Genomic DNA, 71,181 nt, shown 5'->3' on the forward strand with positions numbered 1-71,181 from the left:
CTGGACATCTGTGGTCCTGGTCAAGTCATGGCCTATCTTCTTGGCCCTCTGTTTCCCCAGCTGTTAAGAATAGACAAGCCCCATGTTTCCCCTACTCCCAGGCAATACTGAGGGTCAGTTACACAGCTCATGCATACCTGCAGGGTGTGTTTGAATAGCCCTCCTGGGTCCCTGGTCGCTTTGCTTGGCCAGAAAGTCAGCCTGGCTCCTCGTAGCCTTGCAGAGCAGTGGAGATTCAACACCGCGATAAGATCTGATCTTTCCTGCACCACAGGGGCAGATGGTTTGGGGAAATCCAATTTAAAAAGAAAGAAATTGAATCAGCTCTCTAGGGGTCTGCCAGCCAATGCTTGAGTGAAAATTATTATATTAGCTGCTCAGGCGTCTCCAAGACAGCTTTAAAACAGAGGGCGGGTGGCGTGGGCCAAGGGCAATAGGGGGAGACAACTTACCTTGGAGTAAAGTTCTTAGACTGTTCCCTGGCTTGGGACTCAGGGACCTGCAGGTGACTGCCCCTGACTTCCCATTCACGGACCCTCCCTGTAACTTCCCTTTCTCCAGGGCCCACACGCATAATCCTACCTCTCTTGGAGTGTGGTCTTGCTTATTTAAGAACATCCTTCAACAGGCGTATTTACTCTGAGAACCCACTGTAGACCCCCCTGGGATGTAAAGATCAGAGGGCAGGGTTCACCTCAGGTGGCTGTCCCAGGTGGTCCTTGAGCCAAGTCAGCTTGAACCAGAGGTATCTTTGGAAGTTCTCTCTGCTCAATTTCCTGTGCTGGGAAGGCCATGGGACATCCTGAGCTTCGGCATTGATCCCTTGGCCACAACACTGGGACCAGGGATTGGTGTCCTGCCAAGAGATGCCCCCAGGGGATGGATGCTTTTTGGACAGTGCCAAATTTACATGTTTAAATCCTTCCTGCGAAGGGACATGAGCATGAGATGCAGAGGAGCAGAGATGCCACATGCAGAGCTAGGATGAGCCCCGGCTGTACCACCCACATCCAGGCTGGGAAGCCTAGAAACGAGAAGCCCTGGTATGGCTGCTGACATGCTCAATGTCCTTTTGCCAAACCCCATTATTTAAGAGTTGGGGTGCTCTTTTCCTTGCATCAAGAGCCCAACAATAGCACTGAGTATGGAAAAAATGCAGTTAATTACAGAGAGAAAACATCATTTTGAACATTTTTTGGGTTGTTCATAGAAACTCTCACCATTCCAATTACTTTAACATTTACTAGATAGAGGTTCTCCCCCTCCCGTGCTCCCCCATGGTGGATAAAGAGAGGGCCCTAGTGTCCTGAGTGTTTGCTTGGAGCCCTGTATCTTTGTAAGCTTTCAGACATGGAGGGGATGTAGGAGTCCCTCAACTCCCCAACAGTGCAGGAATTGGCAGAACCCTTCCAGCCTCTCCTGAAGCCCCTTCACACCTGGGGGTCCACTACTCTGCTGGACAGTAGTGGTTTCAAGTTTTCTTTGCAGTAAGCCAAGATCTGTTCCCTGTGATTCTCCGTGGCCTCTGGGATAGCACAAACCCTGGTCCACCCACCCAGACCTTTATATTTAAAAACGAGGATTGTGGAGTCCTTGGCTCCCCTCCCCCTACCCAGGTATGCATCCTGGGGTCTTCACTCTCCTCTTGGGGGACATGGTTTGAGGTCTGTGCCCTCCAGGTCTCTGTAGTTGGCTTCCTTTTGAGGAAGAGGCCCCAGGTTGGAGTATCTCATGGCCCTGGTGCCTGGCAGCTATACCCATAGCTTTATCGTCTCCCTCCATCGGGACACCCACCTCTCTGGACACGGTCTAAGACAGCCTTGCCTCATAGTTCTGGCTTCTATTAAGATTGATGTAAGCTATTTCCATGCCTTTTTTCAAATGAAATTGTTTCTCCATCCTGCATTTATATAATGAGCTCTTCCAATCAATAGATGTTCCTGTTCAGTTTCCTCCCATGACATTAATCCTGGGAGGCACCACCATGTGAAACATGCAGTAAGACTGGAGAAAGATCTGGATTCAATTCTGTATCCAGTCTATTAACTGTATGATCTTGAAGCAAATACTTAACTTCCCCAAACCTCAAGTTCTTTAATTGTTAGATGGAATAAACACTCAGAACTCATTTGTCCCTTTCTCACCCCTACTATACATTAGAACAACTAAACACCCATGATCTCACCCTTCCTTATAGTTATTAGAATCCACATGACAGATTTTGGCCAAGGGAGAACAAATGGAAGTTGGCTTCCAGTCTGTTACTGTAAACTTTTAAACTGTAAATGAAAGGGTTACTTGCAACGAGACTTTGCCCTTCTCCCCTACTTCCTGCTGTGAATGCAGACATAGCTTGAGCTGCTGCAGCTACCTTGTGACCATGAGGGACAAGCCAAGAGAATCAGAGATGCCGTCTTTGATACTGCCTGCTAAATCAACACAATGGTTGCTTCCAGACTTAATATCTGAGAGTATTTATCTAACCAACCAACCATGGGCTTAATTTACTCAGCTACACGAAATGTTAAGGATCAGGGACTGTGCCAAACATATATGAATTGCTTGATATAATTTATTTATTCCTGTTAAGAGACATCCTCTGGGTGTCATTATCCATTATTCTAGACCCCAAGATCTCTTTGAACTATAACTGTTACCCAAATTACTGGTATTCCCCAGGGCTTCATGAAACCTACAATATTTAATAATATTCCAAGTTATCATTTAAAACTCTGAAAGAACAGAACAAACCCTACCTAGCCTGGCAGCAGAGACTTCTCCCTCATATGTGGGTGGTTTACCAAGCTATGCATCTGCCTAATAGTGCCGAGTCCACCTGTACTGCTCCTTTCTGATTTTAGGTAATGGCATTCAGAGCCACTTCCTTTTTTTTAAACATTGAGAAGAGTCCAAACTGAATCAAGGAGTGGAAAATAAAAACAGGTTGCTCACGTTTCTGCACTGCCTTAGTATTTATTTCACTGTGTCGCAACTGCCTGCTTAACTCTGAATTGCCCGGCTGAGGGCAGATGTTCTGAGCAGAGACTATGTCTTCCACACTGCGGCTTGGTGAGCAGTCAGCCAGGAGGGAGGAGGTCTTTGGGGGATGTAAATGAAGTCATCTGTAGCTCACGTAAATTGCTTTTTTCTGGTTCACTTCAGCCTCTCCAATTCCTGGCCAGTGTGTTTAGCTGGAGGGTCTGGGCCTCTGCAGGAGGACCCATGTCCTCTGGTCTGAGGGACAAGAAACACCCTGGACGTCTGTCTTCACAGGCCACATCCTGTTCTTGCTCTCCCCACTTTACACTCATCTGTCCTGCCTGCCTGCCTGTGGTCTTTAGGTTCCAGCGTCAGATGCAGACAATCTTATAGAGACTAACCAGCTCCAATGATTGTATATATCAAACCCTTATAACAAATTATACATACATATATATAATATTTGATAATTTTGCTTCTCTGATTAAGCCCTGATGGGTATACCCTCATTATTTCAACCAATAAATATTAACTGAGAACCTACAATACGCCAGACAATAGGTTCTAGGTGCTGGGGGTACAACAGTGAATAATACAAAAGTCCCCACCTTTACCTTTACTGTTGTATTCCTGAGACACAACATGTTGCTGCAGACACAGTTCTAGGCTAGGTTCTGGGTTGACTCCACTAACAATGGTGTGATCTTATATTGAAATCCCTTATCTCTCCATGCCTTGGTTTCTTCATTAGTAAAGTAGGGACAGCAACTGTCCAACCTACTTCTCATACAAATGCAGCTAACTCAAATAGCTGTTGAAAGACATTTGGAAAATCAATAGCTCTAAAAAAACCATAAAGGAAGCAAAAACCAAAAACCAGTCCAGGATGTTGTCATAATCTTTTATTATGTATCAAATTGTCTTTAACATAAATTACAACCTGATTTTGATAGACTTTTAAAAAATCTATTTAAAGAAAAAAATCTCTTTATGTACAATATCTTTTGTCTAGAGTCTAGCAAATATAGTACCTTTCATGGCAGGATTTCTGCTTAACATAATAAGCAAACACAACCAACCAAAAGAATATAAACCAAAGCAAACCAAATCCCCAAATCTCTCAACTACAAATATCCATATTGAATAAAGCATTAAAAAGACAAACATCGAATAACTTTTTTTTTGTTTTAGAAATGCAGAATGAATACTAAAGTTAGTGGCGAAAGACCAAAAACAAAACCCTAAGGAGAGAGCCAACAGTCCTCAGGGGCAGACCTTCCTGCTCAGGGCTGCAGGCCGACTCTAGACCATCTCTCGGTTCCTGCGGATCGCACAGCACAGAACCATACTGAAGATCATGCCAAAGACCTGGAAGACAGGAAGGAACATGAGCAGCGAGGCTTTGCTGAGGCAAAGACGTGAGTCATTCAGACCAAGACACACAACAAGGAAAATGGTGACCGCAAAGATGAGGGATTTACAGGTGCCGAAGCAGATGTACTGCCAGTACTGGGAAGGACCACTGGCTGGTGGGGTCTGAGAGTCTGTGGCCACTTGCTAATACAGGCTGCCCAAGTGACTTCCCTGGGGAACTTCCACGGTGAGTCAAAGAAGCTCAGAGCTAAATTTAATGCTCAAATTCCAAATATTCCAATAGTCCATAGAGGTGAGTAATTCACCTCCATCTTTGTGTCTCTGCCTTACATTCTATTTGGAATGATACTGTTATGCCTTTCTCCAAAGGCTGCTTCAAACCTTTCTGAGATGCAGATTAGCAGTGCAAATAACCACTAAGAAAAGAAGTAACTCCTTCTGGAGAGTTTCCCAAGGGGCAGAAGGGCCGTGTCCCCATACTCCCTTATCAATCCCTCATGGGGAAGAGGAGATGACCCCAAGGACCCTTTTTGGCCCTTGATGGTTTCTGGGGGCTGATTAGCAAGACAGTAGGTTATTTGAAGCTTTGAGTCTTCTTCCTGGTTGTCTACTTTTGGATGCCTTTCAGACTAGAGGGGAGGTGAAAAAGATGAAGACAGGTTGCTAAGATCATCCTAGGTTAGGTGACCTGCATGCTTGCGACTCCAAGCAAGCAAGGTCTGCGGATCAGCAGTCCTGGGCATCACTGCACATTCATCCCTGAACCTTAACAGTTCAGAGAATGGATTCTGCAAACGCACTGGGTTCAAATCCCAGATACTTCGTCAAGAGCCCAGAGACTTTGACCAACTTACTCAACCGCCCTGTCTTTCCATTCCCTACCATCTCATAGGTATGGCAAGGATTGTATTAGCTGATAAATGAGTTGATGAGTTAAAGCAGTACCTGGCCAGAGCACATGCCTCATGTTTACCACTAACAGGACCGCTCCCTTCCGCGTCCTTGACACTCACCATCACCACGGCAATCCCGATGCCCACAGCGCCAATGATGTGGAACTTGTTCTCGAAGACATCTCTAATGGCCTCAGGGCAGGGCTGAGGGAGGCAGACCAAGGCCCATGTCACCCACGCTGCTCCCTGCTCTAGGCACACTGCCCCCCTCCCACATCCCCCCTTCCCATGGGGGGCTCTGGTGGTCCCAGAGAAAGGGCTGGGAACAGGAGGACTGCTCAGTGGCTGGTGGGTGGATGGAAAGGAGAACCGAGAGAGGTATAGGATGTGGGTCCCTCAGATTTGGGAAGAAATTGGGGAAGGAAGAGGGCTAAGCCACTGTTTTTGGGTCTATTTCTTATCCGGCCACAGGTTACTTATTATTATTCTGAAGTTCAGACATTAGTTCTAGCGTGTCATCAGCTATTCACAAACCTAAAAGCCAGGAGTCCGGAACCCAGAGCTCACCCATCTGCAATGGCCTGAGGGCTGGGAGAGGCGGAGCGCAGGGCAGCCCATGTCAGGCAGCTAGAACCCCTTGTTAGTTCCGGGGCTGGCCTTGGTTTTGTTGCTCTTGAGGACACAGAGGCCCAGGGGCGGGGGAATGAGATGGTCCCCTGGTCCTGTTCATGGGCGGAAGAGGTACTGGGGAAGCACGTGGATGCCTCCCTCCCAAACAGGGGGGCAGATTTCAGTCTGCCATCACAGGATTCGTCCAGAGCACTGGGCAGGGGCACCGGAGTCTTGTTTTAAGGCTTACCTTCAGCGTTATAGTTGAGAGTACGTCCTTTTTGGGGCAGATGTCTGAGATAAATTGTTCCACTCCTCCAGCCAAACCACAGCAGTCCAACTGCAGAGAGAAGAACAGGGATGGGGGGTGAGAGAAACAAATGGAGGGTGCCTGAACCAGAGAAGTGTGGGTCTGTGCACACGTGTCCCAGAGGAAGGTCAGAAAGGCGGGGGTCTGCGAAGACGACATACGGCGGTGTGGATGGCTTTCAGTGTTTCCCGCTGGAGCTCATCCTTGCCCTCTCTGAGCTTGTTGTACGTGTCCTTGTAGAATTCCTGGACTTCCTTTATCACCTGCAGTGGACAGACAAGAGGGGGCAGAGATGGCTTTTTCATGAACAAATGTCACTTGTTTCATTGTGTTCATGCTCAGTCAACAGATTCGGATGCTTGGAAAACGTCACCCTAGACTGGCACTGCCTCTCCCGCTGCCTCCAGGCCCCCAGCCCTGCACATCCCCTGGGAACCTGTTCTGGACACTTCTGCTCCTTGTCCTGAACCTCTGGTCCATCCCTTCAGCCCCATGTGGCTCTTTCCCTGCTACCTGTGATCACAATCAAATCTCCTCAGTTTAATAACAACAACAGAACAGGACCTGGCTCCTTCCTCAGGCTTCTGCCTGCTTCCCTTCTTCACTCAGAAACTGTGTGACTTTGGGCAAATAACCAAGCCTCTCTGGACATCAGTTTCTGCCTGTGTAGCATCGAGATTGTAGCGGTCCCTGCTTCGGTGGTCACTGAAGACCTGAATGTGGTATTGTGCGTTAAGTGATAGTACAGTGTCTGGTAGAGTTAATGGGGCATAAATATTATTAGCTCTTCGGATGTAACAGACGTACTGTTACCCTCCTGTCCCCGTAGAGTGGCATCCGGTTTGGTGGATGTCTGGCCCATGTCCCCATCCCCCCACCCAGCACTCCTCCCCCAGCACCCTTCCTCAGCATGCCTTCCTCTGGCCCCGGCTGCAGCTTTGGTCGCCTGGGTCCCTCAGTCATCAAAAACACAACAAACAACAGGTTTGCTGCACCAGTGTCTCTCTTCTTCCCCTCCCCTCTTGCTAAACACAAAACAACCCACCTAAAATGCTGTCTGACACGGCCCATCCCAGCCTACAGTTCTCCGGTGGTGCCCGAAGGGGGCCCACGCTGTCCTCAGACCCTTTCTTCGCCAGCAAGTACCCTGGTCTCCCACCCATTTTCCTCCTAAAATCCTCGCTCTCATCACGGTCAGATCAGTGCCCCCTCTCTCCAGGGAGCCACAGGATGCAGTTTCCCCACTCCACCTTTTCAAACCCCACGGGAGTCTGGGATATGCATGACTTTTAGGGCAATTCTCAAACACACGTTTTTCTCCCACAGCACGTGGCAAAGTTCCTCAAAGTGGAAACCACAGCTCGTGTGTTGCTTGCTGGCTTTGCACGGTGTCTGGCCCCACCGCACCTGGCTCGCGGTGGTGCAGATTTACAGCCAGGTGAGGGGCCAAGGGTACCCGGCCCACACAAAGCCATGTTTTCCTAGGCCATCCATCCTTCCAGGAGTTTGGGAAAGGGCTGCTGAGGGGTGAGACATGGACACAGACCCAACACATATTCCCTGAGCATCTGCCATGTGGCAGCCTCGTCCCAGGATGTGGAAGCAGGGGCTGGCACATGCCCACACACGGTGGCACATGGGCTGCCCATGTTCTGATGGGATGTGGTGAAATAAGGTGCTGAGAACTCAAAATGACAGCTGGGCACCCATCCACCCTCATCATCTCCCCTCTCCCTCCCCAAACTTCCAAGCCCGGGTCACTGCAGGTCCCATGAGATGTACCGGAAAACCTACCTCATCTTTGTGGGAATAGCCCCAGACGGCCGCTGCGACTTCAATGGCAAATATCACCAAGAGGAAGGTGAAGAACTGGAAGGCAAAGTGGGGGGGTGAGGCCGGCCCAGTGCGCAGGTGGGGGGCGCTGATGCAGCCGGGAAGGGGCTGGGAAGCTGATGGGCTGCGGAGCTGAGCTGAGGGGGGGCAGGGAGGGAGCCTGGCAGAAGGCAAAGGCTCCCCTTGGAGCGACAGACCCAGGCTCTGAAACCCAGAACTGGGGCTTCTAAGGTGCTAATGAGGAGTCGGTCAGCGATGGATACCACTGGCCACTCTCAGAACCCACAGGTATTCGGGGAGATGAAAGAAGTGAATATACACTGGAGCATGAGGAATAGCACATCAAATTTTGAAAGGAGAAGGCGAAGGTACTTGTGGATTCAGGGAAAAGAAGCAAATGTGGTCCTAGAAAAAGTGAAAAGCAAAGTCCTGGCATTGAGTCGCCTACAGGAAGTGACAGGACAGAGGCCCCAGCAAGGAAGAGCAGGGTGCGGCCCCACAGGGGAGGGGAGTGGCGGGGCAGGGCCTGCAGCAGAGGGATGTGGGGGCCGCGGACAGCTGCGGGGCACTCACCAAGCCCAGCATGCACTGGGACTCCTGCACGGCCCCACAGCAGCCCAGGAAACCCACCAGCGTCATGAGGGCGCCAGCTCCGATGAGAATATAGACTCCTGCGGGGAGCAGGTGGGACAGAGGTGTCAGCGGGGAGGCCCAGCCAGTTCCTGCAACTCCTCTTTTCTCTACAAGGCTCTGTGCCTCCCCCCACTCGCCCTGCTCCTCTCTCGGGAGAAAAAGAACCCCCTCCTTCCAAGAGCTTCTCTGCCTCTCCTCTGAGTCTCCTCCCTACCTGGCTGTCTTCTAGGACCACATCCCATCACACCTGTACCCCGAATTTACCCTCAGACTTCCTGGAAGCTACCCAGGGGGACAACAATATCCACGGACCCAGACTCTACTCAGGACACAAACTGTCTGCAGCAAGACAAATCCATTCACGCCGATTAAAATAGCCTCTCCAAAATTAGGCTCAGTTCCCTGTTGGCCTCTAGCCAACAGCAGAGGCTGTCAGAGGAAGCCTGCAGCAGGACAGGGCTGTGCGCACGCTCAGACATCCACACTCTGGATGGCCAGCTCTGCCTGAGTCCCTGAAAAAAGCGTTCCTGCCCTGCTGCAGGTGGCTGTTAGGCACACGCAGGTACTAACACCCAAGGGCACATGTTGCCAAAAGCACCTTGCAAAGAACACAGGCCTGGCATCAGAAGACCCTCGTTCTGGTCTCAACTCTGCTACACACTGCTGTGTGATCTTGGGTAAGACACCTTCCCTCTCTGGGCCTCAATTTCTTTGTTAGTAAAGTAAGAGACTGCTTGCTAGAAAACTTCAAAAGACCCCTTACAGTGCATTAAAGAGATCACACAATTGCACGTTTACCTACTCTAGGTGAAGGGTGAAAAAAACCCTCCTCACTAAAGGGAGGATGAGTGACAGTTTCTAAACTCTCAATCCAAGTAATCAAGGAAGAGGCCGCTCAACTCCATGCAAATTCTTGGGACTAGGGGACACAGAGGAGCAGCATGGCCCTAGTCATTCCCCAATGTCCAGGAAATGTCCAGAGGGGCCCACCTTGCAGTCATGTTCTTGAGAAGCCACAGCTGACCTGCAGGGCCCACCCCTCTCTCTGGCACCCCACACACAGGCCTGGTGGAAAAGCTGACAGTGAGGGTCCGGTCTCTCGGTCTCGCAGGCCTGCTCCACTCCACCTGGGGGGGGGGCTCCTGCCTCATGTGAAGAGTACCAGCTCTAAAGCCCAGAACGCCTGGGCTTGAAGCCAGCTATGCCATCCTGGGAAAGCCCCTTGATGTCTCTGGGCTAAGTTTTCTATCTGCAAGATGGGGATAGTAATGATACCGACCTCAAGGACTGCCGTGAGGATTAAGTGGTATGAGCCAAGTGTGCACAACAATTCCTACTCCTAATCTGCATACAAAGGATGGGTTTCAGTCATGAAATCAGTGATGAATTTGTATATGCTTTTTGATCCCTCCCTACTATTTGGGACCAGGGAGACATCCTTGGACTAGGGGCTAAAAGCAAGACTGTCTGTGATGTGTCCACACAATATTCAACAGGACATGCCAGTGAAAACCCTCGGCAGGTGTAACAGTGACCTCACTGTCCTAAATCTGTACCCCCAGAGCGGGGACGAGGCTTCTCAGGCAACAAACCATGCAGTCGGCCTGCAGCTGAGGTTCACGGGCAGCGCTGAGCTGAGCACACAAGGGAACACTTGTGACTCTCCCCCGTCCCCCCCACATCTGCTCTGATGCTGTCACGTGGGTTCACCAGCAAACCCCCACGCTGCATGAATATGGGCATTGTTCCTGTGCATGCCCGGCCCAGTCTGGGAAAGGGGACAAATGCGGCTTGTCCTCGAGTCAAGTCCCATCCTCCTAGGCAGTGTGACATCGTGGGGCCCCAGGCCCGACTGGGACGGGCAGTGCAGCCCCACCCAACACTGGGCTCCAACATGGGGACACCGGCTGGCTGAGGAGTAACAAGGCCTTTCTCCCATCTTGTGGGACAAGACATCCAAGGGTGAGGTCACCCCTTTGAGCTCCACCACAGGGGCTGAATAAACAGGGAGCAGTAAGAGATCAAGGGGACTTAATAGCACATGCAACAGAGTCAAGTGGGAATAAGCAGACATGTTTTCTCTAAGTCCAGGTCCCAGGTCATGAGCCTGGGCGACCCTGGCGGTCCATCTGCAAGCAGACCTCCGAAGCCACGGGACCACTGGAGGGTTTGGGCCACTTTTTAAAAGGGCCCTCCAGAGCTGCCCCTGGAAGGGATCTTCCTAGCTCGTGAGCCCAGTGATGATAAGTGACGACGCATTCCCCTTTACAAAAGCAAGTGAGTGTGTTAGCTTTCTGTCTGACTCATGGAAAAAGTTATTCGTCATGGAGCCTTCTCCGGGATTACTGCAGTAATTTGCTGAAGGGCTGTTTATTCTGCCGTTCTCAGGTTGACATTATAGGCCCAATTTAAAAAGAAAAGCTTTTGGTGCGGCAGTAGCATATACCAGGTTGTCCTTTACACAAGAAACAGAGCGTTCTTTTCCACTAGCTTATCAGGGCCCTCGGCTTCGGCTAGGGAGTGGATGCATCAGCCTCTTGTCACTGTCCCAAACCCCATCTTGCAAATAGCACTTGCCACACCTGTTTGTGTGGAGATCAAAATCCAGCAGAGCCTCTGGCCTCCACTTGCTTATAACAGTTGATTATCTCCCACCAACTCAACCAGGGGTTCAGAGGAACCCTAGCTTACTTTCCCCACAGCTCTCTTGGGCCCCCCTCCCTTTCACTGATGGCTGTACTCATCTGTAAGTAGGCCAGTGAGCTTCCTTTGCCAAGCATGAGGGTTCACCGTGATGGGGAGGTGTGGGCGTGTAAGCTCTGCCATTCGGGACCAGAAAAGCAGGCAGAGAGCAACCAAACTGCCCAGGCCACCAGCTGGCTGAGGGCCAGTGCTGTGTGTCCTGGAGATCATCCGCTGCCTGGTCATAAAAAGGGGAATGGTCCTAAGGAGGGGTGGAGCCCTGCAGATGATGCCCTCACTGGCTATGGTTCTGGAAGGACACCAAGGTGTTAAGAGGCTGCTGGCCTGGGACCAAGAAAATGAAGTTCCCCAACATGTTTGTTGCCTGGGATTACAGATACTGCCGACCTATTCAGCCTCCCAGGGCCTGACATGGAGAGAAGGCCCATCTGAGGTTGTCAGCTGCTCTGGATTCACCACAGATAGCTCTGAATGTTGGGAAGTTTCTTTTTCAAAATACTTCTCTGTCTGGCTATAGTCTTCTATTTTGAAAGTTGAAGCCCCACTGGAGGAAAGACACCCTTGGGTCCTTCAGGTTTCCTGAAGAGTCAGCTGTGTGGTCAGGCTGGCCTGTGGGTTGCCCTACAGATAGATGGTTAGTGCCCCAGTGCAAGGGACGGTCACCCCATGAGGTCAGGAATGGCAGCCTGGGTTGGAGCTGGCACTCTTCTGCTGCAAGAGAGGAGGGTCTGTGGGTTGATACAAAGGCTGGTGTCACAGCCCTTGGGGGAAGGGGACATAGAAAATGAAGCCTCTTTGGCTCTTTGCCCATGGATGACAATTACTGTTTCCCAAAACACTCAGTGAGGCATAGGGCCCAGTCATACCCAAGCGATCACTCAGCTGAATGGATACTCTGGTGTCCCATGTGTCACCCTCCATTCCCTGGGCTTCTGAAGGCAGAACAATCTTCAGAGCTGAGCCCCTTCCCAGGATGGGACGGGGGTTCCAGCTGAGTAGGGTCTGCATGTGAGGGGTAAGGGGGCAGTGGCCAGTGTCCCTTTGGGATTGTGCCTTCAAACTACCTTCCTGGTCACTTAAGGCATTACTGCTGGCCATGGGGGCCCCTGGATGCTCTGAGGTTCCCAGAGACACTCTGGCTTCTCCAGCTGTGGGCCCATCACTCTCCTGACACTGCACGAGCCTCTCCCGCTCGCCATGAGGCTGGGGCCACCAGTGCTGGGGGCTTCTCTCCTCCTCCGACAATATGGGCGAAGTCAAAAGGCCAAGAGAGCCTCCACCCCACTCTGTTTAGTCAGGGAAGGTGTTTTCTTCCTGAAGACAGTCTCCCCATAGTAAAATAAAGCACGGATAATCCAAGAAGCAGTTTTCATAGGCCTGGGTTCAAATCCCAGCGCTGCCTCTTGTGGGGTATGAGTTTGGCAAATTATTCAACCTTTCTAGGCCCTGGTTTCTTCATTGAGGAGATGGGAGTCATTCTATGCACCTCAAAGAGTTTCGAGGATTTGTTTATGTAACAGTATGTGCAAGAGAGTTAATGACATACAAAGAAGGGACTCAAAATTGTGCTTTTCTCCTAGCTCCATCCACCACTAATGAGATCCCGACTTCTCACGTCTAAAAATACACAGAATCCGCCAGAATACTAGATAACAGGAGACACAAGCCTGATGTTGGAAGGACTGTTAGGAGAAGGCACCCTGCAGAGCACAGTGGGAGACAGGGCGGGGAGAGGGGCCTCCTGAGGACAGAAGACCAGCCTGAACTAGAAGCCACATTCCGGCAGCTTGGAGGGGTCACAGCTCCCTGGTGTGGTGTTTCAGGCTGTGCAGATAAGGTCTCCCCCTTGGCATCCTGCCCCTGCCGCCCCAGCTCCATGGGCGCATTCCAGGCTCCCACTGTTGTTAAATAAGTCAGGCACTATGGAAACCTGCTCCCTGAAAACTGTGTAGCATTAGTTTTTTGTTTTTTTAAAAAACCAGCAACACACAGTATGCTTTTCTTTCCAACAATAGGGAGACACACCCTAAAAAAACCCCAACAACGAAAAGCAGTAAAGCAGGGAAGCTGTCCACGGGCTGTGGTGGGTACAGTCTGGCTTAAGGCCGGCCTCTGGGAGATGGGAAGGGGTCTGCAGGGCTGCCAGCCACCAGCATCTTCCTGAAGGCCCGAGTGATAACTCTTCAGACTGTTTTCTCCACCTTTTTTAAAAAATAACTTCTTTGGCGGGTGGGAAGGAAGTGACCAAACTTAAATTTACACTTTGAGCTTGAGGACATGACAGCATCATCCTAAAAATAGGGGCTAGTTTTGTTGCTTGTAAATGAAATGTTTCCTATCCTCAAACCAGGCAGAAAGGAGAGCCACTGATTCTGTGAATTCATCAGAAATGGGGGTAGAGGGCTGGCTCGTAGGTAAGGCCTCAAGGATCCCACTTTCTCATGGTGATACAGCCCTGGAGGTAAAAGAAAGATGCTAGAAATGCTGCCAAGGAGCCTGTGTGTAGAAAAACACCTGCAAAATCGATGCATGTTTAAATCGGAAACCTTTGCCTCAGAGCAAAAGCATGTTGGAAAACAAGCAAATGGAAAAGAAACACCTATGGCATTTGCGCCAGCACCAGAGGTCTAAATGAAGGCTTCAGCCTGCTGGCCTCTTATTCACTTTGGCTGTTTTGTCCTGGAGGCAGGTCTTGGGTATCAGTGTTTCCCTGAACAGTGGGGAGGAGCCACTTCTCCTTTTCCTGGCACTGTGGACCCCTAGGATCAAGTTTTTTGAATTAAGGGAATGACTGAGCCTGAGAAGATATGGTATTAGGAGAGGATCAGGGACAGACAGCGTTCTTAAACCCTCAGGGGTGGCACAGCCAACTTCCCATCAGAGAAACGGTCAAAAAGCCAGACTTAGTCAGCATGAAGAGAGAAACCGTATCAGTTGAATGCAAATTCATGGTAAATTCAGCTACACAAAAGCACAGCATTAAAGGGACACTGCCTGGCCCATGGGCCAGAGCAAAACATGTGCCTTTCCCAAGGCCAGATCCCTGGATGTACCCAGAATTCCCAGAGTTGAAGGAAGCACCATGTCTCCCCCGCCTCACCTGTGTAGAAGCTGGAATGGTTATTTTCTTGCTCAAAGATGCTCTTGGTTTGAGAGTCGAATCGGAGCCATAGCCCAATGGCAAGGACTGCTATCCCAGCAAGCTGCAAGACGGACAGGACACTGGCATTAATCCCGGCTGCCAGGGAGAGCCCTGCCCCCAAGCGCCAGAGGTGAAACTTGCAAAGGACTCTGAGACCAGCTTGGGTCACTGCCCCTTGCCAGCACCAAGAGTGGCCAGTATGGGGTGGGCGATCAGTCCATTTGTAAAAATATCATGAGCTGGGACTACAATTACCTATAGCAGTACAGCAAGTGGTAGAATGGTTATTTTATGAACAGAATATAGTGAAAATGAGCCCACTGCAGCTGTGTGCAATATCACGGGCACATTTCCTGATGCTACACAGAAGCAAGCGCGGCAGAACATATACAGCTAATATACTACGTGTAGCACATATAAATTACTAAGGATAAAGAAATAAAGTGATTTCAAGTCAAGGGATGAAGGATTTCTGATCAGGGAACAGCTCTAGTGGGGCAGGGTCCTCTCGAGGGCACTGGCAATAGTCTAGCTTTTGACTTGGGTGCTGGTGACATGGATATTCACTTAACTACTCTTTAATCTGATCACGTTCTATACACTACTCTGTGTATATCATACAATAAAAAGAAGCTGCCCCAAGGACACACCCATACAGCCTCACAGCTGTGATTCCTTATCACCTGCACAGCCCAGTAGACGACATCTCAGGGCCCCTAAGTTGCCGACATTTGGTCCTTTCCCTTTCCACCCCGGGAAACCTTACAAGCAGACCTGCCCAGTTTTAGGCACATGCCTCCTCAAGAGTGATCCTTATAAACATCAGACAAGAAACCTCCAGGTAATCTTCCAATCTTTCAACCTTATGAAAACTCTATCTCATATAGGTGGGCAAGCTGAGATTTGGGACCCCCAAGGGCAGACTTTTCAATCAGAGACAGGACCGAGTTACCAAATCCGGGCCCAGCCTTGTTGAACCAGATGCCTCCTGCCAAGCCCACCCCCACCCCAGGCATTAGCTGAGCTCCCAGCTCCCTTGTACCAGGGTGTGGCCGTGACTCACAGGCCGCAGTGTAGTGGCCGGCTGGACAAGTGAGTGGGAGGGGGGCTCCGGGCCAATGCCCAGGCCCCAGGTTTCACTGGCCCACCCCCCTCAACAGAGGTGCCCTACGTCACAGCCACAGCCCTGCTCCTCAGGGCGCTTGGCTCTGTGCCCAGGGACTGGGACAGGCCTCTTTACCTCACTCCTTGCTCTTCTCCTTTTCCTGTGACTCGGCAGTGGGTTTGATGTGCTGGGTGGAGAGTGGAGATGGCAAGAGTGGGGAGCGTGACCCAAGGCCTCAGCCTGCAGTGCAGTCAAACTGTGTCTACACCTGCAGTGGCGTAGGCTGCCAGGGCTAGGAGACTGTATTAGAAGCACTGGAGAGGCACCAATGGGCTATGCGGGAAGTTCCTGAGTGCTCAAGTCGCCAGGACCCATCCCTCCCCTAGGCACTGAGCACCTTCTTGGACCTCTCCAGCCTCATCTCAGGGAAGGTAATGCCAACAATTGTAAGAACCGCACAATGTCAAGTGCCCGGCGGCTGGTCAATGCAGGACAGAAAACTCCCGGATGCTGGGCCTGGAAGACTAGGGATTTTAGAGTCAGAAGGCACCTGAGAGCTTTGGGCTCAGACATATGTGTGGGTTTTCCTTCTTACAAACAGAAGACCTGCAGGTGAGTGAGGCCTGCTCCACAGACAGCAGACGTGACTCTGTGGGAGGGACAGTCCCGCTGTGGTCTCCAGCCTGGATACGCTGCTCAGAGGGGCTCTCCGGACTTAAGCACCACCCCTAGAGCAGAGGCATGGGGGCTCAGCAGGGACATCCTGGGTCAAACACACTCTGAGTGGGTCTCAACTCTGTGGAGCGCAGGCCCCAGCCTAGCTTACCTGGGGTCCTGGAGGCTCAAAAGAAACATGGTACTTTCCTTCTCCAAAAACAGAGGCCAGCTATGTGTTCAGAGGTAGTTCTGTTCGGTGAGCACTTAACTTAGCCTCTACCCTCACCTTGGGGTGCTGTGGCCAACAGTATCTGGGACCTGGGAGAGGCTATGTGTGTCCTTTACTGTCCTTTCTGCTTCAGGCTTGTAATTATCAAAGAATTACCTTCAGTCAACTTGTTCTCCCTGTTGATAAAATTACTTACCCACCCCTTACTCTGCCAGGAAAATTCTTAAACAAGTCACCATGGAAAGAATAAAAACAATCCCATCCCAAAGAACTAAGCTACAAAAGGTGATGGCAGGTTGCTCTGCACAGACGCGCTCATGGGCAGGGGCTAGGACTCAGCCTCTCTGGGAACGATTCCATGCTCCCTAATGACAGGGCACCCAAATACACTTCCAATGGTGAGGCCTCTATTTTGTAATTTCAAGGATCCTGAGCCCGTTGTGGAAGTACAGTCATTTATCTGGTCGACTCGTACAGGCAAGGAGGACGCTGTGACAGGAAGCAAAAGGGGAGAGACTTCAGGCCACGGACAAGGCCAGATACAGGTCTGGGGAGCCCTGCATGGCTGCACCCCACCCCAAACCTATTGTGATGCTGTTTTGATTATCAAAGACACAACACTTTGCTGAAATAAAGCAGCAAAAGCGCTGGCTACGGAGAAATGCAAAAAGGAGTAATAGATCTCAACCTCTTATACCTAAAAACTCACTCTAAGATAAAGTTCAAGAAACCTGGGTGGAGGGTGATCGGGGCAGGACTGGGAGCCCCGGTTTACAAAAATCACAGAGCAAGGGGTCCTCCTGCCTTTTTTGATTAAATTACTGAGTTAATTAGCCTGACGGGATGATATGTGAACCATGAGCTGCCCCATTTTCTGTAACACTATTTGGGAAACTGCTTCAGCTGGCTGGGTCACGATGGTCTGGGATCAGAGGGCCAGGCAGACCCAGCACCAACTAATCCTGGCCCCCACGGTCGAGCAGGCAGCACTGTCTAAGGGGCTCGAGTACCTCCTGGTGGAGGTGTGGCATCAAGGGGCACTCAGCCCCCACGTGGCTCTCACCCCAGCCACTTAATTGAATACTAGGAGGAACCCAATGGGAAAGGACCCCCCAAAACCAGAGCTTTAGCTTTTTAAAAAAGGGTGCTGACCTAATTATTAAAGGATGCCAGAACGTAAGAAAATAGTGGTTTGGGAGGCCAAGACATTGGTGGTCACCTCCCAGGTTATTTAACTGACATGTGGCGGGAGTGCCGGCAGCACAGTCACCAAGGCTCTCGCACCCCTGCCACCATCGCAGCATCTGGGCAGGTCTGACACAGAAGCCTGGTTACATCCTTCCTGGCCCACTGGGCCCTTGGAAGCAGTCAGCAACCTGCCCAGATTGCCGTTGCCCAGATTGCCAAGTGGTCTGGTGGTGGTGGGGAGTAAAAAGTCCAATGCCTCTGTCCCCAGCCTGCAGCCCTGCCCACAGTTGGCCTGGTTACCTCGTTTCCAATTAAAGCCAAAGGGAAACGTTCCGGGTTTTGCTGAGAAAAGCTCCTACACCTCCAGGCCAGAAATGGTCCCATTGGTTCCATAGTACAGGGAGGAAAAGGATGGCTTTTCCCCCGTTGTTTTACTGGGAATTTCTTCCTTTCTTCATGCATGTCCATTTTTTTTTCTTAGAAGACAGGCCATGAGAGACAGATGCAACAAACCGAAATTGAGGATATTCTACCAGATACTTGATCAGTACTTTTCGAAGCAGTCAAGGTCATGACAAGGCAAGACTGAACCGCCACAGAGCAGAGATGGAGACAGGACCGCTGTCCTGTGGCACCATGGGCGGGGGCCTCAACAGCAAGAGGCATTGCTGGAAACACGACTGAAATCCGCCCAAGTCTAGATTAGGACGGTAATGTGCCAATGTCAGCTAATTGGTCATGACAAATGTAACATGGTAAATAGTATGTTAACAAAAGGGGAAAGTGGTGGGGAGTATGAGGAAACCCTCCACGCCACTTTCCTGTAGATCTAAAATGATTCTAAAACTGAAAGTGTGTGTGTGTGTATATATATGCACAGCGAGAGATGATGGGGCCTTTCTTTCGAAGTTTCCTGTCCCCTTAAGAACCTGCTCTGTTAATCCTCTTTCTTGCTTCTGCCACAGTTTCACCCTTTGCCAACACACACAGGCAGGTTTCTCTAACCTAAAAATCCAAACAGAATCAGCCCTCTTCCTCCACCGTCATGGCTCCTGCTGGCTCCTCTGTGCTGTGATGCCCGAGCTGGAGGCTTACCCTCATCCAAGGCCCTCGGCGCTCTCTGCCAGCCGTATCCCTGTCTGCCTCCCGCCTGACGCAGACAGTGGCGTTTCTCTGAAAGGCTCAGACGCCTTAGGTCAGTCGCCAAGTTTGATTTATACGCTTTTGCTCTTTGTTTTCTGATCTCTCAGCACAAGACCAAGGAACTACCTCCTCCTCCCCTGCTCCTTAGATGGAATTGCCTGAAGCTTCCCAAGTAAGTCTACTGTGCTCCCCGCTCTGCTCAGAAGTCCCTCCTCCTGGAACGCCACCCTGGCCACCTAGGCCTGCTGCTTCTCCACCAAGATACCCTCCGTCTCCTCCCTGTGAGCTCTGCAGTGTTCATCTCTGTGGCACCCTCACCCTCACCCTCTGCTGGCTCTTATGTGTGTGTGTGATCTCATCAGAGTACAAAGCTCCGTGGGGGCAGAGCAGCTTCCCCATTATTTTGGTAGCCCCCTGCCCCGTGCACACTCTGGACAGACCACTCATCACTAAGTAATTGTTCAGTAAGTGAAGGATTACTCCAATCAAAGAGAATCTCTCATACCAACCAGAATTCCCTCTCTTGAGTCTTCTCCCCTTGGACAAGCCTCTTTCCCAGCTGGCTGTTCATCCAAGTCCAGCATCTAATATCTTGTAACAAAAGCCAGCAACTACAAAGAGTAACCTGCCCAGAGAAAATACTGACAAAGACCCACAAGGGCAGGTGATGAACACCACAGAGATTTAGCGGCAAATTCATTTTAAAGGCTTTTGAAAATGAGTTTATGAAAGGTCCATGCACTGCTGCCCTTACCCATCAAGACAGTCCTGTTAGACACTCCAAATCTTGATAAGCACACAGGTAACCCGTCACCAGGGGCTTATGCCAGTTCCCGGAGACCTGGGAACTCAGCACAGCCCCGCGCTCAGGCCAGCTGCTGACAATTTCCTGGTCACCTCACTACTGAAAACACAGCTCCCTACAGGCACCCACGCAAAGACCAGCATTTCAGTGAGTCACAAACCTGGCCTCAGGGAAGGCCCCGAAATCGTACACCAACACACCTGGAGTTAAAGGAAACATCTCCAGTTTCAAATGGAGATAGAAAATAAATCAGTGTGATGCCCTTGGACCCTATGCCAAGTTTGCGAAACTGGTTCCAGTTAGAACCTGAGGAGGGATTAATGGACAGGCAGCCCCACTGATAGAAACACTTAGAGTGAGCTTCTGGAAAGAAGGGGAGGTGACAAGAAAGAGAAAGCAACTGGTTGACTGAGGAGGTGGAGAGGGAGTGGGGGAGAGAAAGAGAGGAAGGGAGCATGCGCGTCCCTGCGTGGAAAGAGCCATGTCTACCTGTGGGACAAATGCCACTTCAAAGAAAATTCTCTCCCAGCAAGCAAACTGGGTGGTCTTGTTCAGGCCCCCTTCTCCTCTGGGTCCCCTCTGCTGTAACATGGCCTGACTGGTCACACATTTTTTAGGATGTAATACTCACTACATTTCTCTGTCCAGCTGTCTCAGAAAGCTAAGAAATGGAGAGCAGATCATCCTCCACAAGGGGTTTCTCTCAGAGGCCACTGAGGTCACACCTGCCACTTCGGGAGGGCTGGATGGGGACAGGGGTGAGGCTGGGGGAGAAGGGAGTGCTTTCTTTCCTACTGTCTGTTGTCCTGGAAAAGCAATGGCTGTTTGGTTACGTGGTGAGCCTTTGGTCAGAGATGCTGCAAAATTTTTCAGGAAGGGGCAGGTGGCATAACAGGATGACACATGAGGAGCAAAAGCCCTGGCTCGGCCACCTGTCACTTGCACACAGCACAAGCCTGGGCCTTGTCTACACGGGGTGGGTGTCAGAACCACCTGGGGGAATTGTAACCACGCACCCACAGGACACCGTCCCAGGGGGTTCCATGCGCTCCCCAGCAATCTTGCACGCACACCTATGTGCAGGACGGCTGTATTTGTGGATGGGCATGGACGCTGGGTCTAACTGTGCTGTGGCCTCCTAGGAGCTGTCTGACACTGAGCACCTTCCATAGCTTCTCTGAACCTTAGAGCTCTCATTTATGAAGATGGTATGATACCGGTCTTGCCCTTAACCTAGGTTGAAGGTGAGGGATAAGGGAGGTGATACACATAATATGCTCTGAAAACCACGAAGGGGTAGAGCCAGCCAGGTTCTGTAGGGAGAGTGATGATGATAACAAGCCTTGAGAAAGACCTGCCAGTGGGGCAGTCCATGTGGTGGATGGCAGCTGAATGTCCTGTTGTGATCTGAGAGGGTGGTTGGGTGGAGCAGGGCAGTTCAGGACAGCCTGGTTCTGTTTTCTGGTTGCTGTGTGGTGTAGGAAGGCGGATGCAATTACCTTCTTCACACCCCTGCACTGCCTCCCAGAGCCCCACCAGGACAGCTGGGGTGGCCAAAGAAAAGTGGGAAGGAAGGGGGAGGCGGCTGTAGGCTCAGAGGAGCCTGTCCTTCCTAGGATCACACACCCTGTGGGCAGGCCGCCTCTGCAGAAGGGCATTATTAAAGGAGCCAATCCCAGAGAGGAGGGGATCTCACCTCCTTCCACCTCCCTCCTTCAGAAAGATGCAGATCAGTCCCGGTTTTTGTTTTCAAGGCACGGGACTTGGGAGGCCTCTAGGCAGGGTTGCCCATGTACCCAGGAAGTCGGTGACAGACTGAACTATAGGGATGCAAGTTTCCCCTACCAGTCCTTCTGGGCCCCAAAATACAAGTCATGCTTGAAGAAAGCCTCAGGAGTGCAGCTAAGGGCCTCCATGTTCACACAGGCTTCAGCATTGCAGAACAAGCCAGGCCACCCAGACCTGTGGGCTCTGGGCCTCACCCGTGTCCATGGCAACCCCAGTGCACCACTGAACACCAAGCCTTGGATTGGCTCATTCAGGGTCAGGAGGCTGGGCCCGGCACTGCCAGCAAGAACCAACAGGAGCCAATCCCCCCACATCTTCTAATCCTCTCTGCGTCCCCCCACCTCCAGCACCTCCAGGTGAAGGCCACAGCTGTTGTCTTTGGAGAGGCAAAGCCATCTGGGCGGGCGCAGAGTCCCCCCCATCCAGTACCACCACCCAGTTAAAAAAACAGCTCTGCTCAGCCGAGAACACTGCCACAACTTGCCTTCATTTAGGATCCCAGGCAAACTGTTCATTCATGGCTGAATTTGAAGAGATCAGCAAGGGCGTATTATTAACTTTAGCTTTATTAAAGATGTGCAGAAAACCCCAGAGATCACAGTCCTGTACAACAAGCCCTCCCTGGGGGGGCCACCTCATCTCTCTACATAACTTCTGCTCTTGGGGCTTCTAGTGAGCTAGCCATCCTATGGTAACATTCAAAACCAGCAGCTGGTATCCTCAAAGGTCACTGGTTCTCAAACATGGTCCCCAGACCAGCCGCAGCATCACCAGGGAACTTTTTGGACATGCAAATTCACTGTCCCCATCCCAGGCTTAATTACGAACTTGAGTTGGGCAGAGCCCAGCTATCAAGTGCCCCCAGACAATACTGACACTCAAGTTTGAAAAACCGCTGCTCTAGGCCTTCACAAGAACACTGAACAACTGGGAGGACACGGAAAAGGTCTCTTCGGGGGTTCTGAACCCAGAGACTAGCTTTCTAAATGCCAGTGCCGAGGGGCATGAGGGCATGAGCAGGAATGTGAGCTTTCTCTAAGCTTAGCCAAATGGAGCAAAATCGCACTGTTCCACTTTGCACTCTGAGCACTGTAAAGCCACCACGGGGACTGGGCCCAAGGGCCACCTTGAACTGCTGCACAGTGACAGGTGAGGGGAGGATTCAGGAACAGGTAAGCAGGCGGTAAGTGAGAGGTAAGAGACACTGGACTCTGGCTGGACAACTCCACCATGAACCCACTAAGCCTGGAAAGTCCTAGTAAATGGTTAAGTAGGAACACCGTGTCTGGCTCCCTAACATGCACTCACCACACAGACCCAGCCCCAGGAACCCTCCTCTCCAGGGAGCCAAGATGCCTCCTCCAGTCTGTGTTCTCCAGAGGCTGGGCTGCCATTATGAACAAGAGTACACTCTTTTCCTGAGACCTAAATTCTAGAAAATAAAAAAAAAGGTCTTTTTTTTTAAGAAAACATGCAGGGGGCCAACAGTCAATGACTTAAGTTTTCTAGTTTTAGTGTTGACCTGATTCCTGGCAGGATTTCTGTCCATTAGCAACAACTCCAGAGGCCAGGGAGAGGAAAACAGAGACAGTAGTAGCAGTTACCATCTGAGAGTGCCCATGCGTGACCTACATCACACGAGACGGTGAAATACATGCTCACACTTCATCCTCTTGCCGTCCTTATTTAAAGATGAAGCAGGCTTCGAGAGGTTAAGGAACAACTTACTCAAATGAGCAGGGGGCTAGAGGCAGCCCGCATGCCCAAATGGATCCACGCAGGCAATCCAGAGCCCAGTAGTCCAGGCTCAGGCCATCCATCTGTGCTGAGGGCAAGAGGGCACCGGCCGCTAACCACCCCTCTGGGTCTGTTCTCTCTCCCCCCATCCCGGTTGAGGCTGGGAGGGGGGGTGGTCTCAAGCCCACCACTGTGGGGTCCCAGGGAAAATGCACTCTGCAGGGCCGGGTTGGTCCACCCTCCTCTCCTCTTCATGTCCACACAGAACCAGTGGCAACTGGCTCCACTCTCTCCTGGGACCTGGCTTCCAGATGTCAAGAAAGTTCTAGGTAAGAGGAACCCATCCCCCTCTGGAAAGGCTGAGGAGTGAACTGAAGGGGAGGTGCTTCATGTTTTGGAGGCAGAGATTTCTTCTTTTGACTCCAAATGCTCAATTCCAAGTTGTACTCCACAAGGGCATCCTCGCGGGGCCATTTCAGGCAAACAGCAAAAGCCGTACCTGTCCTCACCCACCTCTCCCAAACTGGGGAAACCTCTGAAATGGGCATTTTGTACACAGAGGGAAAGTCCTCCAAGTCATCTTCTGAGGGGGATGAAGCCTGGTGATGCAGCTCTACATACTGAAGCAACAAGACGCAGGTGAATGTGATATTTAGGACAACCCCAATCTCGGAAAAATCCTAGAGGCAAGAGTAGCTACAGAAGCTGACATCTGGGCTCTTGCCATGAGCCAGACACTGTGATGACAGTTTCATATTCAATATCCCATTGTTCTCCTAACAACCCTAAGACTGGTTGTATTACCTTCACTTGACAAATAAGGAGAAGTGAGGCTTAAGGTGAGTCACCACTGTGCTGCCCACCCCCCTCAGGAATCTGCGTTTCTGGTAAGTCAACCCCCTTCCCCTCAATCATTCCCCTGGGTCATAAAGGGTCCCCGCTACTCAGTGCTGCTCTTTGACAGCCTCTGGGCACGACAAACCCAACCACCCCTGAGAAGCCTGGTCCTTGGGGAGGACTCTGCCCCTTGCACCTATTTAGCACCCTAAATACTGAGAAAATTATGGCTGCCACCCAGCCACCCATATAATTCAGTGTTTATAAAAAAGGTCAAAATTGTAAAATAAAGAAGTTCAAAAAAGTGCCTACTTTCCCCACACTTATTGGGTTTAGCTACACTGCTGGGTCCTAAGGACAGGCTCAGCCTTAGTTGTGTCCTCCCTTTCTGGGGATTCTAGCACTCTTGGGGGGCTCAGGTAGAGAAGTGAAGGTGGCTGGATAACTACAGACTGTGGGCGCCATCAGTTTGCTAAGCACAGCACTTTTGGACAATCGTGTTTGTATATTCACCTGACCTGAGGTCGCTGTAGAGCTCACGCCACCATTCGCAGTAGGAGCACAAGTGAGAGATTTCCCAAGCAGAAGAGGCTGAAGGTCTACTGTGAAGCCCTGCTGTGCCTTTTGAATTTCAGGAGTGCTGGGGGGGATGCCTTACACCCTTTTGACTGGTTATGATCATCTTCATCCTGCACCGAGGAAATAGGCTCAGAGAGGCAAAGTAACTTTCCCATGGTCACAGAGCTGGTGTGGAGCAATTCAGCTGTCAGCTGTCACATGTGCAGCATGTGCCATGCAGAGGCCAGTTATTCACTTGCCAGTCTCAACTGTGGCGGAAGGAAGCTGGCTTGGTTCCCCTCTCGGGTGTGGCTGAGAGGGAAGGGCCGCATAAACTGTTTCTCAGCACACTTCCTAATTTATGGAAATTCATCAGAACAAGAGTTGAAAAATCTTCCCTTCCAACAAAAAAGCTGACATCATTTAAACACCACAGCCCTTGTTCTCCCTCAGAAAGCAGAAAAGTTTCAGCTTATTTGATGTGCTGGTATTAAGAGGTTTGGGGCTGAAGGACTGGGAGGGAGGGGACTCTGTCCAAGACAACCTCTTTCTAAACAAGTCCCATTTTAAGTTTCCACTGCCTGCTTGCCAGACATGTAGTGTACATCAGCCAGTCCATAAATCCATTTTCTGCTGAAAGCAGGCATTCTGATCTTAACCAAAATCATCTGATGTGGGGAGTTGTTTTGGGGATATTTTGCTTTAAATTCCAGGACACCAACATTTGTTTTCCATTGTGTATGCCTAACACGTCTGGCGATCTCACACGCTCACACACACACACACCCTTATACACTTTAACTATGTGGACCAGTAGCTCTCATTCCATCTGTGGAACCAGTTACCACTTGCTTGCCTGGCCCAAGTGGAGGGAGATGCACCTTCATTTGCACCTTTTATTTAAACAATGCCACATGGCATCTGGATTGGCAGTGTTGACAAAAGGCACTCCCAGCACAGTTCAGCTAAATGGCCCTTCTCTCCCACCACGGGGCATTCTGAGCACAAAGACAGCAAGGGCAGGAGCCACGGTTCCCCACAGAGGCTGTGTCTAACCTCTCCATTGCCCTTATCTCTCTGCCTAAGATACTCCCCCTTCATTTTAGGACTCTTAATTACTTTATTAGGTAGCAAACACTCCAGTATTTGCTGTCTATGTCCCACACCCTGCCCAAAACCATTTTCCCTTTGGTATTTAATTTTCACAACGGACCCATCAGGTAGGTAAACTTCCATTTGTTAGGTAAGATAGTTCAAGTATGGAAATCAAGTGGCTCATCTAAGATCACACAGCAAAAAAGCTGGTGAGTTAGAACCTGAACCCAGAACAGTCTGCAAAGCCCCATATCTCAATCATTTTGCTAAACTGTCTTTTTGATCCGTTTTATTTAAGAGCCACAATTTTTCATGTTTGTCTCTTTTCCCTCCTAGCCACGACTGATCCCATTTCAAAAGTGCATCTTCTCTACTTAAAGGCCCCCAAAGAGCTATCTGCAGAGGGTCCCCTACCCTCACCAACAGGAAAGCACCTGTGGTGGCCACCTGACTTGGAGGCGCCACCCTAAGGGTAGAGTCTAGAGAGCAAGCCTGTGCTTCTCTTGCTGGCCTCTGGCCTGAGAGCTTCATGCATGCCCTTGGTGCACTGGCCACAAGGTCAGTGTGGACACCAGCACTGCTCTGGGAACCAGATTTCCCGAGCAACTTGACAAGTTTTTTTCTCATCCCCATCTCGCTACTGCTGCAAGCCTGAAGAGGGCAGCCCACACTTGCAGCTGTCACCTGGCCACTGTTATTGTATCCCAGGTAAGAATGGCCCCAAGGTGGGACCCAGAGCCTCTGTCCTTTCCCCACAGCACCATCCTGCCAGCAAAGGGCAAAATGCCCATGTTACAGCCGTAGATAGGGTCTTAGGAGGCACCTGCAAAATGGGAATAATGCCAGCTTCCCATGCTAAGGGCCCTTCCCCAGCACTGGAAGAGAATCTAATTTCTATTTGAACTAAGTTGTCTGGGTCTCTTAAGGGGTATCTGTCTTCTGGAGTCAGGGCTGTAATTTGGTGGCAGAGGACAAAGTAGGGAATGGGAAGACTCAGCCAGGCTTGTCGAGAGGAAGCTTTGAAAAATCTGAGCATAATAGTCAGACTTATATCCACAGCCCTACATTGTAAGAAGGCAGGCATTCACACTGCCCCAGGGTGAGCAGGAGAGGATGGTGGGAAGGGGCTCCAGCCTCTGGGGTGCGCATTCTGCTCCAGGAGCAGGGCAACTGATGGGGGTGCATATGCTCACTTAGGAGGGAAGAGGTGGTTTTGAGTCAGACCTGTACATAACTATGTCTTAGTCCATTCAGGCAGGTGTAACAATGCACCACAGACTGGGTGGCTTACAAACAACAGAAATTTATTCGTCACAGTTTTGGAGGTTGACAAGTCCAAGATCAAGGCACTGGCAGATGTGGTGTGTTTGGTAAGGAGTAGCTTCCTGGTGGACAGAGGGCGTGTCACTGTCATCTCACGTGGTGAACAGGAGAGGGGTGCTCTCTGGGCCCCTTCTTAAAAAGGCACTGGTCTCATTCACCAGGGCTCCGCCCTCACGCCCAATCACCTCCCAAGGGCCCAATCTGCAAATGCCATGACATGGGCTTTAGGATTTAACGTAGGGATTTTGGGGAGCACAAACATTCCAGTCTATAGCAAACTATCTTTTTAAAAACTCCGAGCTTTTACTGACTTGAAAAGCAGTGCGTTCACAACTAAGTATGATTTTGCTGGTCTTTTCATTCAAAGTTTTCACGTATCAGTTTTATGATTTATTACGCTATTGACTCGATCCATAGGTTTAAAGACAAGTTAAACTAAAAGGCTATAGAAATAAATCTGTTTTGAATTCAGTAAAACGGTCTGATTTACTTTATTTATTCTGATACCCCAGTCAAGGATTGTCTCCTATGATGTTCTGTGCTGTTTCTGTACTTGGGAAACTGACATGCAGCTCACACTGGGAATATAAGCCAGAGGCTGAGCAGTTTGCAGGCAGGGCTTGGTCAGGCCTGAGGTGTTTTCTGAAACCTTGAATGTACATTGTGTAAACTCTGAAGGGTTCCTTACCTAACAGAACCAGCAAGAGCCACTGTTCTGGCTCCCCTGTACAGTGCTCAGAAAGAAGACTAACAAGAAAAGATCTTTAAAACCCAGATTTCTGACTTTTCTCCAAGTCAACAGTCCCCAGGCCTTTCCACCCTGATCTTCTCCGAATCCAATGACTCGCGGCCCCTGTTGACCTCAGCCAGCCTCATCCTGGCCTGCTTACTCCACCAGGCTGTGTATGTCCCCTCAGGTGTCCATGTCCCGAACAGACCCTGCAGACACATCTCTCCCTTTCCAAACTCCTCACGGGCAAGGCCAGAGGAGGACAGCCACACCTTCTGATCTCCATTTGGTGGGAAGGAGGATGAGGAAAAGAGAGAACTCAGCTCTTCCTGAACACAGACACATCACCCACGCTATGGAAAACAGGATCCAAGAAGCAAAACTTGGCTGGAAGCTCATAAAGTTGGATTCTTCATGGGGACCAGAAACACACATCATTAAATTAATTGAGAGTCAAAGCCACTCCTTGGGCAATGATTAAGCTTCAAGTCAGAGCAAGGATGGGTGGGGAGGCCAGCTCTCCAGTCTGGGCTGCGTTTGATCACCAGGGAGCTTAGAATTCTCTAATGCCTTTCTCAGAGTCCCCCTATAGTTCCCCCACATGGTCCCTGGGGAGCAGAGAGGCAGCCTGCTTCTCAGGGCAGAAACATGGGATTCAGGAAAGAACAGGGCTTGCCTGGAAACCAAGGGAGAAAATCCAGTATGGGGTGTCTGAACCTTAAGTCCATGGGCCTCTAGAAGAAAAGCCAAAAAATGGTAGACCATTTTTCTGGAGGCAGTCCCACTGATCTCTTTCTTAAGATCCACTAGTCTAGGATGACAGCATACAGTACTTAAGAACTACCCCCAAGTAAGTATTTTTTGGGGGGCGGTGGGAGTTGGAAATTACTGGATGGATATAATTATTATAAAATCATCTCATCTGGAGACAGGAAGCTGCTTTCCACAGCTGCATGTCATCACTTGATGGAAAATGAAAATGTCCCTGGACCAGCATTACTTTTTCCACAGAAAGAACAAGGCAAGTGATCTGCAGTCAGGTTTCAAAAACATATACTTAAAAACTGTATTGTTAAGATTTCCTGTTTTGGTCTCCTGAATTCCCTCAGCTGCAAAACATATCTCCAGGTAGTAGAGAACGTGGGTGCAAAGGCTCTCACCAGATTTTTCAAACCCAGATGAAGTCACTGCTCTTCTGTATGTAAGAGGTGAAGAGACCCTGCAAGGCTTTGGTTGCAGAGACCTGTGGCGGGTCCAAATAAAGTCCCACTGACACCAACCTGGGGGAGGCATAAATATGCAGCTTCCTCAGACTTCTCTGGGCATCCCTTCCACTTCGACACAGGTCTGTTTAGAATGTGCAGCTACCAAGGAGACAGCAGGACCACAGAAACCACTGTAACCAGTGACCTCAGGTCCCTTATACTCACAGCCAGACACGCCCAAGGAAGAAACATCAAGGTTTATGTTCTTTAGAAGAAAAGGTGCTTTGGTAAGTCCGAGGCATATTATTACTCTCCGAACTATGTGACCAAAAGCCACGCCTCCTTATAAAACTGAATAGGAAAACAGACAACTCAAACATGGGACACATGGTTCTGTTAAGAGGGAGGAATGACATCTAACACAAAAGGAAGGTGTGAGCACGCTGGTGTGTGAGGTTTGAAGCTACAAAAGGCTCATTCAGCAGAGTAACTGCTCCAGGGAGGATGGCTCCTGATAGCACTGCTTATCAAAGCAGTTCCAAAGTTCCATAATTCTTGACCAGCAGCTGCTTCCTTTGAGTACAAAGGAGTGAGTGAGGTTTGGAATGGTGCCCCGGGCCACTAGGAAAAGAAAGCAAGGTGGGGAGAGAGACTGGGTGTGGATAGAGGGGTCATCCTCACCAGCCCCCCAAAGTCAGGGGTCAGATCTTTTCGACAACCATTGTGGGAAAAAGTGATCAGGATTCTGGGAAAGGGGGAGGTCCTCTTTTCCTCAGCAGATGCAGACACCTGGCCTTGCCTCATCCCTCCCCGATCCTGCCAGCCTCAGTACAAACACAGCCGGCTTTACCAGAACTCCGGCTGTCTGGGTGCCAAAGGTGGGAAGCCATTTCACAGCTGCTGGTTCAGCCCAACGCTGAAGGCAAACAGCCTCAGGGCGAAGCAGCGAGCTGGGTGGGAGGAGTTCTGTCTCAACCCCCGAACCCCACCTCCCAGACCCTGCCCTGCCCGGACCCAGAATCCTGCGGCCTCAGGGTTTCTTTGCCGTGATGTTTTTATTTTCAGAATGGGGCTGCCCCGTAGTCCAAAGTGTGGCCACACAGGAGATAGAGTCAGCTTCCTGGTGGGGAATGGCAGTGGGTGGGTGACCGAGGCTGGCAGTGATGCGGGAAGAGAAGGAAAGGGAGGAACCCGCCTACATTCCAGCAGGCTCTAGGCAGCAGCCCTGGATGCAACTTCCACAAGTCTTAGGGAATTGCTCCTACCCTTCCCCCCACCTCATGTGTTCAACTCATGAATAACAATAGCTGCAGTTAAGCTAAGCACATCCCGTATCACCTATTTAAACTCACAGCTACCCCATGGGGTAGACGTCACCCCCAACTGGTGATGGGGAAGTTCCAACTGGAGGTGGTACTCACTAGGCTGTGCAGCCACAAAAGGCTGAGGGTGACAAGAGAATCCCCTACAGAGACCCCACCTGGGGATATACGGGGAACTGTAAGGTTAACAGGAAAGACAGGCCCCACGGGGTATGGGTCAAAGGGAGTGGAGCTCTGAGGGTAAGCCTGAAAAGTTGCTGAGCATTTCCATTTCCCAACTCCTATTTTGGGTTGTGTGGGAAAGTCCTACTGCTTTGGGCAGTGAGGGTGGGGCTGGTTTCACAGAGGCAGTGGGACCTTCCGACCCCATGCTTCAACCCATTGGTTTTACAGATGGGGAAACTGAGGTCTGGAGCACAAAAGCCACTTGCCTAAGGTTTCCAAGAAAGCTGGAGACAGGCTGGACGAACACTCAGGTCTCTGAATTCCCAGTCCAGGTGACACCATTTTTTGGGAAAGAGAAATCCCCAGCTATTTCTATCCATGAGGATGAGAGGGAGCAGAGACAGATGAGGGTAGTGGGTAGGAGCTAGGTCCTCTCAATGCAGGCCTAGGATTTGGGGGGAAGGGGAAAGATACACTCCTGGCCAGGCCCTGGTTCCCCACTTTACAGTCTTACCCTCTGACTTTTGTAAGATGTTTTCCCTCTCAAGTAGTTCTGGGGCCTAGGGGCGGGGGTTGGAGGGCTGGGTAGACAAGCTGGGAAGGGTTTCAGGGCCGAAAGCTCAGGCTGGCTGTTACCATGTACCCCATAGGGATGACACAGGGAGATGAAGAGGTACACCCTCCAACCCCACTGCCACTGAGGTGGGCTTCCTCTCTCTGGATCCCTGCTAGGCCACCTACCCTCTCAGGCAGCCCCCATTGATAAGGTGCTGGTCTCAAAATTCCTGCTTTTCAAGGCCTATGTCAGGCCCCCAAAAGCCAAGTTTATAAATTTTTGAAGAGAGAAAGGGAAGTGATAACACTGTAACAATCCAAGCAGCCCCCTTACTTACATCATAGCTTCCCTGAAAAGATTATTTTGAGAGCTTGTTCCACCTTCTCTCACTCCCACCCAGCTGTGTAGGTAGCAGGTTATGCTGGACAGTCCACGGGACTTGAAGCCATCCAGGCCTGTTCTACCCTACTTTTGATGCTATGCGGCCACACAACCCTAGATAAGTCACTTAACCTCCCTGGGGACAGGTTTCCTGGTCATCAGTAAAATGGGGATGATGCTTCCTACTGGCTTATCATGGGACTTGGAAAAGGCCTTTGCAGGATACACTGGTGCACAAATGGATTCTGATATTCCTTTACTTCACTGTCTCCTAGGGGATGGGGGCTTCTGTGAGGGACCTAAATACAGGACTACTGTACAGTATCTTTATCAGTTCAGGAAAATGCAGATACTGCTTACACCCCTGCACCAGCCCATTACCAGGTGCCCTTGATGGTTTCGTGATGGAGACAGAAAAGGATAGGATTAAAGGAGGGGACCCAGGATTGTAGTACTGGATGAGTCTCTGATCCTGGACAAATCACCTACCCCCTCTCTGGTTGTGCTTCCTCACTGCAAATAAGAGGGCTGGCTGGGCCAGATGATTTCTAAAGTCACTCCCAACTCTAAACCCAAATATTCCCAGAGTGAGTCATTTCGGTGCCAGACGTAACTGATCAGTGGCACCTAGCCCAGGCAGGGTGGCTCTGAAGACAGTGGGGTGGCAGGTTGGAGACGAAGCAGATACTGGAGTGGCCCTGGGAGCCTCCCACCAGGCACCTGCATGTGTCAGGGGGCAGAGTGGAGGGGGGAGTATGCAACTCTGGTAGTCTGTGGTCCCCCCTAGCCCCAAATCTGATGCAGCCTAGGCAGACAGCTGAGGACTAAATCAACAGCCAGGCAGGGAGCGGAAAACTCCCCAAAGGACAGGGTTGGGTGGGGCGGGGCGGGGCTAGTCCACCCTCTCACATTCTTTTCTGGTGCCAGAGGTTGGTGAGAGGAAGCCAAGCCTGGCAGTTAGCTAGCAAGCTGCTAGGAACACCAGGAGGGTCTCCCTAAAGCAGACCAAGGGTTGGGCAGGGCACATCTATCTGCCATCCTCACTAGAGTGCCCCTGGGGTGCCTCTTACAAGGGCGAGCCAGTCTCTTACCCTGCCAACTCTGGAGACAGGATTAAATCAGATGATTTGCCCCCAAGTTAACTGGGACCCCAGTGACCAGCCACATAGGAAGAAATACATTTTTCTGGTTACAAGGGTCTGGGGGAACCCGTTTCTCCAGCCATCTCTCTTGAAAGTGGTACAGGGGCTGCCTTTCTGAACTCTTTCCTGACTGCAGAGGGGCAAATACTGTCCATCTGTTTGCAGGGGATGTGGCCCTCAGAACCAGGACACAAGAGTCCACTAGTCCTTGCTTCTGTCTTTGGGTGACCCCTTAACCCCCCCACGGAAGGTATGGAGGTACACTCCATAGTTTTGCAACCTCTCTCAGGCCTCCCATTTGCGGAGAGGAGGGCCGAGGGGGGCCACCAGCGCGAGTCCAGGCGCTCCCGGCCAGGTGCCCTTTCCAGGTGAGCTCCCCCTCCTGGCCCCGCTTTGCGGCTGAGTGGGCTGGCGAGACCGGAGGCCCAGCGGCGGGCAGTGGGAGGCCGGCACCTTACCTCTCTGGGAAACGGATAAACATAGGCTTCACCCCACTAAAAGGGCCCGCGGGCATCTGCCTTCTCCATCTCTCCCCAACTCTCCCAGAGTTCCCTCCAGTTCAGATACTTACCGCCTTTGGAAAAAAAATCAAGACAAGCTAGTCTTTCAGGAAGTTTCCAGGGAGTTCGGACTTTCTCACGGCTACTCAGAATCGACGTCTGGGAATAACTGGGGCCTGTGGGTTCCTCCTCCAGGGTCCCCGAGTAGGTCTGCGTAGGACACCGGAGTGTGCAAGTGCCAACAACCCCTGGCCGAGCTCTCCCTGCGCCACCCAAGTCCCTCCGAGCGCCCGCATCCTCCCCTCCTCGCGGCCCCGCCACTTCTGAGACCCCACCTCAGTCACGGAGGGCACTGCCCCTCTGTCCTCGGCCAGGGCCCCGAGTTCCCAGAAGGGGGTGCTCGGGCTCTCCCTGCCGCCTGCCCTTCCTGTACTCCTGAGACTCGGAGTGGGAGCAGACACTAACCCCACCCCAGAAGAGGGTCGGGAGCGGTCTCCCCGGCCCCTGCCTACTCGGCTTCAGAGAACCTCCTAGAAACGTGCCCGCCCCGCGCGTATCCGGACCCAGTGGGCAGGCAGTTGGTGGCAACAGGCCCTTTCTTCTCCCGCCCGGAGTCGACTTCACGCGGGCGGTGCCAGTTACCGGCGGCCCCGACGTCGGACAGGGTCCCCAGGGCGACCAGGTGGCCCCGGAGAGGGGCGTTCGGCGGTCGCGCTCACTCACCCAGAAGATGAAGTTAAATCCGAAGAGTAGGTATTTGATGCACTTAGTGCCTCCTTTGACCGGCATGGTGCGGATTAGACTGGCCTGGGCCGGACTCGTGTGGGACGGGGACGCGCAGCCGGCACTGACGGGATCAGGTTTCGGACCAAGGTGCCGGCGGCTGCAGGCTGGCCTCGGGGCTGCACTTTTAAAAAGTGCCACTCCTCTCCGCGCGGCCGGCCTCGGTGCGCATGTGCCGTGGCCCCGCCCCACCCCACCTGCCCCGCCCCCGCCCCGCGCCGGCCGGGGCGCCCGGGATTCGCGACCTGCTTTCCCCCTCGGCCTCCCGCTCACCCCTTTCTCCGCCGAGTTGGCCGTACCCTCCTCCCCACCGTGGGGGTCTTTCCGGAGCGCCACCCGCTACTGCGTACCTGGGAGTTTTACAGGCAAGCCGCGCCCTTCCGGTTCTCGCCTGGATTCTGGGCTCCCGGCCTGAGCCCTCTCCTTTCGGGGACTTTGCGCCGATTGTCGGTGTAGAGTCCCCGTACCCGCAGCCGGTTGCCCGCGGAATGAGGGCCCTTTTTGCTTTGCCTCGATGTGAAGGGAAGCTGCCTGGCGTGCTTTCTTCCTGGGGCGGCTCCCTGCAAACTTCACCCTTCCAGCACACTCTCATTTGACCCATCATGTTCAGTAGGAGGAATCAGTTTGCAGTCCCGGTGGGAAGATAGGTCGGAGGCTAATGGGAGTAATTCTCAAATACGAACGGTTTCTTGCACATAAGGTTTAGATGTCCCTGAGAAGAGAGAGTTTGTAGCCCCGCCTGCCTCTGTTCTTGCCTCTGCCCCACACCACCATCCCTTTTGCCCTTGACCACTGCGAGTTCTGGGCATGTTTCTACTCTGCTCAAAAACTTTTCTATAGTTCCCCACATTCAATAAACTAAGTCAAATTCCTCAACTTGCATTTGTTGGGGTCACTGGGACCTGCCCCCAACGCCATCGCTTCTGGGCTCAGCACGTGGCATGCATGGGGTGTGTAACCTCAGATTGGCCAACGGCCCCCCACCCACCCCGTTGCAGAAATTCTATGGCTCCTGAAACATTCCTGTTTCTCAACAAGGGATGAGGAGATTACCCCTTCTTTTGAAGTCCCCAGGCCCCTTTGTGTTTTTTTTAAATGAAGTTTCATTTGTTCTTTTTTATCACAAAGGCAAGAAACATCAGAAAATACCAACAAGCAAAAAGAACATAAATGAAAATTTCACCTACCAGAAACAGCTGGTGTTAGCACTTCTAGCACTTATTTTGTGTTTGTTATAATTGTTAGATCTGTCTCATGGATGCACAACATTTTCAGGATCTACGTATGAGAATATATCATTAGGGGCGGAGGCTGATCCTGTTTCTGCCCTCTAGGAGCTTAGAGTCCATTAGGGGAGGGCTTCAGGCAGCCAGACTATGGGATGAGAGTGCCGGTGGGGTCCTAGAGACAGGCTTGGGGGCTAAGGGGTTCAAAGGAGGGCCTCTGACCCAGACTGGGAAGTGATGGGGCATAACCACAGGACAGATTGTTGCAATCACAGGAGAATCTTGGGCAACGGCTGGGACTGGGGTTTATGGGGTCGGGGTAGGGGTTGGGAGGTGAAGGTGGGGACCTAGTAGGGGTGAGGCGAGGAGGAACATCCTGGGCTTGGACTTGGCACTCTGAGGTGAGGAGCCCCTGAAGGCTTGGAGCAGGAAATCCGTTCAGCTGTGTGATTAGCTCCCTGCCTACCTCTCTGTACTTTGGGCAGCTGGGTGGGGGAGGCAGGAGGGGCAGGCAGGAGGCCCCTGGAGGATAAAGACCATTGCTTGTTATCTCCAGGCCTTGGCTCAGAGCTTTGGAGGATTATTCTGGAGGTTGAGGTGTTATATCAGGGGGCCTGAAGTTAAGTAATGTAAAGGCAGCAGTGGGGAGGTTAAAGGTGAGCTGAGGACCTTGTGGAGATCAGTTGGGAAGCTGTAGAATAGTTCAGGTGAAAGACAAAGATGTGGACTAAGGTTGGGCAGTAGGTTGGAGGCTGCAGAGTGTGGCAAAACCAGAAGAGGGGACAAAATGTGGGCAGGGGAGTGGGTGAGACCCCAGAGTCAGAGCAGCAGGAGCCAGGTTCTGGATGACTGTTCTGTGTGTTATGTACTGAACCATGTGCAGAGATGAGCTGATGTCTATCCCATAGGACAGAATCTCAGTCTGACTCTGAGCGAGGGGCAGACAAGTATGAGCTCACGGAGCAGATGTGGCCTTGGAAAAAGTGGAGGCTAAGGGTGTGTCCCCAAGTGGGCTTGGGCCAGGAGAGGCTTTCCTGTGTAGGGAACACCTCAGCAGCCGACTTTGGAAGTTGGGGTCAGTAGACAAGGTGAGGAGGGAATTCCAGGTGGAGGGAACTGTATCTGCAAAGGCTCAGAGCTGGAAACCGCAGGGGGCAGTGAAGGGGGGAAACTACCAGTAGCGGGTGCTTCACCTCAGTCACTCACCCTAATCCACAGCCCTCCTAGGATGGTTGCAGCACTGCAGGGCCTGAGGCCCTGCACGGGGGTGGGGGGCTGCGGGGGGAGTGGGGAGTGGGGGTGGATAGGAAGACGGTGTTGCATTATGTGGCTCTCAGCCAGAGTTCACCTAGCTGGAGAGAACAGGTGGAAGGTAAGAAAAGATTTTTATCTGTTTATGTCCTCCTCTCCTTCCCTGCCCCACCCCCACCCCTTAACGAGCACAGGTGGGGAGGAGTTCAGTAAATATTTAAGCTTATAATAGAAACTACTTCTTAGGGTAATCCTGAGTTTGAGAGAGGTAATCCACCAGGGGAGGGGGCTCAGTCCAGAGCTTGGCCCACAAGTGCTCCAGAAAGTTGGTTGTTGTTACAGCTACTATTATTCACACTCTATAAACAGTTGTGGGGGCCTATGGTTAAGCCCCAAATTACATACGATCAAGAGTGAAGAGATCCGAGTTCCCACTGTCTGCGCCTGGGTGTCCTCCCTGCCCAATGACCCCTTGGGACGAGGAGGTGTCAGTGTGTCCTCTGTTCTGACCTGCGCGGCAATGCGCCCCGGCCAGAGCGTGTTTACTTCAGGCGTTGAGTCGTACAGGCAACCAGTAAAGGGAGAGATGGAAAAAATATGGTTTGCTTTAACGGGAAGGGAAAAATCTGGGTAAGCCCTTGAGTCAGAGATCACATGGAGGGAGTAAGGCCTTCCAGGCTTTGTGGCGCTGCAGAGGGGAAACTTTTCTTCCCTTCCCTCAGGGCATCATCCTGCTTCTGGGGGGAAAAACCCTTGCTCTGGCTGAGAGTCCACTTTGGCTCTTGTGAGCCCCCTGGTGGTAAGTTTCGAACACAGGGGCCCAGCCAGTGAAGGATGGGCCGCACCCATCCCCCTGGACGGCTCTTCCTCCAGCTGTGGGTGACAGGGCAGGACCCACACTCTCACAGTCCGTTGACACCAGCCGCCACACCAGGAGCCATCGTGGGGTTTGTTTCTCCTTGATACTGCTGCAGCTTTTCGCCCTGCGGACCAACCCTCAGACACGCCTCCCTCAGTGTCCCTGGTGCTATCCCATCTTGGTCGTTCCCTTCATATCTAGAAACTTCTTTACTGCTCCTCTTACTAAGCTCAAATGCCTTCACTTCACGAAGCCTTCCTTGAACAGCCAGTCTTTTCCTCCATGGATTACCCCGTTTGAATCTCTTGCAGTTATCTTACAGGGAAAAAGGGATTTTGCACAGGTGATAAAGTTAAGCATCTTGAGGTGGGAGGTTATCCTGGTTATTCTGGTGGATCCAGTGTAATTACGGAAGTCCTCATGCAAAGAAACCAGAGGAGGGTCCAAGCCAGAGACGGAGCGGTGAAGGTGGACTCAGAGATCCCAGAGATGTGGGGCCATGTGCCCAGGAATGAATGCGGGCAGCCTCTAGAAGCTGGAAACAGCAAGGAAGCAGAGTCTTCTCGAAGGCTGCCAGGAGGAACAAGTGCAGCCCTGTCAACTCATTAGACTTCGGACCTTCAGAACTGTAAAATAACATGTATTATTTTATGCCACTAAATTTGTGGTAATTTGTTATGGGAGCAGTAGGAAGCTCTTGTCTCAAAATAAGCATCAAGGTCAGAATTCATAATCTCTGGGGGCCTCCCCGCACCGGAAACCGATTTCCTTTCTCCTGAGCCCTCGCACTCCCACCAGGCAGCACCAAACCTCAGGATATCTGCAGCTCTCTCCGTCCTGCTGGCAGGCACCAGAGGCTTTCCAGTTTGAAGGTGAGGAGGCAAGCCTGAGGTAGGGGACGGTGACTTAGCAGCAGCGTCACCGCAGGTCTTCTGAGTCTAGCTCCGTGTTGGTGCCTCAGCTTTCCTTCCTCTGCCACTGCCCAAGGTGGTAGCCGTGATATGGAAGCTCTTCCTCAGCCCCAGAAGCCGTCCTGCCTGCCTTCCCATGTCCCTGGCATTCATTTGTATAATCTGCACAAATCCTTGGGCTGATTGCCGTGTGATGCCATTGGGCTTGGATCGCCCTACTCTTGCCTGTAAGCTCTTCTCATGGCATGAAACGCACGCACAGTCATTGTGGAGACCACCTATGCATGGTGTGGAGTTTATGAAGCTTTTAGAAAGGTGGCTGGGGGTGACAGCTCGTGTGCCGGAGAACACCATTCTAAAAACCTGCTTTGGGTACTCTTCCTTCAGACTGGCGCTCTGTGGCAGCCACACCTGCCTGTCTCCTGCCCCCAGCCCAGCCCCTGCCGGCCTCCTGGCCCAGGCTTTCCCATCCATGTGGAGCAATGAGGCTCTCAGCTGGCATCTCCAGTGTTTATCCTCTACCTCCCACTACCCCAACTCAGCAAAACAAATCATATTTCTCAGGATCTGTCCTCTTTAGAAGATTGGGGGGCACAGAGGAGTTGTAAGCAACTGACAATATCTGCCTTTTGTTACCCTTCTAAAGCTTGTGCTTTGCTCTTTCAACTCATCTTTCTTGCTCAAAAACCTTCCAACTCCCCCTACTTCTAAACTGTTTTCCATGGCATTTATCACCCTCTGACGGAGTGGTGGATTTCCTTAGTGTGTGTACTGTTTATTACCTGCTGCCTTCTGCCAGAATGTAAACTGCGCTGGGGCAGGGAATTTTGCTTGTCTTCTTGTAGATGGATCCCAAGTGCCTTCGACAGTGCCTGACACACAGTAGGTGCTTGATAAATATTTACTGAATGTTTGAAAAGCTAATGTCCCAGTTCTTAGATCATCACAAAGGTCCTCTGCTCCCATCTTAACCTGTATTGACAATTCAGTTTCCTCTATGAGGGTTCTGAATGCTCCCACATCTGTGCCTGGGTTCCTGCCTTCTCTTTCCTCAGCCTCAGCTCCTGGCCTCGCCTCCTGCCTTCTCCCTGGATGCAGCAGCTGAGCCCTTGCATTCCCCTACGTTCCAGCATCCAGACCATTCTGAGCACCTCTCTGTGCTTTCTAGCAACTTCTTTCTGAATCACCCACTAGTCTCTGATCAGACATTGTCCTGCATGGTAATTTCAAGTTTCATGTTTCATGCATCTATTAAAAAAAAACCTCCCCAACTAGATTATCAGCTTCCACAGTACCCACAGCAGGTTCTCTACAGATAATTTAAAAAATCAGTGCAAAGAGCTACCACTTCAGTGGGCACATCTGATGTGCCAGATGCTGTTCTAACTGCTATATGGAAACTCATTTAATCCACCAATGACCCTATGAGGTCGATTGTCTTATTATCTCCATTCTACAAATGGGGAAACCGAGGCACAAGGAGGTTAACTAACTTGCTAGGAAGCAGCAGTCAGGATTTGAACCCAGGTGGTCCAGCTCCAGAGCCCAGGTGCTCAACTGTCTCTTCACAGGGTGAGTGGATGTTTTAACATTGGCACCATTCTTTGTCGTTTTTGCCCTTTGATTGTAGAGGTGGGCAAAGGGGCCGCAGGTAACACCCCAAGGGTTGTACCGTCGTGAAGGTGACTCCCAGCAAGCTGTGTCTTAGGGACCAACGACAGGTGCTGGGTTTGCACCTTGGCCTGCCTCTGCTGGTGTCCTTCTGAGCCACTGTTTCCACAGCTTGGAGCTGGGAGGATTTCTGCCTTTCTCCTCTACCTGCAGAATGGGGATGGCAGCTGACTTCTGTTTTGGATTCAGGAGGAGGATTAGAGGCTGGACAGAGGAGCAGTGTGTGTGTGTGTGTGTGTGTGTGTGTGTCTGGACAGAGGAGCAGTGTGTGTGTGTGTATGTGGGAGGCTGGACAGAGGAGCAGTGTACATGTGTGTGTGTGAGAGAGAGAGAGGCTGGACAGGAGCAGTATGTGTGTGTGTATGTGTGAGGCTGGACAGAGGAGCAGTGTGCGTGTGTGTGTGTGTATGTGTGTGTGTGAGAGAGGCTGGACAGAGGAGCAGTGTGTGTGTGTGTGTGTGTGTGTGTGTGTGTGTGCATGTGTGTGTGAGGCTGGACAGAGGAGCAGTGTGTGTGTGTGTGTGTGTGTGTGTGTGTGTGTGTAAGACCTGGGACCCTAAGGTGTGGGTTCAGGCAGGTATGGGCAAGTGAAATGTAGTGAAGGTGAAGCTGAAGGTGAGAAGCTGTCACTAATGTCACCCAGGACCTGTGGGAAGGCTTCAGAGAGGAAGAAATCATGTGGAGTCATTGCCTGTAGGTAAATAAGGTCTGGGCCCCAGTCAAGTGGCACAGAAGGACCCAGGTAATGTGGCCTCTGCTGGGGTCTGTTGTCTGTCTCTACTTTCAGCACCTGGTGAGCTCTAGCCATTTTGCATTTCTTTTTTCCTTCTTATCTCTTTCTTAATAACATCTTAATTTTGGAATAATTTTAGGTTGCAAATACAGTATAGCTTCTGCAGTGTTAACGTCTTACATAAATATGGTATATTTGTCAAAACTAAGAAATTAACATTGGTAAAGTCCTATGAACTAACTGCAGGTTTTATTCAGATTTCACCAGCTTTTCCACTAAGTCCTTTTGCTGTTCCAGAATCCAATCCAAGATCCAACACCACTTTAGTGTTTTGCATTTCTTTTAATTCTCTGAACTCTCTTGAGCTCCTTTTCATTTCTCCTTCTTTGGCTCTGTCATTTTCTTTGTCTGCAGTCTCTTTTGTTCTTAACAAACTCCTATTCAACCTGCAGCAGCCCATCTTTTAGGTCGGGGATAACATGGGGAAGTTGGCAAGAGTGGGTTTTGTGATCTGTTTGCAATATTAGATGGGAAGAATTGCCCCTCCTCTTTCACACTCAGGATCTCATTTGACTCTCATTGTTTCCTTTACGCAAACACAAGCAAATACTAACATATAATATTACTCACTCACCCCCACCCCAGCCATGGTTACTCACAGGACTGTGTCTATAGGTGAATTCCGTGGGATAGCGCAGGTGGCTGGTGACAGACTCGAGAGCTCAGGTCTCCTGACTTCTGGTTTCTTGGCCCCCTCTCTCCTTCGTGCTCCTCCTGTTTCTCTGATCCTCCGTCGTCCCCTCTGGGTGTGCTTTGGTGCAACTCCTGGCTCAGTTTGGTAGGTGGTGGGTTTCCTGTGGTGTCTCACCACCCTGCATGTTTAGAATGATTGCATCATCCTTGACTTTGGGGACTTTCCTTAGGTTGTTCCAACATATTGTTGCTACTGTTCCCCCCACCCTTCCACCTAAGTCTGCCAGGAAGGCTAGGAAACTCCCCAGAATGCCAGGCCCCTGGGCTACCTGACTCTATCTACCACCTGGGGCTCTGGCAGGGCCTCCCATCACCCCCACCATCCTCTCTGTCCCCAGGTTCCCACTGCCTGGGTGCTTTCCCATACCAGCCACCCATTGGGGGCCCTTTGGGAGGCTAACTCTCCATGAGGCATTAGATATATGTTTTCATCTAAATTTAACTTTAATGTAGATCATTCATTTACATGATTGAAAAATAAAGATATAGGTAAGAATATAAATTCATTCAACCATTGTGGAAAGCAGTATGGAGGTTCCTCAAAAAACTCAAAATAGAAATACCATTTGACCCAGGAATTCCACTCCTAGGAATTTACCCAAAGAAAACAGGATCACAGATTCAAAAAGACATATGTACCCCTATGTTTATTGCAGCACTACTTACAATAGCTAAGATATGGAAGCAACCTAAGTGTCTATCAGTAGATGAATGGATAAAGAAGATGTGGTACATATACACAATGGAGTATTATTCAGCCATAAGAAGAAAACAAATCCTACCATTTGCAGCAGCATGGATGGAGCTAGACGGTATTATGCTCAGTGAAATAAGCCAGGTGGAGAAAGAAAAGTACCAAATGATTTCTCTCATTTGTGGAGGAGTATAACAATGAAGCAAAACTGAAGGAACAAAACAGTAGCAGACTCACAGACTCCAAGAAGGGACTAGCAGTTACCAAAGGGGACTGGTGGGGAAGGGTGGGTGGGAAGGGAGGGATAAGGGGATTAAGGGACATTATGATACATATAATATAGGGGGTGCACGGGGAAGGAAGTATAGCACAGAGAAGAAAAGTAGTGACTCTGTAGCATCTTACTATGCTGATGGACAGTGACTGTAATGGGGTATGTGGGGGGGGACTTGATAATGGGGGAGTATGTAGTAATCACAATGTTGCTCATGTGAAACCTGAACATAAGACTGTATATCAATGATACCTTAATAAAAAAAAAAGAAAGAAAGAAAGAGAAAAATAAGGATATAAAAGAATACAGTGAGAAATATCCCTCCTGGAAATCTCTCCTGCTACAGACTAGGAGAGATTTAAGAGATAAAGCAGCCAAGTGTGTGGGACTTTCTGGGGTCCTGGTTCCAACAGACAAATTACTAGAAAAAATTTCATGGGCAATTACAGAAATTTAAATATGGACTAAATGTTAGATGATATTAAGAAACTACTGTTAATTTTATTAGGTGGATATATGGCATTGCAGTGTATTTTTGATAAAGCCTCTCTCTTATAAATACATACTGAAGTTTTTATGGCTAGAAGGATATACTGTCTGAGATGTGCTTTAAACTTTTCAGCCCCTTTCCAAAAAATGGGGGGATAGATGAAACTCAAATGGCAAAATGGTGGTAATTGTTGACACCGGGTGACGAGTATGTGGGATTCATTATGCTGTTCTCTCTACTTTTGTGTGTGTCTGAACACTTTTGTCATGACAAGGGAAATCCCCACCAGCCTTGTCCCCTCCCCCACCCTCTCCAATGACCACTATTGGTTTTATGTGTTGTTCGTTATGCAAATACTCATTTACATCGTTCCTCACTATCCCTCCCACAGCATTTTAGCCCCTGGCTATGGTGCACTCACCTTTCCCTGCTTTCTTTTCTGTGGAAGGCAGACTAGTGCCCACAGACGTCCACATCCTGATCCCCGAACCTGTGACTGGGTTACATCCATGGCAGAATGACTTTGCATATGGGCGTAAGGTTGAGGACTTTGACACGGGGAGATTCTCCTGAGTTCTAGAGGTGGGCTCAAGTCTCCTCACAAGGATCAGAGACTCTTTCCTGGGTGTGGTCAGAGGGAGTGTGACAAAAAGCCAGAAAGACAGGACAACGCTGGCTTTGAAGCTGGAGAGGCGCCACAAGCCAAGGAATGAGAGGACTGCCTCTAACAGCTGCAAAAGGCCTGGAAACCCTGCCCGAAAGGCCCCAGACAGGAATGCAGCCCTGTGGACACCTTGACTTTAGCCAGGTGATGCCCATGCACTGGACTTCTGACCTCCAGAAATGCAATGTAATAAATCCGTGGGAGAGGTGCTATAGCAGTGGTAGTAAGTTACTACATTATATCTTGGGGGCTATTTCTTTATCAGGAAAGAGTGCAGAAGCTTTAGTTCCTCCTGATTATATACTGGGATTGAAGTCTGACAGATCTGGGCTTGAGTCCTGGCTCTGCATACACTAGCTGTGCAATTTTGGGCAAGTTATGTCACGTCTCTGAGCCTGTCTCCTTATTGTAATAACAGCACTGGCTGCATAGGGTTGACCCTGCTCTGAGGGCTGAATCGTACAGTGCACAGGAAACACTGAGCACAGTGCCTGGCACACAGTTAAAGTGCAGAAAACCGACAGCTGTTAGTAATAGTATTAACGTTATAATTTTTGTAACAAGGAACTTTCCCTGGGTCCTCTCTTTGAATTCCTTATAGACCCAGGAGGCAGCACATGAATTAGCGCTTGCATACTTGTTTCCCTTTGTGTGTGAGCCCTGTTTCCCTGGGCAGTGGCAGTGGTTTGAGGGCAGGGGCTCTGTTCAGCCGTCTTAGGATTGCATACATACCGCCTGAGTGATAGATGCACTCATAAGCAGCTTCCAGGAGAGGCTGGCCATGAGGGCTCTCCCACTCTTTCTAAAGTTGAGGCTTCCTTCTTCCCATACTTAGGGCATGTCTGGGGCACTGATGGACCCTGGCAGGTTTCCGTGCTGTTCCCACACGGCATAGCCTCTCAGAGTAAAGGGGACTTCCAGTATCCCACTTCGTGATGCCAACAGCCAGCTTTGTGTGAGCTCAGCCCCTCCTCAGGTGGCCGCTCCACTACTGGGTAGTCCTGATTATTGGTCAGGATCCCCCTTCCTTGTAACCCTGTTCGGTGTTCAACTCCTTGTCCATGTTCTGGGGCCCCATGGAGTGAGTCTGTTTTGCCTTCCAAACAGCAACCTGCCTCCTTTTAGGTGAGTGTGGGGTGGGAGAAGCAGCATCATAGACTTGGGGGACAGAGGGGTGGGTCCAGTCCCAGCTCTGCCTCTTGCTTGCTGAGTGGCTCTGGGATTATGTGAGTCTGTTTTGTTTTTATAAGGAATGAAAACCTTGTTTCTGGATCACTGTGGAACCCTAAGGAAAGTATCCCCACACAGTGAACATCCCATAAGTGCTGCATCCAGTCCCAGTGGCTCCAGGCCAGGCTTCTGCATCCCTTACCTGCTCCTTGGGCAGGAGGCTTGCAGGCTGCCCCACCCCTGCCCTGCTACTCTGGGTGCGGGGCACTGACCGCTGCCCCAGGCCACCCTTCAGGGATGGGCAGCCCTGACTGCCTGGAATGTTCCTTCTGCGGAGGGACAGTTGTCACCCCCAGTTCTTGCCTGACCCATGGTGGGCCTTCTCTCTGCCCCCGCTACTGGGTGGGACCCCTCTCTCCTTGCTGGGGAAAGCACTGTCCTGTCCCACAGCTGCACGTCATCGCCTGGGCAAACCCCTGCTTCTGTGGCCTCTGTGCCCTGCGGTCCGAGGCTCCTCCCCACCACACAATCCCACCAATGCTAGTGCTTTTGCTCCGCATAGAAACCACCTTATTTTTAGCTCTGGCCTGGGCTGTCATGCTGCACCCCTCTCTGCATGAACTTGTCCAGATCTGCATGTTCGTTGTTTTCCCAAATCCTTCTTGCCACAGGAATGCACTCTGGCCGCATTCACATGGGTTTTGCCCACATGTCTCCCTCCACCCAGTCCCCCACTGCTCCCTCTATGCCACCCCCGTTTGCTTGTACACATCTGTTTCTGCCACAAACACTTTCCAAAGTATCTCCCCATCTCCTGGGCCACCCCCGTCCCTTCCTCCAGCAGAGAGGAACAGTCCCAGGAAATAGTGGTGGGGAGCCATTATTGGCTTCTTGGCCTGTGAGCCCAGCTGGGGAGGGTGTGTTTACGAACGTGTACACGCACACACACACACATGCAGACACACACAGGCACATGGGGTCGGCTGTGGCTGGATCAGCCCGCTTCCCAAAGCAAAAGTGGTTAACCCAGAGATTACTGCCTTTTTCCTCTCAATTTAAATTTAAGATGAACAAACAACCCCTTTTTGGACAAAGAGTCTTAAACCAGCACTGACCCAGAAAACCGGATTTCTAAATTGAAACAGGCAGCATTCCCCAGGCCTGGTGGGGTAGCTTCATCTCTCTTGAGACCAGCTGGGCTCCTCCTGTCTTGAGCATGGATTATGCTGTCTGTACAGCTCCAGGGGATCGCTCTATCTCTAAACGTAGACTGGAAGCTGCTTGAGGGCTTGGGACATTTTGTTCTCATGCCTTTTCTATCCCCAGTTCCTCAGGGTACACCCCAAATTCCTTAGGGCCTATGATATAATGTCCACACCATGGGCGCATCTGGAGCTCCTTGCTTCTGCCCCCAACACATACCCTGGACTCTTGGATGTTTCTGGAAATGGACAGGCACACCCCCACTCTGGCCTGGGCACTAGCTGTACCCTCAGCCTGGATGCCTCTCCCCCAGGATCCTTCCTTCTCTGACGCCTCTGCTCCCCTGTCAGATGGCTTCTTGACCTTCCATATGGCCCAACCTAGCCCACCCCATGCATGTCTATCCCCGCCCCCGCTCTGTTCCCTCCACTGTCCTATCACCACTTGGCAATGGTGTTCATTCATTTCTTTTTGTCTTTGTCTCCTTCCACTTGAATGGAAACCTCATGGGGGCAAAGGCTACTCCTTCTGTTTGCTGCTGTATCTCCAGGGCCCAGGCCGGGTCCACAGTGGGTGTTAATACTCATTTGTTGGAAGAGAAAGGAGTGTGGACAGGTGAATGACTGGCAGCAAAGCCTCTCAGCCAGGACAGCTGGGCCCCTGGGTAAGGGTATTTTCCAGGTGGGGCCTTCTTGGCCTCCCTCTAAGGGCTGAATGGCCACCTGCTAGCCAGGCCGGACGCAGAGTGGGGAGGGCTGATGTGCCAGGCCTGGCTGGAGGTGAGGGGTCTCCAGTACATCAGCCAGCCATTCTTGCCCTTCCCTTCCTGTGTGGTGAGTCAGCAGGGCTGGGGAAATGAGCCAGGGAAACGGCCCCTATCAGGACTACAGCAGGGTTAGGGGTCAACAAAACAAGACCTTGCTCATCACCCCCACCCCGCCCCGACTCTGCCTGGTAGAGCTGCCTTGTCAGAACCTGCCATCTCTGTCTTGGTCCGTGTGTATCTGGTATGTGTTGAATTGTATCCCCCCCAAATTCATATGTTGAGGTCCTAACCCTCCAGTACCTCAGAATATTTGAAAACAGGTCATTGTGGATATAATTAGTCAAGTTAAAATAAGGTCAAACTGGAGTAGAGTGGGCCCCTAATCCAGTACAATTGGTGTCCTTATAAAAAGAAAGCTGTGTGAGCATGGGTAAGTGTGGAAGACATTGTGTTAAGTGCAACAGGCCGGATCCAAAAGACAGATGTTGTGGGATTCCACTTAGGAGGTGCCGAGAACAGTCCAATTCATAGAGACAGAAAACAGCATGCTGGTTACCAGGGGCTGGGGAAGAGGAGATGGGGAGTTAGTGTTTAATGGTTCTGGAGTTTCTCCTTGGGAGGATGGAAAGGTTCTGGAGATGGGTGGGGGTGATGGGTGCAGGGCATTGTGAGTGTGCTTAATGCCACTGCACTCTATACCTGACAATGACTGAAATGGTAAACTTTTTGTTATGTATATTTTAACACACACACACACACACACACACATGAATACCACATGAAGAGAGAGAGATGCTTTATAAAAGGTACGTTGTAAAGGCACTGGGAGAACCCCCCTACAAGCCAGGAATACCAGTGATGGCCGGCCAATGGCCCTCAGCCAGCAAACCACCCCTGCTGACACCTTGATCTCAGACTTCCGGCCTCCAGAACTGAGAGACAGTACGTTCCTATTGTTTAAGCCTCCGGTCTGTGGGACTTTGTTGTGCAGCCCCAGGAAACGAGTCCAGTAGGTCTCTGGCTCACCAACGCTTCCTCGCCAGGGGCCTGGATTTCTGGAATTCAGGCTGGAAGAGAGGAGGAGATGGTCTGGAGACTTGTGCCTGTGCCTTCCTTTCATCCTGTTTGTTCTCTTGGTCGCCCTCTCCTCCTTGACTCCTTCCCGCCTCTCCTCTCTCCAGTCTCAGCAGAGCTCCTGTTACTGGTTCAGGTTCAGTGTCTGTTCCCCCACTAGCCTGTAGGTCCAGGAAGCCAGGGGCCCCTTGTGCTCCTTTGCTGGTGGGTCCTCAGCGCTTGGCGCTTTGGAGGCAGTCAGGACACGCTTGCCAGGAGCCTTGTCCCTCTGGGCCCACTCAGGGATGCTTTGGCAAAAGATGTGTGCTGACGACAAGCAGGGGCAGGAGAGTGCCATGGTGGCTGTGCCAGCTGGTCGGGGCCTCTCTTGGGTAGGCAGACGCTATTGCAGAAAGTCCTGCAGAGCTGTCCAGGCAACCCTGATGCTCTGCGGCGGGGCAGGGGCCTGGCAGACGAAGCCTTTTCCTTAGGTCCACTCAACTCAAACCTAGCACCTGTCCAGGAATAGAAAGGCCGAGGAGAAAGGCTTCCTGTATTATGTAAGGCAGAGCCTGGGACTAGCATGGGAGAGCAATGCTGGGGGACATAGGGGCACATACACCTCCTTCTCTTTACTCCTGCCCCAGCCTGCTGCTCCCCCAGAGAGCAAAAAAGGAGGAAACAAGTTATCTTCTCATTTTTTATTCATACACTCTGTGATCTTTATGTCTGACTGTGTGACCGTGGTTAGGCCAAGGATGGAGAGATGGATAGACCCAGGCTCCAAGCTCAAGAAGCTCCCTGTCTGGATGGGGAGGCAGACAAGTAAACTGCCCTGAACAGGGCCACAGCTGCTCTGATGGGGTCCACATAGGGGCCTGTGGGAGTAGAGGAGAAACTCTGAACGCAGGACTTGGTGAAGGATGCATGCAACAGGTGCCGGCAGAGAGAGACCTTGAAGGACCAATAGGTCTTGGCCTGTAGGAAGGGGAGAGGTTGGGGAATGGAGGAAGCATAATACAAGCAGAGGGAATGGCACCTGGCAGGGTGGGAGGTTGTGAAAGGGCTCTGTAGGTGTAGGGTAAGGGGCTTGGGCACTGGGCCGTGGCAGGTGATTAAAGGGAGCCGAGGTCACAGGGAGAGGGTGCCACAGTGTGCCTGGTGCATCAGGCTTGAGAGGGAGGCGGGTGTATCTAGGCACTATGTGGTGTGTCGGCTATTTCCTGTTTGCCCCCCTCACTGCCAGCCCACCTGTCCTCCACCCTCTGCTGACCTTTTTCACACACTGCCTCATTCACTCGGGCTCCCTGGCCCTAGGAGGAGAGAGAGGTTGGGGTATTCATCTCACTGTCGCCTTGTTGCACCCCAGGCAGTGACTGCATCCCAGTCACAGCTCCTGCCAGGCACCCCCTCCCATGGCTCCAGCTCCCCTTGGCCATGTGTGGCCATGTGTGGCTTCCTCTCTGTGTCCCTTTGTGGGAGGGAGGGGGAGGCTGTAGCCACTGCCAGGCTCCAGGGGCCACTCCATTCCTGCTCAGTTCATGTGACCCCACCTTCAACTCTCTTCAGAAAACCCCCTCTGAGAGTCCTCTCAGCTTCCTTCTGGAAGCCTGCCAGGTGTGTGCGGGTGGGCTTCACCTACATTTGGTGGGGAAAATAGCCCCTGTGATGGTGTAGACTGGAGGGGGAGACGGAGGCAGGGATGCAGTGAGGACACTGTTTGAAGCCCAGGGGATAGGTGACGGGCCAGCAGTGAGGCAGCAGTGGTTGGGATGGAGAGAAGAGGCCAGAGCTGGGAGGTGTTTTGGAAGTAGAACCGTCATGTTTTGGTGACGGATTGGGTGGGTGGCGGAGGTGAGCAGAAGGGAAAGATGGATGCCTCCCCACCAGGGCCCTGCTGGGAAGACACGAAGTGTCACCTCACAACTGTGCATAACAAGCCTGAAAATAGGATGTTCCCAGTTCCGACTCAGGACTGTGGAGTCTCACCCTGTCCTTAGGCACCCTTGGAGATGGTGGTTTGGATTCTAATGGGTGAAACTGTTATCCAGTGAGGGGAGGTTCAGGGAATCCGAGACAGAGCCACTGCATGAGAAGAAGGCAGCTTGTGGTGCTGAATGGGTTCAGCACGGGGCATAGTCAGGCCAGCCTGCATCCAATCAGCCTCGGCGGAAAGCGGTACCTCAGACGTCCTATAAGAACCTCCCTGTCCCCACTCTCCGCACACACGCTCTGGGTGGCACTGCCGCAGCTCTGTGAGTCTGTCCCACAGGCCCACTGGCCCAGGCTACGCGCTGTCCTCAGAGCCACAGTGATGAGCTCTGGAGGGCTTGTCTCCAGCCAGAGCCGAGAGCCTGCAGCGGGGTTTCTGGGAGAGAGGCAGGGGCTCCATCCCGAAGGCTTGAACTTGGAGGCCAAAATGCTGGGTCCACTTTGTCATCGCAGGTGGCCTTTGAAGACACCAGCTCAGAGAAGAGATCAAAGCTGAGCTGAGGAATGGAGAGAAACCAGGTATTTGAGGCAGTGTAACCCCCAATCCGCCTGCACTGGGAGGCAGCCCAGCCCTGCCCCTGGGCTCATCAACTACATGAGCTCATATTTAGTTTCTTTTCTTTCCCTTTTTTTGCCGCTTGTTGCCGAGAGAGTCCCAGATGAAACAATTTAGTCATTGTCAAATTTTGTCTCATGTTCTAGTGTTTTAGAGACAGTGCCTCAGGTGGTCGGATGGTCACATGGCCCCGCTTCGGCCAGCTCCCTCCATCTCCCATCCACGTTCATAAGGCACCTGCCTCCTTGGAAGGAAATGGGAGGAAAGGGGAGGTGAACTGTAGAGTGATTTTCAAATTTCAGTTATTATACATACACTCCTGGAGGGCAGAGCCGAGGTGTTTTGTAGCCACCACAGAGGCTGCTGAAGCACCTCCCACAGAGAAAGGGGTCAATCAAACAGGCAGAGTGTTAGTTTGAATCGAACACCCTTCACGCTTGCTGTCTTCATACCAGAGGTGAGGAAAGCAGGGTCCCACACAGAGGAAGGGTCAAGCTTCCGGACGCTGTCCCCACACTCAGCTGAAGCCAGCAGTGGTGAGGACACCCTGGTCTCGGCAGCTCTGTCACTAACCCGGGGGACGGGTGACAGGGTGAATCCTGGCAGCCCTCTGGGCCTGGTTTCCTTGTCTTGCAAATAGGGTCAATCCCCACCTGTGCGCCTCGGAGGGCTCCACGTGCAAGGACTTTGAAGATGGCAGGCGCAGAGTGTTAAAGCTGCAAGGCTGCCTTGGCACTCCTGCTCGGAAGGCGCCAAGTGAGTTAGGGTGCTCCGGTGTCTCAGGGCTGACCAAGCAGCCTCATCTGCACGATTTCCTTTGGTTCTCCCAGGCTGAGGTACTTCAGAGCCAGCATTTCTTCCAGTGATGGAGGAGGATGTCGGGTGATTTGCTTAAGGCCAGCCTGCGAGTTAGAGGCTGTGGCAGAACTGATGCGCAGGTGGCCTCTGCCCCACCTGTCAGGAAAGCAAGTGTCTCTCAGGAATCTGCTCACAGATGGTGCTGCATAAATGCTGAGGGCTGGGCTCCCAGGACAAGAGGTTGTCCCAAGGCCTCCACAGAGGGCCACTCTGAGATGGTCTTGCTGTGGCCAGGCTGGAGGGGGCGCTGGAGGCCCAGGTTACCCGGAGGTTGACTTGGGGGGTGGTGCTTTCCTTGTGGAGGTGGGCATGCTGCAGCAGGATTTGGTGACCTGCTCTCCTGGCAGCGAGGGGAGGCAGCAGACACCATCCGCCTGCTGGTGAATAGCTCTTCCTGCCATTGTTCTCACTGTGCCTGGGTCCTGACCACAAGCCAGGGATGCCTTTGTAGTAATCATAGAAACACCCTGTACTTCCCCTGCGGTCCACGGAGGCTCTTGAGCATGCTCACTTATGGGAGGCCTCCCAGACACCCCCTTCCTCCTCCTGTCCTGGACGCCATCCTTGGAGGAGGAGACGGCTGTCCTCATGGTGTGTGACCTGAGGGCCTGGGAGGGCCTCTGCCCCTGCAGCTCTCCCCTTGGCGGCTGCCCTCCTTCCCGATGATTCTCTGGGCCACAAAATACTAGCATCTCAGTGAGTGTTTTCTGACTTAGGCACTGCTTAAGAGCCTTACATACTAATTTTGTCAACAGAGCGACAAAATAGATGCTATTGTTATCACCTGATGGAAACTGACACTTGGAGGCAGCCAGTAAACCACCAAGGACACATTGTCAGTAAGTGCAGGAGTAAGGTTTGCCACCTTACGTCTACAAGGCTGGAGCTTATGCCCTTCCACCCTGCTGCACTACCTCTGATGTGAGCCTGGGACCTAGAGGTGGGTAAGCATGAAATGGAGCCATTCATTCCTGAGTCACTTTTTTAAAAGATTTTTATAAAATAAAAACACTTCTTATTTTAGAACTATTTTAGATTTACAGAGTTCTTGTGCAGCGATAGCACAGAGAATTCGTGTATGCCTAGTCCCATTTCCCCTGTTATTGATACCTTATGCTAGAATGGTTCATATGTTGCTATTAGTGAACCAATATTGATACAGTATTATTAAGTCAAGTCCGTAGGTCATTCAGATTTCATTATGTTTTACCTAATGTCCTTCCTATTCCACGATCACGTCCAGGACACCGCATGACAGTTAGCTGTCGCGTTTCCTGTGGCTCTTCTTGGCTGTAACAGTTTCTCAGGCTTCCCTTGTTTTTGACAAGCTTGACAATTTTGAGGAGTGCTAGTCAGGAATTTTCTGGAATATTCCTTAATTGGGATATGTCTGAATTTTTCTCATGATTAGGCTGGGCTTTGTGGGGGAAGACCACAGAGGGAGGGTGCCATTTTTATCACATATCAAGGGCACACACGATCAGCATGACCTGTGACTGCTGATGCCGACCTTGATCACCTGGCTGCAGTCATGTTAGCCCACTGTAGTTGGTCTCTCTTTCTAATATTGTACCTAAGAGTTGTCTTTTGAGCACTAGGAGAAGCTAGTGACTTTCCTAGAAACTGGGAGAGGAACAGAAAAAGCGTTTGCACCTGGCTAGGGGAAGCCGGTGGTCTTCGGGGCAGGCCTGGTGCAAGGGGAGAGAGAGTCCAGGTTTGGGCCCGAGTCTCCACCCAGCACAGCCCACAGGTGAGAGAGCCTCCTGTGCATTCCCTGGAGGACTTGGCAAGAGGAGCTGCGCCTCTTGGTTCAGGCCCCATTTTCGCATCCTGATAGAGTGGTGCTGTAATCCGTTGCTGGGATTTGGTGACAGAACCACACAAGGAAGCATTCTGTTCAGCTCTGAACTCCCATCTATCTCACCATGGGACCACTTGGCCTAAGCGGTCAGGATAAATGAATATTTGTTATCAATCCTGAGATTATTTTGTAGATTAACACCATTACATTGCATTATACTTGGGGTTGAAAGGGTAAGTTTTGCAATAAATATCTAAAATCAATCACAAACTCTATAGCCTGTTTGGGTACTTCTTCGTTTTATACAATATATGGACTGATGCTCTCCAAAGATGGATAGGGCCTGGGCCCTCTCATGAGACCCCTGAGGGACTCTGCCTCCTTGCAGCACTGGGGGGCTGGTGAGGGAGGAACTGGGGGCCAGCTGGCCCCTGTGGCCAGGTCACATGCTTAAGTCTGTCTCTCTGTTTTGGAGCATGAACTAAATGTGTGAGACTGAATACGATGGTTGGTCTGAAAGGCACGGCTCTGGCTGGGGCCAAACTTTGCTCCTGTGCTGGGAGTAACGTAGGAAAATAAAGGGATGTGTCAGTGGGAGGTGGTCATCTGTGATTTTCAGCCCAGCTCCTAATACCCGCCACTGTGCTGACAGAATTAGGGATAAATCCTGTGGGTATTTGGGGGCATGGGGGTTACCTGTTAAATGAAAATACCCCTAGGATATGAAATAACTAGCTGTTGGCAACTAATAAAACAGAGGAGATCAACCAGCTGCTTGAGAAGAGCGAAGTCCGAGGAGAGATGGACTCAAGGCAGAAGCCTGGAGAAGGGAGGAGGCAGGGCTGCAGAGAGCAGAGTGGGAGACCCGGAAAGGGCGCCACAGACCTTCCTGGTCCGTGGACAGCTGTCCTGGTGACACCCTGTTTATGGCTGGGTGACCTCAGATGAGTCACCCCATGATTCAGTTCCCCCACTTCTCTGTAATATGGAGAAGGTCAGGTGGTCAGGATGGGGCCCCTTTCCTCATGCCCCCCCTACACACCCCATGCCTCTGCCACCATGCCGTTGACGGCTAACACACTCCACATTTGGGAGTTGGGCGCTCTGGGTTGACAGCTTGGCACAGATTCTACCCAATTTAATTCTCACAGCCCTGGGGTTTTTCCCCACTTTACATGGGAAAATGGAAGCTTATTGAGGGTAATATTGCCATATGCCAGGGTGGGTGGGTGCAGGCCCTCCACAGCTGGGTCATCCTGGGTAGGGGCTGGAAACTTTTCCTACAAAAAGTTTTTTTTTTAGATTTTGTGGGTGACATATGGTCCTTCTCCCTCTTTCTTTCTTCAACCCTTTAAAAAATGTAAAAGCCATTCTTAGCTGGTGAGTGGTACAGCTAGGCCCCTGGTTGGAGCTGGTCTGCAGGCCATGGTTTGCTGGCCCCTGACAGCAGGTGAACAGAAATGCAAACTGCTACAGGATGGCATGCTTCCCCGGATCTCAGAGGGCCGTGAAAACCCACTCTGAGCAGCCTGGGCCTCGGGGGGCGGCAGGGTTACTGTCTGGTCCGGGTGGATGCTGGCTTTCTTGGCGACCTAGTGGGACGTGTGTGTTAGGGCCCCTCTCAGCGCCTGTTCTGACAGGCGGTCGAGTCCCTCATGCTGTCCCTCTGCCTGCCCAGCCTCTCCTCTGCTCCCTGCTCAGTGGAGAACCCTGTGGGGCTCACAGGCTCCGGCCTGTCCACCTCCTCACCATCCCATCTCACTGCTTCTCTCCCAGGACTTCTGCTCTCCAGCAGGTAGGGCCAGCTGGGAAGACCCACAGTCAGCTACTTGTCCCCAAGCCTCTGTGCCCAGCTGCCTTGCTGGCTGGCCTGAGCAGAGACGTGCTCAGGCAGGAGGAGGGGAGGCTTGGGAAGGCTGCAGCCAGTAGGAAGGAGCACCCTGGCTGGGGCAGGAAACCAGGAAACCACCTCTTTGTTCCTAAGGCGTCTTGGAGTTAAGGAGGTTTGGGAAAGGAAGCTCTTGAGTAAACAGGGGATTCTGCTTGTATGAGGGGTCTCACATGTGTATCACACTTGCCAGCACCCGCGTGTGCAGAAACCAGGGTCCTGGGTTCTAGACGGTGTGGAAAGCAGTCGAGCCAGGACCACCCCTGGGGTCACCAAATGCTGACCCCACTGACCAGCCATGTGACCTGGAGCCAGTTTTTCAGCCTCTCAGACACACTCTCCTCTTCTCTGAGATGGGAACAGCAAAACCTGCCTCTGGAGGAGTCGTGAAGCTTTGCAGAGTAACACTGCATCTAAAGCTTCCTATGCCCCAGGCGCCGAGGGCTTTCTATATACAGCTGAGTCTCACTACTCAGGGATTCCGTATTTGAGAATTTGCCCACCTGCTAAAATCTGTTTGTAACCCCAAATCAGGCCTTGGTATTTTCATATTGTTCAAGAACGTGTGTAGAGTGGGGAAAAATTTGAGCCATCTGATGTGCACCTGCCCGGCTGAGGCCCAACCAGGTGACACTCTGCCTTGTTTGAGCTCAAACTGTCTTTTTCTATTTGGTGCCATATTTTCTTCATTTTTGTGCTTTTTGGTGGTGATCTTGTTGTTTAAAATGTCCCTCCAAGTGTAGTGCTGAAGTGCTCACTAATGTTCCTAGCTCACGAAGGTTGTGATGTGCCTTAGGGAGAAAACGGAGTGTTCAATAAGCTGATTCAGGCATGAGGTATGTAGGCTGTGGGCCGTGAGCTCAGTGCTAATGAATCAGCAATGTAGATTAAATAGAGTCTTTAAGCATAAACACACATAAAACACGGTTATTTTGACTGGTTGATGAAAATGTGACTTCTCCCAGAACCCTCCTGTAGGTCTCCCAGGAGCCATGGTCCAATATTCACCCCTGTAGTGTGTGGCTGCTCTACAGAACATCACTGCCATGAGTGACAAGCATCAACTAGGTTAACTCATGTCAGCATCACACCAGCTCTTCTAGGTGGAGCTCTCATCATCATCTATATCTTCCCAATGAGGACCCAGAGGCACAGAGCAGTCGTCTAATTTGTCTGAGGTCAACCAGCTCTACGTGGCAGAGCTGGGATCAAAGCCAGGCAGTCACTTCTGAATTAGTAAAGCAACAAGCAGAGAGCCTTAGGCCATGTCCCACACATGGGGGCCATCATCAAAGCCCTGCTACCCGGGGCTATTGTGGCCCCAGACTGGATGCTCTAAAGTCCCTTCTGCTTGGGTATTCTAAGGCCCTGTGGTTTCTGCCAGTCCTTCTAGCCTGCCCTGCCCTGGAGGAGTGGGTTGTGCCTGCAGGCTGAGAGGGTGTGGAGCTATGGCTTCAGGAGTGGAAACTGGGGTGGATAGGCTGTGGGTCTGGGGAGGAAAGATGCTGGGGGCAAGGCCTCTGGGGAGGAGGTCTGAGTCCAGATCCCAGGGGCTCATCAGCCCATGACCCTGTGCAAACAAATCCTCCCACCTTTGTAAGCCCTGATTCTCTCATGGGTAATGTCTGATAACATGACCTGCCTCATGGGGTGTGTGAAGATCAAGAACAATATTTTTGGTGAGCATGCAGCGCACATTGGACAATTCTGTACGTAGGCTGAAAGGCCTTGAGTGGGGCCATCTCCTGAGAGGCTCTCACGGGGGGCCGGACCTTGGCCTTTAGGTCAGACGAGCTGCTTCTGCTGTGGATACCCCAGTACCAGAACTTGTCCCCACATTCTCCTCTTCCTCCAGGGTCACTGGATTTCAGCTGGGGACATCGTTTCACAGAACAGCATCTCTATTTCTCAGGCTCCTTTGGCCATACAGCCAAATCCTGGCCAATGGAATATGAGCAGAAGTGGTAGGGGTGGGTGACTGTGGGGCATGTCCTCAGAAGGCAGGCTCTCCCTTCTACAGCCCCCTCCACCCTTACCTGCTCCTTCCTTCCTCCTCCTGGCTGTCCGGAGCGCGGATGTGGTGATAAGCCCTCTGAGGCTGTGAGATATGGCCACCCCCCAAGGAGGGCAGAGCAAAAATAGTTGGTGCTGGGTCCTGCCATATGAGCTGCTATAGCAGCCTGGACTGTACATGCACAAAGTCGTCCATGAGGGAGAAATGCTGTCAGTTTCATTTATGCATGTTTATCTGGGGGGCCCGCTACAGCAGTCACACCTAAGCATAGGCACGCGAAGGCCAGCCTGATGGGGCATGACAGCGGGAAGCAGTCCTCGGCAGGCTGGTTGTGAAGGCACTGCTTTTGTTCCAGACTGGTAGTTGGGGTTGGGATGTCGGGAGGGCAGGCAGGTGTCAGAAGACCCCTGGGAAGAGCCTGGCAAGCCGCCAGCCCTCTCTGGGTCACCCTAAGAAGCCTTGATGGGGAGGCAGGGTAAGTAGCCATCCCTGCCTACCCATCCCCACACCTCCCCTCTCCATGGCTCCCTTCCTCTCTGCCTATCATTGGCCAAGCACTGGAGCTGCTGTCTCCCTGGGGTTACAATGAGGAGGAGTAGACAGTTCCTGCCTTCAAGGCAGGATGTAGTACAGCCTCACGTGCCTGGGTCACCGGCCTAATAGGTCTCCCCCACCCTTCTCTTTCTCTCAGCCCCTTAAAGAATTCATCAGCATGTCTTGCGAGATGGGCTTTCAAAATATGACCGAATCCCCCTCCTCTCCTGCTGACCCGGGCCAGGCCTCCACCATCTCTTCTCTCACCCTTGCCTCAGCTCCCTGACCGCTTTCCACGCTTCTCCACTCAGCCCCCACCCACAGTCCTCAACACAGCGCCCACACGACCCTGCTAGAACTCAGATCACTTCTCTGCTCAACACTTTGCAGAGGTTCCTCAGCTCTCCCCCAGGAAACTCCACGGTCCTTCCCGGGGCCCACGGAGCCCTTCTTGAGGGGTCCCTAGCCTCCCTGGCCCCAGCCCTAGCCTCACTCCCCGGCTGCCTCACACCTCAGGGCTGTGTGCCGCTCAGTGCTGACCCCTCTTCCCTGGATATTCTGTAATGTGTCCCTCACACAGGCCTCTGCTCCTGAGTTGCTGTCAGTGAGACCTTCCTGACAGAAAACCACGCACCCCAGCCGTGCGGTTCCCCTCACCCTGCTTTATTCTCTTCCTAGCACTTCTCCCATCCGACTCAGAGTTGTTCCCTTGACTCAGTCAACAAATCACCACAGGCCCTGTGGCTAAACCAGCACACATTCCCACAGTTTCAAGGGTGGAAAAGTCTGAAATCAGGGTGCTGGCACATTCAGTTCTCGGGGAGGCCTCTCTTCCCCGCTTGTCATCCGGTGTCCACACATGGCCTTCCTGCCTGCGTGCGGAGAGATCTCAAGTCTCCTCCTCTTCTTATGAGGGTGCTAACCCCATCATCAGGACCCCTCCCCACAACCTACTCTAACCCTGACGACCTCTCAAAAGTCCACCTCCAAGTGTCACCCTGGGGGTTAGGGTTTAACATATGAATATGGGGGAGACAAACGTTTAGTTCATATAGATCTGCCATCGACCCCTCCCTCCGCCAAGCATAAGCTCCTGGAGTGGGTTGTCTGGCACCCTGGATCTCCATCGCCCACAATACCGGCACATAGTCGGGGCCCAGTGCTTGTGGGATGGGGAGCTGGGAGCTGTGCCTGGATTGCTCTAGCAGGCGGATGCAGAGCTGGGTCTGCCTGGGGTTCAGAGAAGGTAGGTAGGCCTGAGACCCAGGTGGTGAGAGGGATGGAGGTGGCCTGGGTCTGCTCCGATGGCCTGGTGGGCCGGCCAGGCCAAGGGAGCAGGCAGGCGGGAGCGGGAGAGATCGATGGCTCTGTTACTCATGGGACTTTGCCCAGAGTGGTCCAAGGAGAGAGGAAGGGGGAGGAGGGAGAGCTTGGGTTGAGGGAAAGTTCTGGTGGCAAGGGAGGGGCAGGACGCAGGGGTGATGTGGGGTGGGCAGAAGCATGGGGGTGCGGGCTCAGCCTTTTCCAAACCATGGCTGCTGGGGCACCTGCTGTCCACTTCCAGGCCTGGCTATTTGTTTGGCCAGTAGTTCGGGCAGACTTGAGCTTTTCTTACTTAGTAGTTCTTGCTAAACTCCAGAGGAGGGATTAAGTAAATACCGACTTCCAGATATGGGAACTGAAACCACCCAGGAAATGTTGAGGTGGGAGGAGGGAGAAGACCAGTCCTGGGCTTCCCAGGGGCCCCTAAGAGTGCACACCCAACTCATTCATTCCCAACCCCTGTGGATGTGGAAGTGGGTCATCCTGTGTTTCCAGTGGAAAGTGTCTCACTCAGTTCTTCATGCATTCATCCATTCACAGAGCTGCAAACATTAAGTACTACGTGCCATTAACAAGCTAGGAATACAGACAACCTTAGTGTGGTAAAATTTATATTCAAGTTCATGGTCTCCCAGCTCTGCAACCTACTCAATGGGAGAAGATATTTGCAAATGATTTATCTGATGAGGGGCTAATATCCAAAACATATTAAGAACTCATACAACTCAACACTGTAAAAACAAATGATCCAATTAAAAAATGGGCAGAGGAACTGAATAAACATACAGACAGCCAACAACATATGAAGAGATGTTCAACATCTTAATTATCAGGGAAATGTAAGTCAAAACCACGTGACATCACCTCACGCCAGTCAGAAGGGCTACTAGCCAAAAGACAAGAAATACCAAGTGTTGGCAAAGATGTGGAGAAAGGGAGCTCTTGTGCATTCTTGGCAGGAATGTAAATGCAGCCACCATGGAAAGCAGTATAGAAGTGCCTAGAGAAATTGAAAATACAAATACCATACTACCCAGCAATTCTGCTTCTGGATATTTACCCAGAGAAAATAAAAAATACTAATTTGAAAAGATAAATGTACCCCTATGTTTATTGCAGCATTATTTACAATAGCCAAGATATGGAAGTAACCAAAGTGTCCATCAATAGACGAATGGATGAAGAAGATGTAGTACGTATATACAACAGAAAATATTACTCAGCCATGAAAAAGAATGAAGTTTTCCCATTTGTGACAACATGGATGGACCTAGATGGTATTATGTTAAGTGAAATAAGTCAGACTGAGAAAGACAAATACCATACAGTTTCACTTGTAAGTGGAATCTAAAAAACAAAACCAATGAATAAGCAAGTAAATAGAAACAGGCTCATAAATATAGGGAACAAATGGTCATTGCCAAGAGGAGATGAGGGGGATGGGTAAAATAAGTGAGGAGGATTAAGAGGTACAGACTTCTGGTTATAAAATAAGTAAGTCACAGGGAAGAAAAGTACAGCATAAGGAACACAGTCAATAATATTGTAATAACTTTGGTGACAGATGATAACTATTCTTGTGGTGAGCATTTTGTAATGTGTATAATTGTCAAATCACTATGTTGTACACCTGAAATTAATGTAATATTGTATATCAACCATACCTCAATTAAAAAAAGATTAGAATTATACCAGGAAAAAGAATATGTCTGATAGCTTTCCATGTCAGTCTGTGGAGATCCAGTTATCTTTAATGTTGCCACAGTATCTTAGGGCCTGGCTGCATCATGATTTAAAAAAACCCACTTCTCTGAATGGATACATATTGCTTTCCCTTTTTTGCTTCAAGAAACTCAAAATTTAAAAAAATTTCCTTAATTTTTTCTCAACTCCTTTATCAAAATGTACCTTTAAAAAAAAATCCTGCAAACTGATTTATACTAGTTAGAGATTGATAATAGTTTAAAGTGTTTTCCTTCTCCAGATTTAAAAAGAACTAAACATTAGATTTTATCAATATATATGGAGATATTTATGAATAAGTTTCTAAGGATAGGAAATCTAAAGAAGTTAGATGTAACCCCTAGTTTAGAATGCTGACAGCCCAGCACAGGGAATGGAATCTGTGGCCATAGAATCATAAAATGAAGCAGAACATATACTATGATCTGTTTCTACCCACAGAACACTTCTGACACTAAATATGTGGAATTCTTCCTCCCACATCAAATAAATTCTCTGATGCCAGCAGAGTGTCCTGCAATTTAATTCAGTCCTGGCAATATTTACCTGGAGTTTGCATCAGATCCCACAGATTACAGGGCTCAGCCGTTCAAAATTGCACCTACTTCAGATTCCAAGTCTCAGGCTCCCTGTACTTTTCTGTCTGATGGGTTTTAAGGTGGAGATTCTCACAACCCATACCTCTGGTTTGATAATTTCCTAGAAAGGCCCACAGAATTCAGGAAAACACTTCACTTGCATTTACCAGCTTATTATAAAGTATACAACTCAGTAACAGCCAAATGGAAGAGATGCATAGGGCAAGGTATGGGGGAGCCTTCACGCCCTCTCCAGGCACACCACCCTCCCCAGCTTGATGTGTCCATTCACTTGGAAGTCTCTCAACTTCATTGTTTAGGGTTTTTATGGAGGTTCCATTATGTAGGCACAGTTGATTTAATCATTGGCCATTGGTGATTCACTCAACTTCCACCCCTTCATCCCTCCCTGAAGCTGGTGGGTGGGACTGAAAATTCTAACCCTCTCATCAGGCCTTGGTGCTTCAGTAAACAGCCCCCGTCCCCAAAGCTGTGTGTGGGCCGGCCCCAGCCCCCAGTCATCTCACTAGCTTACAAAAGGATGCTCATTACTCAAATCCAAGGGCCTCAGAAGCTCTTGTGTCGGTAGCCACGGACTCGACCAAATAGAATAACAAAAGTTCCTATCACTCACAAATTCAGAAGGGTTTTAGGAGCTTTGTGCCAGGAACTGGAAACAAAGACCAAACATATTTTTACTTATGTCCCAATATCATTGAATATAATTGATCAGGGGCAGTGACAAGCGACTTTGGTGCTGTAAGAACATGGAAGGGAGAGAAGAAAAACCTTAATAGGAAACTGGTGGCATTAGAGGCATTAGCCAGCAAGCAGGGAGGGGTGAGGTGTCCCCTTGTCAGGGTCCTCAAATCACGCCATTAGGCAGATGAGATAATCCTGTCAGCCTTGGCTCTTGGCTAGTGGAGGTGGGGTGGATGAGAAGAGACCTCCCCAAGTGGGGGAAGAATCTTTTTACCAGGTGCAGTGGGGACCCTCTTCCTCAAACTGTCCTAAAGGTCTAGTCTCTGCCTCCTTTATTTCCAGGAACCTTGGCCCCTAAAGATGATAGAGGTTCTAGTTGGTTCCTGCCTGAGGCTCAGTTGGGCCGTGAGGCTCTGGCTGGTCCCTGTTCTCTGATCCGGCAGGAATCTGATTATGATCAGTGTTGGGATGCATTCCAGAGCTGGCTGCAGCCCCACCCTCCCAGGCTGGCCTGCCTCGGTGCTGCACATCACCCCTCACGTCCCTGCTCTGGGATCCCTGCACGTTGCCAGCCAGTCCCCGAGCTCTGAACCTCCACCAGTGAGCTGTGTGGCACCAGGCTACCGCTCTGCTCAACTTCCAAGGGTTCAGAATGGCCTTCTACCCTCTGGCTTGCTTAATTTTCACATCTTGCCAGCCCAGGCTGCCAGCCCAATCCAGGAGCTCATGTCAAATTTAGCTGGAAAGTTCTGCTTCACTTGCCTGTCATCCCCTAATTAAGGCCTTATCTGTTCCTCAGGAAAGGTGGTGGCTGTTCTCCCCAAAGGAATTAATTTTTCCTTTAAAATTTTGTGTATAAAATAATGAATGTAAAACACATGTTATGAAACATACTAACAATATAAACATCTGTGAACACAGTCGCATCAAAGAATGAGAACATTATCAATACAGGTGCATCTGCTGTAGAGCGCCTGTCCTGTTCTGTGTGCCTGTCTCCCCACAAGATGTAGCCGCTATCCTGAATTTTGTGTTTATTATTTCCTTGTTTTAAAGAGTATTTTACCACATAAGTGTATGTCCACAAGCTTTTCTTATTATTTGCTTAGGCTTGTTTTTGAACCTGATGAGAATTGTGTCATACTGTATGCATACTTTTTTGCTATTACAAATAATATTGCTGTGATCATTCTTACATTCCCTGGTGCCCCTGTACCAGAGTTTCTCCCCAGGAGGAGTGGAACTGATGGATTGTAGGACATGAAAATGTTCAAGGTCACAAGATAATAGCAAATGGTGTTCAGAGAGATAGTGCCAATTTACAGTACCATCAGCAATATATAAGAGTTCACACTGGTCTATATTCTAGTGTTTTGTATTATTTATATGTTTTACGGATACCATTTCCCCATTTGTATCTTGTTTTTTGCTAAACAAAAGTTTTTAGTTTTAATGTAGCTAAATATATCAATCATGTTATGATTAGTATTTTTACTTGTTTAATAAGTTTACTCTGAGGTCACAAAGATATTTTCTTCTAAAAATTAAAAAAATTTTATCTTTCATATTTAATCACTTAATACATTGGGAAATTTTTGAGTATGTATGGTGTGAGGTAGGGATCCAATTTTATTTTCTCCCCCATATGTATAACTGATTTTCCAGCATCATTTACTGAATGGTCTAACTTCCCCAGTTGATCTACAATGTCACCTTTGTCATATATAAAATGTTTGTGTATCTGTGGGTCTTTTTCTTGACTCTTTATCCAAATCCATTGATCCATTTGTCTATATCTGCACCATTTGGTCTAAAATGCTAAAGATTTATAATAAATCTTGTTATCTTGTAGGATTAAGGCCTCCCATCCCATTCTTTTTCTTGAGGAGTATATTGGCTATCTTTGGCCTATTGTATCTATCTATCTCTGGTACATATATATATATATATATATATAAAAATCTCTTTCTCTCTATATGTATATATATATTAGAATCAGCTTGTATGTGTGTATGTATTAGAATATGTATAAGTATATATATTAGAATCAGTGTGTTGAGGTTCTCAAAAAGTTTGTTGGGATTTTGACTGATATAGTATTGGGTCTGTATCCCAATAGGAAGAATTAACATTGTTGTAATATTGAATCTAAGTATCCATGATACTGATGAGGAAATACTCAGAAAGTTCTCAAATCCCTCCCCCTCTTGGCAGGTGTGGTGGGAAGCCAAGGAAACAGGGTTTCTGTTAGGTTTCAGGAATGTAGAAGAATCACAAGGTGCTTGGGTGCTTGGGATCGAAACAATGTAACAACGCAATCCCCGCCCCCCCCCCCCCCAGAACTCGTGCTGTGGAACAGCTTGTTGATCACAGTCATAGAGCCCATTAGTTTATAATACAGTATCCGGGTAACCTTTACAGAAATTGATTAAAATTTAACTAGCATCCTGAATGCACCTTAGTGACCTAATAGCTCCCACTACAATGGTTCCTGGGTGCTGACTGCCCCCTAGCTTTGTAGTAAATGTACAAAAGGCATGGCCCTGCTGTACTCAGGGCTCAGACTTTCGGAGATTATTCTCCTTTGAGCCTGCCGGTGTGAAATAAACTTCCACCAAGACCTGTTATTATGTACTTACAGTTCTGAGTTGTGTTAAGTGAGTTTCTTTTTTAACAATTGTGTCCTCTGTTGCTGGTGTATATAAATGGAGTAGATTTTCAAATATTGCTCTTATATTTGGTTGTCTTGCCAAAATTTGTATTGAGTTCCAATATTTTGCCTGGAGATGCTTTTGGGACAATTGTATCATGTTATTAATTATAGTTTTGTTTCCTTATTTCTGATTTTTATTACTTTATTTTTCTTGTCTGTTTCATTCACGGGGATTTTCAATGTAGTTTAAATGGAAGTGGTAAGAATGAGGATCCTATCTTGTTTTTTTATTGTAAAGGGAATGATCTCACATTTCCTCATTAGAATGATGTATCCTATAGGTTTTTGTTACTTAATCTTAGGTAGTTTGCTAAGAATTTTTATGATGAGTAAGTAAATTTGTCAAATGCTTTTTCTGCATCTATTAAGATGCCCTTATTTATTTATTTAATATTTTAAAAAATGAGGTGCAATTGACATACATTATATTAATTTCAGGTGTACAACAATATTATTTGATATTTGTATATATTGCAACATGATCACTACAATAAATCTGGTTAAAACCTGTTAACATACATAGTTACAGAAGTTTTTTTCTTGAGATGGGGAATTTTTAAGATTTTACTCTCTTAACTTTAAAATATGCTACACAGTGTTATTAATTATAGTTGCCATGTGGTACATTATATCCCATGACTACTTATTTTATAACTGGAAACTTGTATCTTTTGATTCCCTTCACCCATTTCCCCCACCCCCAATCCCCTGCCTCTGGTAACCACCAATCTTTTTCCTGTATCTGTAAGCTCGTTTTTTTTCCCCACTGTTTTTTATAGGTTCCACATATAAGTGAGATCATAGAGTATTTGTCATTCTGTCTGACTTATTTCAGTTAGCATAATGCCCTTAAGGTCCACCCATGTTGTTGCAAATGGCAAGATTTCATTCTTTTTTTATGACTGAATAATATTCCCCCACTACTACATTTTCTTTATTCATTCATCCATTAATGGATACTGAAGTTATTTCTGTCTTGGCTATTGTGAATAATGCTGTGATGAACATGGGGGTTCATATATCTATTAGAGTTAATGTTTTCACTTTCTTATTTAGCTATCCAGAAGTTGAATTGCTGGACTGTATGGTATAACTATTTAAAAATTTTTGAGCTTTTAAAAAAATTTTGAGTTCTGTAGTGGCTGCACCAATTTATATTTCCACTAATATGTCTGAAAAGACATTTTTCCAAACAAGATATAAAGATGGCCAACATGAAAAGATGCTCAACATGACTAATCATCATGGAAATGCAAGTTAAAACCACAGTAAGATACCACCTCACACCTGTTGGAATGGCCAGTATCAAAAAGACAAAAAGTAACACGTGTCGGTGAGGATGTGGAGAAAAGGGGCCCCTTGAGCACTGTTGGCAGGAATGTCAATTGGTGCAGCCACTGTAATAATGCTCATATTTTTATCCTTTAATTTATTAATGTGGTACCTTATCATGATAGATTATCTAATGTTAAACTACTCCTACATTTCTGGAATAAATAAAACTTGGGCATAATTTTTGTATATTCTGTTGGATTCAGTCTCTAATATTTTGTTTAGGACTTTTTACTTTAAATTTTTACTCTATGTTCATGTATAAGTCTGGACAGTGATTTTCTTTTCTTATACAGTCTTATCCTTGTACTTTTCTTATACTGTTTGATTTTGGCATTGAGATTATTTTCTTTGTTGCAAAGCCTGCTGATTAGTCTCTAGTAGTTATTCTGGTCTTCTTTCTTTAACATCAGAACTCCAATTTTCAGCTGGACACATAACTAAAGATGGTATTTCACCATGTGATTAAGTTTTGGCCAGTATGTCATCAGCACTGAATCCTGAGAGTTATGATTTCTGCTTTGAGAAATAAGTCTTTGAGGGTAGGTATTCGTTTCCAAAAGTGACTAGTTTCACTAAAGCTAAAAATATGGTCTAGTATTTAGACTTCTTTATATATACATTTTCATACATTGAGGTTTGACTAGAGAAATATCTTCATCTCTTTTTGATCTACATTTTACAGCTTCTCTAGATACCTTAACAGAGTGGGAAAAACAACAAATATTTAAGTCACTAAATTAGCCACTGTTTGCATGAAATGATGTCAATTATGAAACATTTTCAGCTTTAAAAAAGATTTTTTAAAGACCTTTTCTTCAATTGTAAGAAAACTTGCTCCTAAATATATGAACCAATAGGACTCTCATATTAAACTAATAATACTCCAAATTAACATGCATTGTAGTATAATAGATTACACCACCTTTCATGATGATTTCTTCTTTGACCCATGAGTTAGTAGTGTGCTTAAATTTTCCAGGCATATGGGAATTAAAAAATAATTCCACTCTGTGATTTACTTCTAATGATTCTGGGAACACAATGATACTGATTCTTTGAAATTTATTTAGACTTGTTCTGTGGTTTAGTATTTGGCCAATTTTTTTATTCCACACGTGTTCCACACGTGATGTTCCACACGTGTCTCCCCTAATTCAATTTAGGTACATACAGAATTCTATATATGTCCAATAAATCAAAGGTATTAATTACATTGTTTAAATTTTCTTTCTATTATTTTGTCTCCTTGATGTAACAAAATCTTTCTAATATTTTGTCTCCTTGATGTTGTTTGTTGATGAAAAAACAAAAAAAACAAACAAAAAAACCCACACCTTGATGGGTGTGTTGACATCTCCCACTATACTGATAAGTTTGTCAACTTCTGGAGTTCTATACATTTTTAAATTTTATTTTGGGCCTATTTTATATGTTATTTTATTGTGTTTATGATAATCATATCTTCTTAGTAAATTCAACTTTTTATCATTATTTAACCTCATTCTCTTGCTGTAAAAATGCTGTTTTCAAAAGTCTATTTTGTGTGATATTAATTCAGCCATCCCAATTTTACTTCAAACATTTCCATGTCCTGAATTTTCAGTCTACCTTTTTCAAGCATTGTAGATTACAAGGTCTCCAGCTTCCAAGACAGACCCCCTAAGAATCTTGTCTCCCAATATTCACCTGCTTTGTAGTCCTACTGCAACACTGAATAGGGCTGACCTGTGTAACTAATAGCATATTGTGGAAATACAGAATTTGACTCCTGAGGTTAGGTCATAAAAAACATTGTGTCTTTTATTTTGCTTTCTCTTGGGCCACTCGCAGTGGAGGAAGCCACTCACTATGTTATGAGGACATTCAAGCAACCCTACAAAGAGGCTCACACAGCAAGGCCCAGATACCTCCTGTCAACAAACAGCATTAATTTACTAGCCCTGTGAGCCATCTTGGAAGAAGGCCCTCCAGCCCCAGTCAAGCCTTCAGATGGCTGGGGGCCCAGCAAGCATTTGAGAGACCCTGAGCTGGAACTCCTGAGAGGAGCTAACCAAATGTAGAATATTTCTCAACTTCTATAAAGAAATATGGTCTCTTGTTTTTCTTGAAACCCAGCTCTCTTGATATGTCTTATTTTTTCCAGCTTTGATAGAGAAGTGGCTATGAAGAAATGTACTCTAAAAAAAATGACAAGGCAAGTGGGATGATAAATGGCTACTGGTGTCAGACCTCATTGTTGGAGACATAATAGCATGTGGAAAGGACTGGAAAGCTGGAGGGAACATGTCCATCCAAAGAGAGAGAGAAGACCCTCCCCTTCAGCTGACTGCCCCTCATGAGAATGTGGCCCAGTGATGGAAGACCTAGGCTTCCAAGCAGAGCCAGGAATCTACATTTTAATGTAAAAGATGCTGAGTTTTTAATAATGGCTCAAAATTTAGGGACACATGAAAGAATGAAACACATGCATCCACAGAGTGTAGGGGGAAAGCGAGGACCAGAGAAGTTTAGACACTTTCTGAAGGTGGAGACTATGACCTCCAGGACTCTGACTCTGAGGCTTCTTCTGTTCCTGAGAGTCTGTGATTAAGCAGATACAGCTGTTCATTGAAGTCAAGGCTGTGATTGCATCCCACTGTTTGCCTGCTACAAAGACAGCATGCTAAATGTCCTTGGCTTTCTCTTTGAGCAAGAGGCTCCATCCTTGGTGAATGACTCGAGGGAGGGGGTGGCAGCTTGCTCACGGCCCACGGTTAAAAATGCATTAAGTTTTCTGTTCAGATTATAGCAGGTAATTCAGTTTCACAGAAAGAGGGAAACTGAAAATCTAGGAGGACAGAAGAATTTGTTCTGGAGTATTTGAGGAAGAAGAGATACCTGATTTTTCCTAAATCAACAAACACTTTGTAGTACAGAAGAGGCTATTTCAAATAAATAAGGATTGTGTTTCAGGAAGGCACAAGGATAAGGGGAAAGTTCCCATGGCTCATGGATGTGTGGGTAAAAGCCTTCTAGGGGAGGATATGGCCTGGTTGGTAGAGGCATTCTCTGTGTCTCAAAGCAAAAGCCTGGAATTGTGGACTGACTAAATTGACAGCAGGGATTAACTGGTCCAACTGAATCATACCATCCCGAGGCTTTTTCCCACCAGTGAGGTCTGAGCTGGAGGAATTCCAGCTCATGTTTCACAGCAAACCAGAGAGAGCTCAGCCAGAGATTCTGGAACCCTTCAGCTCTGCCAAGATGCCTGCTGGGAGGATCCTAGAGAAAGTGCCCATCTCTAAAGACCCTTCCATCTGTGAGAAGACCTGAGGCCTCCACTTTGGAATTTAAAGGCTGAGCAACAGGAAGACTCAGCTTGGAGTGCCAGAGGGAAGGCAGCAGTGATGGTGGACAGAGAGCATGGGACAGGAGTCAGAGGGCAAGGGGTGCACCTGGGCCTTATCACTCCCTTGCTGTGTGGCCTTTGGCAAGCTATCGAGCATTTACTTCTTCATCTGAGAATTGGGACCAGTACTTGCTGCTTTTGCTAATTCATGGAGCTTGTGAAGGCTCTGAGGAAATCATATCTTTGAAAGTGTCCAAAATTGAAAAGCACCTCACAAGGATTCACATCTTGTGCCATCTCACCTCACGAACCCATTGTCTACCATGCTTCTCCTTGTGTTCTGTGTTTCATCCATGCAGACCATCCTTCACTTTCTGTGTAGGCAGCTTGCCTCCTGCCACTGGGCCTTTGCACATACTGGTCCCATGGCCTGAAGTGCTTCTCACATCTTTTGCTTGGTTTTACTCCCACTCTTCTCATAGAACTCAGCTCAGTTGACACCACCCTCCCCAGTCCAGCCACCATCAGTTCAGGTTGGAATCTTCTATTACACATATGCTTTCATAGTACCGATATCTTACTGACACAGCTTTTACCATGGCTTGCAGTTAGAATTTGTTTAGATTTATGTCCATCTTTTTCACTGGGCCATAAGCTCCATGAGGGCAGAGAATGATGCATTTTTGCTCACCTTGCATCCCCACAGCCTAGCTCAGATACCAAGTTAGCATTAGAGATTGCAGAGTAAATTTGGACTGTAGGTAGCAGGATTTGGGATTTAGGATCCTCAGAGTGAGGACCCCAGTAGGTCTCCTCTCTGAATAAGCCCTGTGTTTGCACCTTTTCTGCCCCTCCCTTTAAGCCAACCTATGCCCCATTGTGTGATGTCATGTTGATGTGCATATATATATGGTACATAGTGCCAATGTATTTATTGGCAAATACACAATGCCAAATTATAGCAACTTATTCTTAATGGTAGACAGGGGATGCTCTGTGACCATCAAGAGAGGCAAACAGCCCTGGGTCTGGATCAGCTTTAGTTGGCAAAGGCAGTGGGTTTCAGAACAAGGAACAAGACATGTTGGTAGATGTTGCTCTGTCTGAACACTGCTTGGGAGACTTGACTTACTGATAAAAATTCTAGGAAGCCCAGTAGCTTTTCAGGAACCTTTATCCAATTAAGGGAAGATAAATTCCAAGTGTGCTTCCAGGCACCACACATTTATTTTTCATTTTAAAAACCTTATATTGATGTATAATATTCATAAAGAAAGTGCTTTCTCACAAGCTGAATACCCACTCTCATCACTGGCACGTGGGTTAAGAAATAGAATGTTACCAGCAACCAGAAGCTCCCCTCACCCTGCCTCCCAGTCTCTGTCCCCTTCCCCAAGAGGGACCACCCTCCTGGCCTCCAACAGCATGCATTAGTCCTGCCAGTTTCGGTATTCTGTGTAAATGGAACGTCCAGTGAGCACTTTCTTGATTCTGGCTTCTTGCACTGTTTGTGAGATTCATCCACATCATCATGTGTGGTTGTCAATAATTCCCATCACTGTACAATAATCCATGGTGTGAACATACAGAAGTGTGTTTACCCCTTCTAGTGTTGATGGGTATTTGCGTAGCTTCTGGTTTGGGGTTATTGCACACAGGAGCATTTGCTAAGTTTGGTTCATTGTAAAGAGGTATTGAAAAGTAAATCCAACTGTTTTAACTGTGCTTTTTAAGTATTTTTTTTCCCAAAAATGTTTCCAGAGAAGTGGGAATTTGATTTGGTCCAGAGAGAGCTTGTCCCTTTTCTTGGAATTCACAGGTGGCCCCTTCTTCCTCCTTCTCACTGAACTTTTTCTTGTAAGCTGAATTCTCAATGACTTTTGTGTTTAATTCCCCCTTTCCCCTTTTTGACCTTAAGAGAAGTAAACATCATTTTAAAGATACTAAGTATGATTACAAGCACATTGTGAAAAACATTGGAAAATAAAGAGCAGTTTAAATAAGAAAATGACAATTTTCTGCCATCTAGAGAGAACTGTGCAGATATGCTGGCATCTTCCTTTGCAGTGTTTTCTTCTGTATGTATTTTACATGGTTGTGATTGCACTGTATGTGCATACTCACATCTCCTTTTACTTAAGATTATACCATAAGCATTTCCCTATATCGTTTGGAATTGTTTTTCAACATTGCTTTTCCTGGCTACGTGATAATCCATTCTGTGTGTATGCCAAAAATTATTCTGATCTCCTAAACTGGGATATTTAAGGTGGTTACACTTTCATTTTGACAACTGGAAACAATGCTGCAGTGACTACCTTGGATAAAGATCTTTGTCCTCATTGTAGATGATTTCCTTAATTCTTAGAAGAG

The 71,181-nt window shown here is 49.4% G+C and overlaps 1 protein-coding gene across 2 annotated transcripts; it reads right to left on the reverse strand.

Moving 5' to 3' along the window:
- Positions 1 to 3,866: 3,866 nt before the first annotated feature.
- CD9 (CD9 molecule) lies at positions 3,867 to 33,872 on the reverse strand. 2 transcript variants are annotated; one of them, XM_017672090.3, is made up of 8 exons: positions 33,666 to 33,867; positions 14,435 to 14,537; positions 8,572 to 8,669; positions 7,960 to 8,034; positions 6,327 to 6,428; positions 6,106 to 6,195; positions 5,367 to 5,450; positions 3,867 to 4,347 (listed from the first exon to the last, which is right to left on the reverse strand). In XM_017672090.3, the coding sequence occupies exons 1-8, from the start codon at positions 33,729 to 33,731 to the stop codon at positions 4,282 to 4,284; spliced, it is 684 nt and encodes a 227-aa protein (XP_017527579.1). In that variant the 5' UTR covers positions 33,732 to 33,867; the 3' UTR covers positions 3,867 to 4,281. The 2 variants fall into 2 exon arrangements, with proteins under 2 accessions (XP_017527579.1, XP_073079982.1); XM_073223881.1 differs by lacking the exons at positions 3,867 to 4,347; positions 5,367 to 5,450 and adding an exon at positions 5,795 to 5,968 and having other exon boundaries at positions 33,666 to 33,872.
- Between the last annotated feature and the right edge of the window lie 37,309 nt (positions 33,873 to 71,181).

Source organism: Manis javanica, chromosome 15 (assembly GCF_040802235.1).
Source record: "Manis javanica isolate MJ-LG chromosome 15, MJ_LKY, whole genome shotgun sequence".
NCBI classification, from domain to species: Eukaryota; Metazoa; Chordata; class Mammalia; order Pholidota; family Manidae; genus Manis; species Manis javanica.

What these genes read in the sequence shown, in the direction of transcription:
- CD9 (XM_073223881.1), bottom strand. Translation starts at nt 33,731, where the DNA reads ATGCCGGTCAAAGGAGGCACTAAGTGCATCAAATACCTACTCTTCGGA. An exon ending in CCATTCCAGCTTCTACACAG is followed by an intron (nt 8,670 to 14,434) that starts GTGAGGCGGGGG and finishes TGCTCCCCGCAG; the next exon opens with GAGTCTATATTCTCATCGGA. An exon ending in TGAAAGCCATCCACACCGCC is followed by an intron (nt 6,196 to 6,326) that starts GTATGTCGTCTT and finishes TTCTCTCTGCAG; the next exon opens with TTGGACTGCTGTGGTTTGGC.